The following is a 60,948-nucleotide window of genomic DNA, read 5'->3' as shown; positions in this document are numbered from 1 at the left end:
CTTCAGTGGGCGATGAACTGTATGTTCAAACGGGTTTTTTTGTTCAGTCTATAGATATACACATCGTCGAGGGTTGATTAGCGCAGACTATAGAACTATTTTATTTTTAATTTTGTTCTTTCAATGGAGTTAACGAGGTTTCAAATTTTGTGAACATTTGACTGATTTTCGTTCTTATTGTTCACATTTTTCGTAATTTACGCTATTCTTTCCGATTTTCCTAGAAAGTATGTTAAAATTGGTAACGATTTTGCCTTTAAACTTACCTCAAAAAACAAAAGAGTTTTATTGAACTGTTTGATTCAACTTTGAGGCTATATTTTTGCCAAATTTCACAAAATTCAGCCTTTCTAATCAAAATTGGAACGAAATAAGATTTCTTAGTTCACTTTAATTACAATTTCTGGATTAAAACTCCTAACAACTGCTGATAGCAGATAGCTAATTGTACATATGGATCCATGTGCAATTGAACTTAAAATTTGCCGGCATTTGCTAAATTAACTCGATAATTATGCACAATGTATCATTATCATTGATACATTGATCTTATTATCAACTTATCCATATCCACTTTATTTGGTTTTATTACCTGGTCCTAATAGACGAACGGCAAAAGAAAGGCTAGAATTGGTCTGACAGCTGTTTCGTAACGTACAAAATATTTAGAGTGCAATCAGTCGGTATTTTTTTAAAAGCCGTACTGATGACAACTCCAATTGGCTTCTTAAAGAGTTTCAAGGAAACCTATCTAGTTTTTTTGTCGAAGCTTATGGTCGTTTTCATTTTTAAAAACATATACTTTTAAAATAAACAATGGATTAGTGAGCTTTGCAACTTGTTTCTCTTTTTGGTCGAATTGTAGCTTAAGTAAGCAAAGACAGTTGGCATCGTGTTTCTAAAGAATTGAAATTTAATATTGAATGCGTTTGTACGTTTTATGTAATTATTTTTCTGCTCCAACACTACAAGACTTCACCGAAAAATTTCGATATTTAAACTATTTTCCAGTCATTCAAATTTTTCTCTTGTCACATTATTGACAGGTAATATATCACACTACTGGCATTAGAAATTAAAGTACAATTGAACTCATCAGTTTTTCAGTGAATGGTTTTAGCTGCTTCTATACCGTGTTCCAGCAGAATTTAATGGATTTTTTATTTTTGTCGTTGTTTCTGCTCTCCTGTAGTCTTTTGACAATTTCTGGATAAATGTAGGTCTTAGCCGCTTCCTATGGATGAACAAATGAACCTATATACTGATTTCAATTGATAACTAAAGTTTTTATGGTTTTGAAATCAAAATTTTTTCAAAAAAAATTAAGTATGTTATCTTTATTGTTGCACTTTGCTGTTCTTTTCCTCTACTTTTTACATAGTCTCAACAATTACAAGTTAAACATCAAACTACTGGTTTTTAGAACAGTCAACTGAAAATATCGATTTGATCTTATTGTTTTAACGGCCTCGATACTGGTTTTTCAAAAAATTGTAACCTAATTTTTGCCTTTGTTCTTTTTGTCGTTCGAATGATAAATTCTGGATAATTGCAAAAACCAGCAGCTTCCTAGGCTATATTTTTGCCAAATTTCACAAAATTCAGCCTTTCTAATCAAAATTGGAACGAAATAAGATTTCTTAGTTCACTTTAATTACAATTTCCGGATTAAAACTCCTAACAACTGCTGATAGCAGATAGCTAATTGTACATATGGATCCATCTGCAATTGAATTAAAAATTTGCCGGCAATTGCTAATTTAACTCGATAATTATGCACAATGTATCATTATCATTGATACATTGATCTTATTATCAACTTATCCATATCCACTTTATTTGGTTTTATTACCTGGTCCTAATAGACGAACGGCAAAAGAAAGGCTAGAATTGGTCTGACAGCTGTTTCGTAACGTACAAAATATTTAGAGTGCAATCAGTCGATGTTTTTTTAAAAGCCGTACTGATGACAGCTCCAATTGGCTTCTTAAAGAGTTTCAAGGAAACCTATCTATTTTTTTGTCAAATTTATGGTCGTTTTCACTTTTAAAAACATATACTTTTAAAATAAACAATGGATTAGTGAGCTTTGCAACTTGTTTCTCTTTTTGGTCGAATTGTAGCTTAAGTAAGCAAAGACAGGTGGCATCGTGTTTCTAAAGAATTAAAATTTAAAATTGAATGCGTTTGTACGTTTTATGTAATTATTTTTCTGCTCCAACACTACAAGACTTCACCGAAAAATTTCGATATTTAAACTATTTTCCAGTCATTCAAATTTTTCTCTTGTCACATTATTGACAGGTAATATATCACACTACTGGCCTTAGAAATTAAAGTACAATTGAACTCATCAGTTTTTCAGTGAATGGTTTTAGCTGCTTCTATACCGTGTTCTAGCAGAATTGAATGGATTTTTTATTTTTGTCGTTGTTTCTGCTCTCCTGTAGTCTTTTGACAATTTCTGGATAAATGTAGGTCTTAGCCGCTTCCTATGAATGAACAAATGAACCTATATACTGATTTCAATTGATAACTAAAGTTTTTATGGTTTTGAAATCAAAATTTTTTCAAAAAAAATTAAGTATGTTATCTTTATTGTTGCACTTTGCTGTTCTTTTCCTCTACTTTTTACATAGTCTCAACAATTACAAGTTAAACATCAAACTACTGGTTTTTAGAACAGTCAACTGAAAATATCGATTTGATCTTATTGTTTTAACGGCCTCGATACTGGTTTTTCAAAAAATTGTAACCTAATTTTTGCCTTTGTTCTTTTTGTCGTTCGAATGATAAATTCTGGATAATTGCAAAAACCAGCAGCTTCCTAGGCTATATTTTTGCCAAATTTCACAAAATTCAGCCTTTCTAATCAAAATTGGAACGAAATAAGATTTCTTAGTTCACTTTAATTACAATTTCCGGATTAAAACTCCTAACAACTGCTGATAGCAGATAGCTAATTGTACATATGGATCCATCTGCAATTGAATTAAAAATTTGCCGGCAATTGCTAATTTAACTCGATAATTATGCACAATGTATCATTATCATTGATACATTGATCTTATTATCAACTTATCCATATCCACTTTATTTGGTTTTATTACCTGGTCCTAATAGACGAACGGCAAAAGAAAGGCTAGAATTGGTCTGACAGCTGTTTCGTAACGTACAAAATATTTAGAGTGCAATCAGTCGATGTTTTTTTAAAAGCCGTACTGATGACAGCTCCAATTGGCTTCTTAAAGAGTTTCAAGGAAACCTATCTATTTTTTTGTCAAATTTATGGTCGTTTTCACTTTTAAAAACATATACTTTTAAAATAAACAATGGATTAGTGAGCTTTGCAACTTGTTTCTCTTTTTGGTCGAATTGTAGCTTAAGTAAGCAAAGACAGGTGGCATCGTGTTTCTAAAGAATTAAAATTTAAAATTGAATGCGTTTGTACGTTTTATGTAATTATTTTTCTGCTCCAACACTACAAGACTTCACCGAAAAATTTCGATATTTAAACTATTTTCCAGTCATTCAAATTTTTCTCTTGTCACATTATTGACAGGTAATATATCACACTACTGGCCTTAGAAATTAAAGTACAATTGAACTCATCAGTTTTTCAGTGAATGGTTTTAGCTGCTTCTATACCGTGTTCTAGCAGAATTGAATGGATTTTTTATTTTTGTCGTTGTTTCTGCTCTCCTGTAGTCTTTTGACAATTTCTGGATAAATGTAGGTCTTAGCCGCTTCCTATGGATGAACAAATGAACCTATATACTGATTTCAATTGATAACTAAAGTTTTTATGGTTTTGAAATCAAAATTTTTTCAAAAAAAATTAAGTATGTTATCTTTATTGTTGCACTTTGCTGTTCTTTTCCTCTACTTTTTACATAGTCTCAACAATTACAAGTTGCACATCAAACTACTGGTTTTTAGAACAGTCAACTGAAAATATCGATTTGATCTTATTGTTTTAACGGCCTCGATACTGGTTTTTCAAAAAATTGTAACCTAATTTTTGCCTTTGTTCTTTTTGTCGTTCGAATGATAAATTCTGGATAATTGCAAAAACCAGCAGCTTCCTAGGCTATATTTTTGCCAAATTTCACAAAATTCAGCCTTTCTAATCAAAATTGGAACGAAATAAGATTTCTTAGTTCACTTTAATTACAATTTCCGGATTAAAACTCCTAACAACTGCTGATAGCAGATAGCTAATTGTACATATGGATCCATCTGCAATTGAATTAAAAATTTGCCGGCAATTGCTAATTTAACTCGATAATTATGCACAATGTATCATTATCATTGATACATTGATCTTATTATCAACTTATCCATATCCACTTTATTTGGTTTAATTACCTGGTCCTAATAGACGAACGGCAAAAGAAAGGCTAGAATTGGTCTGACAGCTGTTTCTTAACGTACAAAATATTTAGAGTGCAATCAGTCGATGTTTTTTTAAAAGCCATACTGATGACAGCTCCAATTGGCTTCTTAAAGAGTTTCAAGGAAACCTATCTAGTTTTTTTGTCAAAGCTTATGGTCGTTTTCAATTTTAAAAACATATACTTTTAAAATAAACAATGGATTAGTGAGCTTTGCAACTTGTTTCTCTTTTTGGTCGAATTGTAGCGTAAGTAAGCAAAGACAGGTGGCATCGTGTTTCTAAAGAATTAAAATTTAAAATTGAATGCGTTTGTACGTTTTATGTAATTAATTTTCTGCTCCAACACTACAAGACTTCACCGAAAAATTTCGATATTTAGACTATTTTCCAGTCATTCAAATTTTTCTCTTGTCACATTTTTGACAGGTAATATATCACACTACTGGCATTAGAAATTAAAGTACAATTGAACTCATCAGTTTTTCAGTGAATGGTTTTAGCTGCTTCTATACCGTGTTCTAGCAGAATTTAATGGATTTTTTTTGTCGTTGTTTCTGCTCTCCTGTAGTCTTTTGAAAATTTCTGGATAAATGTAGGTCTTAGCCGCTTCCTATGGATGAACAAATGAACCTATATACTGATTTCAATTGATAACTAAAGTTTTTATGGTTTTGAAATCAAAATTTTTTCAAAAAAAATTAAGTATGTTATCTTTAATATTGCACTTTGCTGTTATTTTCCTCTACTTTTTACATAGTCTCAACAATTACAAGTTGCACATCAAACTACTGGTTTTTAGAACAGTCAACTGAAAATATTGATTTGATCTTATTGTTTTAACGGCCTCGACACTGGTTTTTCGCAAAATTGTAACCTAATTTTTGTCTTTGTTCTTTTTGTCGTTCGAATGATAAATTCTGGATAATTGCAAAAACTAGCAGCTTCCTATGGATGAAAAAGGAACCTCTTCACTCATTTCATTTGATAGCTAAAGTTTTTCATTACTATAGAATAATGTTTTTTTTATAAATTTGGATTTTGCTCTTCTTTTTCTCATAAACTACAGGTTCGCAGATCAAATTATTGATGTTAAAGAAAGGGACATCTGAGCATATCCAAGGTTTTTAGTGCATTGCTCATTGTTATAGCGGCTTCGATACCGCTTTATCACAAAATATTTAGTTCTCTTTTGTTAAATTTTTGTCTTTATCGGTCTTTTTGTAGACATGTGACTTATTCTGAATGATGAAAGATCTCAATGGGTTTTTTGAGAAATAAAAGAAACTATTTATTGATTTCTGTTGCTAGTTTGTGTTTTTAAGTCTTTGAAACTACTTTGAAATTGCAAATGTATTTTTTAATTCTCCCCTTTTTTTTCTTCTCTGGAATACTTGTTACCTAGTCTCATCTTTCAGAGGTCATATATCTCATTACTGGTGTTCAATAAAGGAGCAATTGATTATATCTTTTTGGATTAGATTGTGGCTTTGACGGTTTCCACGCCGTTCTCCTGCGAAATTTAATGGATTTTTTCTTTTCGATTAATCGTTTATTTTTTAGAAGTACGACATTCTTTATAATGACAGGTCGGAAAGAAATTACATTGCGGTATGAACGAACAAGAACCTAATTAAAGAGACTCGGTAACAAGTAGACAAATTTTTAAAAAGATACGTTTGTTTTCTTGATAACAAGTAATTTCAAATTATGAAAACTCTAAAGGTATCAATTGAAATTATTTCAATTGATACCTTAGAGTATTTCATTATTTGAAATTACTTGTTATCAAGAAAACAAACGTATCTTTTTAAAAATTTGTCTACTTGTTACCGAGTCTCATCAAGGACTTGTCCCATGTTTTTTTTCTAATGAAGACAAAACTAGTTTGTTTATTTTTTGTTTTAGGTTTCATTCGACTTTTATTTTGTTATTATGATTCTTATTCAAAAAAAGACATGACATTGAGTTTCAGATATAAAGGTTTGATTTTTTGTTTGTATTGTCTGTATTGTAGTCTTAATAATGGCAGGTCTCATCGGCCCACTTTTTTGGCATTTTTTACTTTACTAAATGATTTGGATTGGAATAAATTTTTAAATTCATACAGCAACTATCTTTTGATCAAAATGTTTTGGATTTTAGTTTTCTGTCTCTTCCTGATTTGTTAGACAACTAAGCCAAATTTGTGAATAAGCGGGGTCGGATCATCATGTGCAAACGCATATATATATCACCGAGCCTCCTTGTTGTTTGTTAGTGGCAATTAAGATTTTTTTATAATGCTAACTATTCGCTCACAATCCCCAAATTAAACTTTGATTTTGCCAAGGAAAGTTTATTTTCTTCAAATTGTTCCTAATTTACTTTTATCGTCTATATGAGATTATAAATCAATTTGAATAGTTAGAAAGTTTGTTACTTAGAAATAATCTCCAGCATGTTTGCAATTTAACAATCAATGCAGAAATCAAAGCAAGCAGACCCAATTCAGATGCAAAGATCAAAAACGACAAGCGAAACAACGACACTAATTGCTGTAATAATAACATTATAATTTTTGTCTATTAGAGTAACATTGTGTCACGAGTGCAATCGGAAGAAAACATTGCTTTAATGGGATAGCATGCTATCGGGAAAAACCAAGTTGTGAGGAAAGCAGGTGTGATTAAACCATTAACAGGTTGACAGGCCGATACGACCTATTACTCCAGACTATTACGTCCTGGACTTTATTTTGGGTCCACCTTCAGAATTTAGATAATCCTATGCACATTTCAAACCACAATGTACAAAAATAATAACGATAAAAATAAACATTTGATCCCTGCCATATTTATTGTGGAATTTTTTTCAACTGGAGCCGTACCTTTCGATTGATTTCACTCTGAGGAAAAACAATGATAATAAATCGTTCCCAAGCACAAATTAACATTAACGGTATGAAAACCAAATACGTGTAATCAAATGAACGGACGGACAACAGGCAAATTGGCCAAATGGCTAGGACAACAGTCAGATATGAATTTTGTACTGGAAGATAGGAATGTTATCTAAACCATTTGAATGAGATTTAATCAGAAGCAACTGAGGCTCAATTATAATTATTGTTTTAAAATTATTAAAGTCTGTAATTTTAATATTAGTGTCCTAATATTTTCTAGTCTTTACTGTTTCGTACATATGCAGTTCTTTTACTATGACCATTCCCCATTTTTCAACGTTCTGACATGTTTTCGAAGTTTGAATTTTATCTCTATTGATTGATGCCATGTTATGTCTGCGGGTCCCTAGATAGGTATTCCATATTGCATAAACGACTTGTAAACTAAAATGAACTGTCTGACGCTTCAAAAAAATCCATCAAAATTAGCTTGAGGAGCATTTTTTGTACAATGAATGGAGTTGTTTAATTTCATGTTTGAACTCAATGATTTGATACCTGTTGTCGATAAGACTATTGGCCGCATTGATTAATAATTTATTGCTATTGCTATTAATTGCTATCTGCAGGCCGAGCTCATTGATATAGATTGATTATGAATATATTACGAATAGGAGCTAGGCTATAAATACTCAACAGATTTCAGAAAAGAACTGAGACAAAAACTTAAATTTTTAGATTTGTGCTTTTGAAGTAATTCAATTTGAATTGAGATTATCACACTTTGCTCATAAAGTACTCATCAATCTGAGTCACACAAACTATAAACAACAATTGAGTTTTTACAATTTTGGACTACTTCAAATCTTCCCAGTTTGTTCTCTTTTGATACTCCCAAAACCATTCTTTTCACATCAGGCGTGAACAGAATGAAATTGACAAAGCCAAAAACTTGAAGAGAACGAATCAAAGACAATTTCTCAAATTGCAAAACTTTCCATATTTTCACACTTCCATCACATGACGCGGATGCCATAATATCCGAACACTTCACACTTGAAAGACTTGAGACCCATTTGGGCGCATGTGCGCCTGATTGTCTAAATATGGGCTTTTTCTTCCTCGTGCTCCACAAACACACACAGCCTGAACAATCTCCAGTAGCGAAAGTGTCACTGTTCAAATACAACACACAGTCAACATATTCACAGTGGACAAACACAAGTTGGGAACTCAAAGCCACTTTCCACAGTCGTATAGTTTTATCAACACCCCCACACGTAATAGGGTTCTCATCTATAATATCCACAGTGCTAATAGTACCTTCATGGCCACATAAATTATCCAATAAAACCTCATCGTCAACTTGCCAAATTTTTACAAATCTATCGGCAGAGGAAGACAACAGTTGGTATGAATGTGGTCGGAATTTGACACATATTACACTGGACTGATGACCTTTCAGCTTTGTTAAAATAGTTCCATTTTCAGGGTTCCAGATGAAAACCTCCGAATCCTTTCCGGCCGAAGCTAAGAATTTAGAGTCTTGGGAAATATCAAGGCTGTTAACTTGACCTTTATGACACACTCTGTTTTTGTCACTCTTTTTCTGCCCCTTTACCATCCATATTTTGGAATTCTTCTCCAAACACCACTTGATAATGGAACAGTCTTTGGCTCCAGTGTAGAGTTCCCGTCCATTTGAACTCAAACAGCCACAAGTGATGCAGTTCTTGTGACCTCTGAATGTCGCGATTGCTTTCGGCTCATTGTCAGTGAACTGTTTTGAATATGATTTGTGCAGTTGTCCTGTTTCAATCGCATTCTCCGCCCGTAGTTGAAGGCCAACTAGAGCATCTTCAAAATTGATGGCATCTAAGTCTTCGCCACTTTCTGAATCACCTAATCAAAAAACGCACAAAATTTAACTCATTATTCTCTAGCTACAAAGAATCAACTATTATAAATGAACTATAGCACTTCAAATTTAAGCTGATTATGATTTAATTCATACACAGTGTGCAAACGGTAATAAAAATCTTGGAAAAAGGAGCCGAAAATAAACTCGGTTAAATTGCATTTATTCGTATATAAAATGCAACAAGGAGATTCCCTAATGTGTGTTTGCATGCACATAAAGTTCCGACGCTCCTCATCTACATTTTCATTTAACTGTCTACCAAATGAGTAAGAGATTCAAAAAATTAACATATCGTTCCACAAACCACTAAATGAATAAACAATCTACCTTAGAGGGCCGATGAACATGTCATTAATGCGACTACCAGAAGTAACGGCGATAAAAATCAAATAATTACAAATATTAATTACGACCAAAACTCCTTGTCAATTTTTTAAAACAATTAATAGCCAAATCAGAATGGCATCAGATGAAATCTATACTAAACATGAACCTGTACTTCATTGGGAAAAATACGGCACTCCTCTCGTGACTTGGTAACAAGTCGACCAGAAAAGAGCAAAAGGGAAAAATTGAAAAATATTGCTTTTTTTGAATTAATTTCAAACTGATTAATAACATTTTGTATCAGCTGTATCATTGAGAGACTAATTTGTACCTCCAAAAAAGTTATCAAGACCTTTTATTATCCAGGATATGTCATACGACTACAAAAAGAACGACAAATACAGGCAAAACGAAATTCAAAAAATGCACGAAAACGGTGTCCCAGCCCATTAAACATTAAGCTGTTAACTGAACACATTGAGAAATTTTTGATTGCGTTTTTTTCGAAAGGCGTCAGGACCGCCCATTACTGTGATACTTTGAAAAGAAAACAACAACCAAAAAATGGCCAAAGACGATTATTTGTTGAAACTCGTAGTACCAAGAACAAAGACCATTTGAGGACAATAAAACCCATATAAACAGCAAATTGTAGTTTCCTAGATAAGGGATGTGAGTAATAATCTACAGATAAACAGTAACAAAACTGGCAAAGCCCAAAATTCACAAGTTTTCAACAGAAAGAATAGACAATATGTCTTGCAACTTCTTAGAAAACTAATTGCGCCAGCTATTAGTGAGACTGGGTCACAAGACTATTCAATAAAATTATATACAAGTAGAACTAAAACAATTCACAAACAATACAAAACAACAGAGTTGAAGCCACTATCTTTATAAGATATTAACCGCGAAAAATTTAAATATTCACTCGCGTCTCTTTTAAACATCAGTCTTTTTTTAGTAAAAAGACTACCTCAAAGTGACAAAAAAAGTAACCATAAACATTGAAAGGTATCTAAGACTCACAAAAATCATGTCTAAGCCCTAAACAAATCAGTCAAAAAGTTAAACCAACAGAGAAATCAATGTTTGGTTCAACAAAAAATTACCGAGATCTCTCAAAAAGAGATCTCTCTCACCGAGGCCAAGTTACGAAAACGACACGAAAATTTAAAATACAAAAAAAAAATGAACACCAGAACAAAAAGGGAAAAGTTCAAGAACACTTATTACTTTCTTCAAAAAAATTTATTTGAAAGTCATTAGAACCATTAACTAAATACCGATGTCAGTTCTTAATTTCAGTTATAAACCTATAGTTGGCGATTGAGACCTTTAATTGCCCAATATATGGCATAAGACAACAACAAAACAAGTACAGGGCAAAAAGGAAAACAACTTGCCAAATTCTGCAAGGGAACGGTGTCGCAGCCCTTAAAACCATAAGACCGTAAAACGATAAATATGTTCAATTGCGTATTTCTAACTCTTTATTCAGTTGGATTTATCAGTAATGTGACATTACCAAAGAATCAAAAAAGACCAGCAAAAATGGCAATTCTGCACAAAAACGACAAAATTTTGTATGAAAACTCAGAGATTCAAAACCAAGAAGCCGTTACGGCAACTATGAACAATAATTACAAAACATTGTATGAGAACTCGTAGTATCAAAACCAAGAAGCAGCTAAAAAAACCGCCACAAAGTTTTGCTTGTATCCTATATCAAAATTTGGCCTGGATTCATTAAGACAAAAACTTGACAGAAATGAGATTAAGAAATTGACAAGTTCAAAAAACCACTAACAATTTCTTAAAACAAATATATTCAATGTCATAAGAGCTCTCATATAATAAGCTGCATTTCACATGTTCTCCAGCCACTTCCGAAGAAGCCATTTGTATCCTCGATTAATTAGACTTAGTAGTCAGACTGCAAAAAGAATAACAATTGAAGTCAAAACAAGAATTTAGTTAAAGCTTACAAAAACTCTTCGTCAAAGCCATAAAAACCATTAGATTTTCTTGGTAAACAAACTATATCTACAGTTGGCCTCATTTTCATGTAAATGGGAGCTGTCATAAATCGAGCCATGAATTGAAAATTATATCAGTAATTACCATCAATAAAACAGTAAAAGCAAAAGAAAAAGGCAGCGGCCAAAGAAAGATTTAAAAATTTTTGATTGTAAGAACCCTTGATGAGAGCAAACCTATCCATAATTTTTCCGCGCTCCTAAAAAATCACTCAATTGTTCCAAATGTTTGCGAAAGAGATCAATTGTTAAGTCACATACATGAACAATAAAAAACTGATACATTTTGTTTAACTAGTAAAATTTGCAAAAGAACGACAAAATTTTTATTAGAGAAGACCTTTATACGGCGCCGAATTTCATCTAGCTTTTTTTGGAGTTTACGAAGATTTTGTTAGCTGTTTCTAGTTCTCTACTGCCGGAAGAAAAAAAATGGACCAAAAAAAAAGAATATTTTGTGCCGTTTTTGATAAAAACTGAAAAGGTTGACTATGATGAAAATTTATCAAAAATGAACAAACCTCCAATCAAACAATTCAGCAAGGCTTTTCCACCTCCAACGGCAACAATAACACTATTGTTAAAAATTTCAACATATTTGTAATTATGAAAAAACTGAGAAAATTTTAACAAAAATTATTGAAAAAATGAATAAAAACTGTCGAATATTCGCCATACTGTAAACCTCGATAACTCCCTATATAAAACAAAATTCGAAAAAATATCTTTTTAATTTCATATTCTAGGATGCGCGTACTTTCTAATGATACCACTCACAACTCTCCACGATGAATATATCCATCGGCCAAAATTGTCTACAAAAAAACTCATTTGAGTATATAGTTCCTGCCTCTGCACTAAAGTGGCGGTCGGAACATTTAAAAATCCATTGACTCCAATCGAATTGGGAGAAAAGAAATGTACCCTTTTGAAAATTAATAAACACAAAAGGTCCAGAACTAGAAACTAGATCGGTCTCAAATATTGATATGTGTTTGTTTACTAATTAACCATTTAGATTAACAGATCTGAACTTAAAAATGCAAGCCACAAAATATTACAAACAAAAAATTAGCCAAACCAATCGTATGTGCAGCACATTTTCTGCCAATATCTAAACACCCAGGCTTCAACTGGCAAAAAATAGAAATAAAGATGTCGCAAAGTGGAAAACTGGCAGAAATAAGAAAATCAAATAAATTTCTGAAATGATACAACCAATAGAAGCAAAAAGGAACTAATCTTTGTCCGAAAATTTAACCGAAAAAATAAGAACGCCCCTCAAACCGATATTGAAATTGAAGACAATAAATACAACGACTGATACAAAACCGCCAAAAAATTGAATCTATTAAATTACTAGTAAACTCACATTATATTTCAAAAAATGGAGAAAACGCGCATAGATATTACAACGAAATTATGGATTAGCCTAGTAGATTCATTTGGGTAATGAAAGGGTGTAAGTTTCCAACACTGATTTAAAAATTGCCACAGCACAAAAAACTTTTGCTCGCTTTAAAAAAAATTTCTTACACCTACAATTGCCACTATCTCATAGAAGAAGCATGAAAAAATAATCACTATATTCTCGTTTATTTTTATAATCGTTCAGCACGTTTACCTTAAAACGGAGGATGAGATATTAGGCGAAAACTCGTTTAGACGAACACATTTCTTGTAGCCACTAGGCAAGAATTTTGAACTAAAGTTTTGTGGACACTAGGCGAATACCAACTAAAACACTGAAGGACTGTAGTTAAAAATCTACTTGAAGCTATAAAGTACTCAGGTATTCCTAACAAATGTCCATACATGAAAAAGAATAAACAAAACACATTTAAAATGTATCAGTTTTGCTCCGTACCATTCCGGCAAAAATAATTGGCGAAAAAAACGAAGGAAAGAGTCGAAAACATTAAATATAGCCGGCAGATTCCCGGAAAATAGCCGAGATAGACGCTTGTGGCCTCCCATGAATTGAAACACCTAAAGAAATAAGATGGACAGATCGACCATCAGTCCTTTAATAGACCATTAGACTTTTTAGGTTAGATTCGGATGTCAATTTTATGACACATACTGTCTATAAGGAGAGCTTTTTCAAAATTGACATTCGAAATCAAAAACTCAAGACTAATATTCAAGAATTAGGCCATATAAGTTTGCAATTACTTAGATGCACACTATTGATTTTTAATTAAAATGTTCATAAAATTTAAAGTTCCATAAGTGAGTTCAGAAGTCATTTTTTCGAGTGAGGTAACTCACGCAATTGACCTTAAAGCAATGATGTCACGCACACAAACTTTTATTGCAAAGCAATAGAAGTCATTGAAGTCAATTCTAAGAAGTCAATTCCAAGAAGTCAGGTCGTAAGAATCATCGATGGAGACCACGAATTAAAAAAACATAGAAGGACAAGTCCTGACGTACAATTCCTGACGAAGAATTTTCATTGACTAAACAGAAAAACTAGACCTAGAATGGACTACAAATGAATTGAGAAAACCATTAAAAAATCAGATCAAAAAAATAAGAAAAAAACAAAATCAATGTCAAAATGCCGCATGTGAACGAAAAAACCACTCGCGAGAAACGAAAATTTAATGCAAACAAAAAACTGGGCCTACAATGAGCTGTGAATGGATTGCGAAAACCATTTAGAAAAAAATCCGATCCAAAAAATCGAAAAAACAGTAAAAATCAGAGTGAAATTGCCGCATGTGAACAAAAAACAACTACCGAGAAAGCGAATTTTTGTTCAAACACCATTTTCTCACTCTACTTTAAATTTAGAGCGAAAATAATTCACGCCGCAAAACCACTCGCTTTTTCGCTCCATTTCCTGTTTCGGCGTGACCAAAATCACTACTCCAATTTCACTTCAAAAATCATGAAAATGTGTGAACAGATCTTAAAAAAAAACATAGCCGGAAGAATTCCGGAAACGACTCGAAGTAGAAATTTGACTTTTCTCACTGATCAGATGTATCACCAGCATATTACCAATCGACAAACAGTGCAAGCAATTCACAAAGAAAAGACTGGAGAACTGGAAACTTGCCAAAGGACAAAATCAAAAAATAATATTCTCTAAAAATCCAAACAAAATTCTCTACAAAAAGATAACATGCAGCTTCCCATCCATAACTCAGAGAAATCAATTAGTTATATATTTGGCTAGATCAATCGCCCACCTAGTACTTGCAGAAACGTTAAACAACAAACTAAAAAAAGACTAAGAAAAACTCTTTAACGAATTAGAGATTTGTATAAATTGTTTAAATGAAAACTGCCCTGCTAAGCCTTCAATTGCTAATTCATTGTATCGAATCCTACAAAAATGCTCCTTATTGAGAAAAAGTTACCCACATAAAACATTAAATTGGAAGAAATAGGCAAAAAAAACTTTTAGACAAAAAGTGGCCAAAATTTGCTCTGATTTATTTGATTTTCTTTAACAAAAACAACTCGAAACCAATATCAATCAAAATGAGAGACATCCAAAAGAGCTACAACAACTGACGTCCACCATAAAACTCCCCAAATGCTATCAAAGGTTGAGGAAGTATAGAAGCGACATTTAAAACCAAACTAAACAAAAAAACGAGGAAAAGTAAGTGTTTTTTAAATTTTACACGACAAAATAAAGCCAAATGAAGTTACTTTGAGGAAATAGAGCAATGTAATGCTCGCGAAATAATGGGCAAGTCATAACAATCTAAAAAAATTGTCTACGATTGAAAAAAAACGAAAAAAGGCAAAAATTTTAAAAAAGTGGTTGAAAAATTCTCATTTTTTCTGTCATTTTTCTTCAGAAAAAATGTTTAAGATCAACAAAGTTGTTATCAATTTATTGTTGTATCCCTGATATTCCTTGAGTAACGAGCTTCTATGCAAATTGCACTTAAAGCAGTAAAACAAAAGAAAAGGCCAAAATACATTAAATTTCGTCGAAAAATCAGCAAAACTGATCAAAAACCTCCAAATTTTTTCACACATCAAATTCTCGCTCTCTCAAAAACAGCGGTATGAACAAAAAACCACTCTCTTTTCGCTCCTCTCTTCACTTTTGTTCACCAACCAAATCACTCCAAATTTTTTCACGCGTTTCATTTCCCGCTTCAAAATTCACTCCAATAAAATTGATTAAAAAAAGGACTTCTCCAATACTCCTCTTCGAGTCGTAAAAAGACAGCGCCCCAATACAATTCAAATTCTTTGAATTGTAAAAAACCACGATGTCCCCAATAATAGCCGCTATCACTTCGCGGCTATTAAAAATATTCAATACTTAAATAAACATTACATTTTAAATAACTTACAGTTAAGGGACGTAAAAAAATAGAAAAATGGTACCAAAAATGCTGGACGGACAAAAAATGAAATGCTACAAATTCTCAATATTAAAAAATGCGATTGTTTTAATTAAGCTATTATCATGTAGAGACATTAGTTAGGGACGCTTGAGTTTTCTATAGCGTCAAGTACCGCTTATAAGTATTTTAATTGGTATTCGGCTTGTGTCCACAAAAATAATGGCTGCCAAAAAATGTGTTTGCCTACACACTTTCTCTTTACTCGAGGAATGTTTAGTTTTAAATACAGCACCCAGAAAAATAACCTGGCCTACAATAATTTCAAATTTGACCCGGAGCAGAAGACTAATTATCTTGCAATAAAAAGATTAAAATAAAAACACGAAAAAGCGCAGCAAGATTTTAATTTGGGCGAATGAAAAACCGTGAGTTCCGAAGATTTTATTTATTCACGTAATCAAAATTTGAATAACACAAAAAGAATACAACCACAGTCCAACCAACAAAGCGATCAGCAAAATCTTGCAATAATAGTACCAAAAAAGTATTACAAGCAAAGTAAAATGAAGGAAAGGGTTACCAACAACTGACACTTGATCTTAAAATTGAGAGGGCCAAAAATTATTAACAAATAAACGAAAACTAAGAAACAAAATTGCACCCCAGATTAAATATAAACGCAAAAAGGAGATACTGTCGATTTATTCTGTAAATTATGCTGTCAATTTATATTTACATTGTCTAATAAAATCATTTCGTGGAAAAAAAACAGATATAACTGGATGTGGATAAAACAGGCTTGCCCAATTCATACATTTTTCCTCTATTTCTCTCTCTCGGAAAAAAAATAACCACTACGTTTTATCTTCTGTTCTTCAGGTCCGTTAAACCCTTTATTCTGACATGCAGCATTCAGGCACGCTTCAAAATTATTTAAAACAGCCCCTATTCACATCTTCAAGTCGTAAATTAAGTGCCAAATTGTCGGAAAATACCCACCCCCTGACCCCCCTGGCTCCCATCGAGACTTAAGCATAAAGATAAAAGATACCAATTGACATCCTTTTTCTTAATAACTGTCCTTTTTAATCTTAAGTGTCAATAACTGTTCAAACTTGGTGTGCAGTTTCACGCTCCCAGGACCCATACACAATGCACATAAACTGCGAGAGACAGGTGTTTGCGGCGGGATCAGGCAAGCCCAGTCTCTCTGGTCCCTAGTATGCATTTGACTGGGAAACACATATTTGCCCTGATCCTCATCCTTGGCGGCATTGAAACAAACCCCGGCCCAACGCCATGTGCTATTTGTCACCGTAGCAACTGGAATCAATACGGCGTCTGGTGCGGCCACGGAGGATGGGTACAACTGAATTGCACCAACTTACAGTCCATAGAGCAATGGAACAACAAGTTCTACTGTAAGCGCTGCTCTTGGTGCAAGGCAATAGAAGCAAATACAGGGCAAAGCTTCCCCACTCACGACAACACACACCTCAATATTCCCCAACTGAATTGTAATGGTCTCAAACGAAAACTAGACAACACCATCATAGACTGGGTGCAGAAAAATAACATCATAGCTGCCATCCAGAAGACCAACCTCAATGAAAAAAACACCCTCAAAAGCCCATCCGGCTACTGCATAAACCAAGAAAATAGGCCCACAAAAGGCAAAGCTGGAGGGGTAGCTTTTATCAATAAGGACACAATTCTGTTTCAAGAACCTAACCTCAAGACTTTTGTCAAATAACTAGCAGTCCAGGCCATAGAACTCACCGCAGGTGGTAATAACATCAAACTAGTGAACACCTACATACAACTTTCGTCTCGCTGTGATGGGAGAGGATATCAAGACATAAATCAGTAAGCTACTTGAGTTAGAAGCTGCATTATTGTCGGTGATTTCAATGCTCATAGCCCTATATAGCACTCAAAAATATCGGAAGACATAAGAGGATACAACAAGTGAAAAATACCTCTCCAATCATGTAGTACTCAACGAAAAAGCCAGCACAGGAGTAACAGATTCTTGTAAAAGCTCCCCGGACATCAGTCTCGCAAGCTCAAGCTTAGCAAAGAACATCGAATGCCGCACGGAGTAAGCATTAAGCTCAGACCATTTATCGATAGTTCTATCCGTCACCTGTGACCTCATCACATACAACACCACAAAGAAATTTCATCAACTTCCGCAAAGCTGACTGGGCACGATTTAAAGAGGACATTGAATTAACAATGAAGAAATAACAAAGGCCAACAAATGGTCTTTTCCCCGTGTTTACCACGCGGAAAAGACCTCAAGGAAAGCTATAACCGCAGCGACTGGCAGTAATATCCCATAAAGAAGAGTTTAAGAAAAGGTGTCAAATTTTCCAAGCGAAGCAGTAAAGCTTTCTGAAAAAAGATGAAATTCAAAGAAAACATCCAGGGGACCCCAAAATAACGCAACTTAACATTGAAACTAAAATTGTTCAAAGTCATAAGCGCAAAAAGTAGATCGAGTTTGTACAAACACTCTCACAGAGGTAACTGCTCTAATCTCAGCAAAGTGAAAGGACTTCGTCAAGTAACGCTTAACCACCTGCAAATAGTCATATACTTTGACGATAACAACACTACTCTGCTCAACATGATCCAAGGGAATGCGCCACGAAGTTTAACAACAATACACTGCAAACACCAAGAAAAATGAAAAACAGAAAAGAAATACTGAAACAATCAGAAAACTGGAAATAGAGGGCAGAATGTTTAAAGGCAACACAGTGAAAGAAACTATGAGAAACAAAGAAAAGTAAGGCACTGGGTCCAGATAAAATAGCGCCAATCCACTTACGCCGTCTAGGTCCCATAGCACAGATATCTCAGTAACACCATAAACAATTCTGTGAACAGTGCGAAAATCTCGAGCATCTGAAAAGTTGACCGGGTTATACCCCGAAACAAGCCAAAAAAATCCATAGACGAATCTAAAAGCCTTAGACCAATTGCACTCCTCTCCCCCTTGCAAAACTAACAAAAGGCTCCTACTGAGTGACTTTATAGAATTTCCACTAAAAGAACATCAGCATGCCTTTAGATTTTAGCACAAAAACAGCTCTCAACATTGTCACCAACAAAAAAACCTTGCAACTCTACTAGTAGCCTTAGACCTCACCGCCACCTTCGACACGGTTTATCACAACCTACTGCTAAGAGACAAACTCGAGGCACCACTATCTAACTGCGCTAAAAGATGGGTCGCTTCACAATTACAAGGCAGGTTTTCTTACGTAGAAAATAAAAATCAAAGTGGAGAAAAGTCAAACAGGGTGTCCCCAAGGTGGTGTATTATCGCCAATGCTCTTCAAAATCTACATGAGCAAGCTGCCTCTACCCCCCAAACATATAAGCATCACGTCTTACGCTGATGATATAACTTAAACTACATCTCACCCACAGGTTGAAAAATTACGTGACCTAACAACTTCATACCTAAATACCTTACACGACTGGCTAGAATCAAGAAAACTTAAGTTATCTGCTGAAAAATCAAGTGCAACTGTGTTCACAACCTGGAGCAAGGAGGCCAAGTTTGACCCACACCTCACTATCAACAATTCACCAATTCTAGTAGAGTCCAAAGTTAAAGTGGGTGTTACCTTCGATAGTATGCTCAATTTTGGATATTAAAACTGAAGACTCACTATTGACCTTTAATTAGTAAATGTTCATAAAATTTGAAGTTCCATAAGTGAGTTCAGAATTCATTTTTTTGAGTGAGATAAGTCACGCAATTGACCTAAAAGCAGAAATGACGTCACGAACACAAACTTCAACTGCAAAACAGTAGAAGTCACTGAAGTCATTGAAATAGTCAATTCCAGCAAATCAGGGTAAGACGAAACAAAAATCTGTTAGACGATTAAAAAAAATAGGAGCGCAATAATAGTCCTCTGGAATTGCTGACGCGGTTATTAAAAATATAGCACCGTTGATCCCCTTGACACCCATGCGATTAAAAAGACAGAAATTGATAGCCGTTTTCCAAGTGTCAATAACTGTTCTAAATTGGTTAGCACAAATTGACAGCCTTCTCTTTCTAAATGTGAAAACGTGTTCTAATTTGGCGTGCAGTTTCAGTTAGATCATTACATAGCTACTCTTAATTCGGCTTCTAAACTGAAAGCTATTAAACTTGTTCATTACACCCACTTTAATGAACTCTAATGGCCTAATGCACTATGACTTAATCGTTTTGACCTTGACAGTATGCACTATATTTCATGAATTCCAAACTCCATTCAGTTGAAACAGGGAAAAACAATTAATATCTCATCCAACACTTAGTTTTGTCCTGCTTTTATTTCCGCTTTCAAATACAATCCAAAAATTTCCGATCAAAAAAAGACGCTTCAAGTTATAAACTCCTCTTCGAGTTATAAAAAGGAAGAGCACCTAAATGATTAACTGGCGGCCGCTATTAAAGACTGGAGCACACTAGTATCCATCAGAAGAACTGTCACCGTGTCTATTAATAAAGCATAAAGCATGAAGTAGTAGTACCTTGGTGGAATTGTCGTTTTCTATCTGAAGATTCCAATCCCAGTCTCACTTTCTCCCTCACTTGTTCAATGTACATTTTGGCCATTCTCAGTTTAGTCTGTTGTGCTGTCTCTTCCTCCTCACTCTTCTCTCCTCCACTCTCCAATTGATTCTCTTCACCAACTGATCTCTCATCATACTCACTCTCTGAACTTACTATTTCCTCATTCTCCTCTTCTCTCTTCTTTCTCACAACAATCCCTTTTCCACATGATTCTGTTGTAGATTTCGCAGAGCGTTTTTGGAATTTCGTTTGTCTTTTATGTCTCCATCCATCGCCCAAATCTGGCTTTCTTTTCCGAACAAAGAAGTTTGACATCTGAAAAGTGACAGAAGTTTCAACACTCGCCAACTTTGAAATTGAGATAAAATGCAAAAACGAGTCTGAGAATAGAAACACTTTCACCCCAGATACACCTGATAAGTCTGATAAAACTCGCCTTGTGGGAAAATTAATCAATAACAGAATTTTGACTCACTGGTAGGAACAAATACCTGATGAAATTTTTCACGTTTTTCTCTTGATGAGCGCGGGATCAAACCGTTAAATTAAAGAACCGGATTATGTGAGCAATATATATCTTTTAGCAACACCTTTTTAAGGCCCCATATTGTCGGGTGACCGAAGAATTAATAGAGTCATGAGCGAGGATATGGATTACACTTAACGATGACATTTTTAACACTGAGAAAGATTGTGAAAAGATATTTGACTAAGGAGTTATTGTTCAAAAAACAAAACTAAAAATTTAGATAATTTCAAAAAGTGAACAAGATCTGCTTTAAGTAATTTGAGGACTAAAAGTTCCGTGCTTTCTAATTCAGCTTTAATGCATCTGAGGGCTTCAAATTTGTGATTAAAAAATTAATAGAAAACTGGCGGAACAAAATTTTTGCAAATGGTAATAAACAAGACAGCTGCCACGTTTTGTAAAGTAGCCAAACTCTAAAACATCTATTGTTCTTCATTTCCCAATAGAAACCAAATTTCAACACAGGACAACATTGAAAAACAAAATCCTCAATTATATTAAGAACTTAAAGTCACCTAAGAGTTCTATTGACAACAACGCATGTCAGATCGTAACAGCTTTTTAACTTATCTGGTCAACATCTTTCGATGTTTTTAAAAGAACACATACAAAACATTGCCAAAGGTAGACCGGATTGCAAATTTGAGCCCAAGCACTCAAAATAATGACCATGATTAATGACCATTTTTATAGCCAGCAACCGACGAAAAGAACATATGACTTAATCTTTACCAATTTTTTATTTATAAATTGTACTCTAACAGCAATACAAAACAGGGAAACAAATTTATTTTTTATCATAAATCTAATTTGGCAAAAAACTTTTGTTTACGTTTTTCTCTACAATCAATTTCTGAACAAGTTCCCAGGCCATAAATTTTGGGAACATAAAAACAACTTGTTTTGTCGATACTTTGGTGCATTCGTTTTCGACTGCCAACTTTCTCTGTGTAAAAATTGGATCTCTCATTACTCAAGAAAACATCTGGCATCAAAGCTCTGCGCATGTTTCTTTTCAAAAATATCGGAGGTCTTCTTTCTCCGTCAAATTTGGGCTCATTTCTGATTTGTTTGAGAGCATCAATAACAGAAACTGAATCGCTCAGACTTTCGTTCAAGTTCAAATATTTGCTCACATTATGATCACTAATACATTTATTCTCGGCTTCTCTGCGAATATGGTCGAACAAATCTCGTCTCCAATGTTTAACTGTAATACACAAAGTCTCTATTCTTTCGTTACTAAAATGTCTTTTGAAAGTGACGTCAAACACACGTTCAGATTGCGAAACGAAATACAAACATTGTTTCAAATAAGCAAACGAGATATTTTGAGAAATATCTTCACCACTATGGGCAAACTTGAGCCAAGTACTGAGCAGGTTTAAACTTGATGATGTATTCCAAACAGTGTGAAGGAACTTGACAATGTTTGTGAGGACTTTATCGATACAGTTCAACTGTGCGAAAACTGACGAGTTAAAATGGGAAGTTATTGACTGTTCAAAGCCACAAGTGTCCGTGGCTCCAAGAACGAATGCAGTGCATATTGAAAACAAGGAATCCCACACACAATTTTCCTCTTTCCATTCACACATTTTGTTGCATTCCGTTATAACCCCATCAAAAATTTGGTATGCCTGGTACAAAAAACGCAGAATTGTATACCACTGAAAATTGCACACGAATTGTCGACATTCATTACTTATTACACAAAAGGTATCAATTGAAAATTGTCTATTTGAGCAGTCTAGTTCTGAGTGAGTGAGTTGTTTGTCTTCCAGGAATAAGAACTGACTGCTAACAAACCTCATAAAAGCAGACAGACTAGTCTCAAAGTGTTCATAATTCGGCTGTTCACTTTTGAAGTCTTCGTTTCCAAACACTTTACTACCAAATGTTGAAACATTGATTGCAACTTGGATCAGATCTACAGTTAATTTCAGCGCTTCTTTCGAGCCAAAGTGGAAAGTTTGAGAGGCAAACATTTCGTCAGCTGAAATTTGACAAGTGAAATTGAAAGTGTGATCTTCATTTAATGATTTCAGTTTCATTTTTGCAGTATGTTCAGCATCTTCAATCTCCAATTCATTTTTCAACACTTTCACTGCACATTTCTTAAACTGAGTCAATTTGGCATTGGAGTTATTCGTCATAATTTGCAAATGATGTTTTTTGGTAAAAGACTCTCTAAGTTGTTTCCACACTCCATTCAGTGTCTCTTTAAGCTGTTTCCACTCGCAGTGTTTTTCCTGCAACCTTCTCAAAACTACTGGAATTGCAACATAGGGATTATTCTGAATGCCTTCCATAATATCTACAAATTTTGACCCGTAAATTCGACTAATTGCCCATTTCTCCACAGCATAAGCTCGTTCGCCTGGCTTGTTGAGCATAAATTTCCTCATTTCGGTACTAATTCGTTCGAAATTATTGCTCCCACTGTCAACTATAATGCTTTGAAAGCGTTCTAATAACTTGATGGCCGAAATATTGTTCAGAATGATCATATCTAACTCGTACCGATCATCGTCAATTTTGTTGAGGTAATCAGTGAACTTGGTCAAGTGTTGTTTACTTTTCGGATTCTGTTGTTTATCCGCCAATTGCCAGGATGCTTCTGACCAACTGGGATAGGAGATCCAAGTTCCTTTAGCTTTGCAAATACAGGACTTTAAATGTTGGTATGAAAAAATGTCTTCTTTCTCCTCACTTTTGCTCTTTTTTCTACCTGGCTTACTGACAGATTTCTGCTCACTGTGTAAGCAACATTCTTCGTTCCTTTCTACTCTGTGCAATAATCTGTAACTGGAACCATATCTCTTGCTAGTCATGAAGTCAAACTCGAAATATTCATTATCTTCACTACTGAATTTGTCTACAGCTGAATAATGTTGAGTGTACTTGTTACTAATACTACTAACAAACTCATACTGGTCAATTTTGAGAAGTTTCAAAATCTCGTTCCAGACAACCGGCTGCTTTTTCAAAAAAGGAGCAACCAACTTTGCCAGTTCAAATTTGGAAATTTGTCTTTCATTGTATAACTTGATGCACTGCATAAAATTCTCAAAAATGATAGAATCACTGCAAACAGAATATATTTTAGTAAAAAGCTGTTCAAATGTGAAATCATTACCAAAATGTGATGAAGCATCGTTAGTGATCTCAGACGCTGGTTTGACACTGAAACGCACGCACAAGTCATTCAGAAGTTGATCGAGCAGGTTGATAATTTGAACAACATCATTTCTCTGAATGCCAAGAGCCAATTGCTTCAGACAATTTAGACGATTTTGCATATCGTAGAAAGAAAACAATTTTTCCAGGAATTCAACGCATTTGGTATGATTTGTGAATTTCTGCTCTAAACAAGTGAAGAAATAGTTGACTAACAGATAGCGATGTTCTTGTTCACTAAATGCTCTCTGCTCCAAATACTCTTTCAATAAAGATTCCCTCTTTTGATAGAAATAGCCCATTGTCCATGGCTGAATTGATTGTCTGACAAAAAATCGACATTTATGAGCAAAAAACGAGTTCAGTTCAACAACTAATTGCTCGTTATCAGCTGCTTCGCGCGCAAATTCATTCAAGAATGATTTCGATTCTTCATTCAATTCTGACACCTGAGTGAACAAATTAATAACTCGGATCAGATTGCACTTGAGCTGAGGAGTTGTTTTGTCAGTGAGCTTTATGAGGTTTGAAATATCGCTAAGAAGCTGATTTTCGTCCATTCGTTTCTAAAAATTACATAACATAGTAACTAACTAACGTCGGACGAATTGCTCTGAAACGACCTGCGAGCGGTTGGCTTCGTCAGTAGCTAGCCCCGGTTTAGTGAGGATATCTTCAGCTTAATTAAGGCGCGTCAGGTGAGCACAGGGGGGGGGGGGCTGATGGTGGGTGGTGAGAGGCAACGGTGGGTTTTTGGCTGCACGGCCCTTCCGTCCTGAACGATGTGCAGGGGGTGGGGGAAGGTGTGAATTGAGGGGGCCGATGTGTGTGTGTGGGGGGGGGGGTCAACCTATAAGAACCACTCTTCACACCATAAGTATAAGTCTCCAAAACAGTTTCTGTGAATCGCATAATTGGAGACTAGCGAGCTGAAAGTCTCTAAGGGACTTTCAGCTCGGAAGGTGAAAATGACGTCGTTCAACTGGAACGTGAAAATGATGTTCAATTAGCGGATAACACTAGTATTATATGCAAATTTGAACGTAATGAACAAATTCCACAAAAAATTGAAACAATATTAGAACAAACAGACAAATACCTGACAGAATCAATTCACTTTAATTGCCGATAAAACATGTTATTTTTTACAAATCACACTAAGTCGGTCACAGAGTTTTCTTTTAAAGGCAAGGTTACCAAACCAGCTCATGCTTGTCGTTATCTGGGAGTACAAATTGATTCAAACCTAACCTTTGAAAATCACCTCAACTCAGTTTCAAGCAAAATGGCTAATGCAATTCGTTCTTTGTATCTTGTAAGAAATCAAACTACTTTGAAAGTAAGAATTGATGTTTTCAAGTCAGTTGTACTCTCTCATATTTCAAATGGCTCAGACAAAAAATCGGCTGCACATTGACCAAAAGGCCCGAAACAAATGCTAGAACGATTGTTGGAGAGCTTTTCGACGTAAATTTCTAAACAAGTTGAGTTCAACTGCTTGAAACTGTGAAGAGTGAATGAGCAACAACTTCACGAAAAGGTCAATCTAAAGCCTATTTGGTCAAGCAAATATTTAGCATAAAAAGGCACACGCGAACAAGATTTTACTTCGTTCGAGAGTGATTAGGCAGTTCATTCTGTAATTAAAACGAGCATCCTATAATACCAATACCCTTACAGTGGCTGCGCAGATGAATAACAAGTTATGAAGAACTTCCTAGCATAAAAATATCAAAATTCTGAATTTCACTTACAGGAAAAAAAGAGAAAAAGTAGAAGAGAAAAAAGAGAAGAAAAATACAGAAAAAAAAACGAAAGAAATACACAGAAAAACAAAGCAACAACAAAATGACTGGAAGAAAACAAAATTTTTAAACAAAAGATGAGGAAAAAGGAAGAATAGGAGGAAAAAGATAGATTGCTAAGAGAGCTCGAAAAAACAGAGAAACACGAATATAAAAAGCCAGACAAAAAGCAAAAACAAAACTTAAGGGATAATTAAATAAGAAATTAGAAAATTAAAAGAAAATAGTGAGAGAGGGCAAAAAACAGAAAACGCAAAAAAGAATAGTGAAGGAAGCAACAAAAGCGCGAAAGAAAGCAAAATAAAATAACAACTAAACGTACAAAATAGCAGAAAGAGTTCATAAATAAAAACAGAGAGATAGAGACAACAAGAGTCTCCATTGCGAAAAAGAATACAGAGACAGATTAGGAGAAACGTAGCAAATACAAAAAATAGAAGAGATAAGCAAGACATGGAGAAAAAAATTCAAGAACAGAATAGAAAAAGAATGGAACAAAAATTACGAAACAATTGGAAATTGCAAGAAAACAGTGATAAAACGTTTTTGGAAGAGAAAAATTGAAAGATAAAACCAAAAACAAAGAAAGGACTATCAGATATAGAAAAAAAGCAAAAAGATAGGATGAAAGAGTTGAGAGAAAAAATATCAGCTGCAAAAAAATTGGTCCAGAACCAACATCAAACAACGAGAAAAAAACAAGGAGAAAGTAACAACAAGATAGACAGCAAAAACAAAAAAAGGAAGAAAACCAGAGATACGAAATAAGTGCAGAGGAAAAACAGCTACGAAAAGATTGCAAGAAACAGAACAGAAAACGACATTAGCCAAAACAGAAAGCAGTTAAAACAGAAAGTAGTCAAATAGAAAGTAGTTAAAACAGAAAGTAGTCAAAATACAGAACAAGAAAAGTTCACAAGGAAAGAAAAACGAACACATGTCAGAAAGAGAAGAACGAAAGCAAGATAGAGAAGATGCAAAAACAGGGTCTTGTAATATCTTATTTTAAATTCTCTTTGGCTTAGCAAGACTGCATTTTTGAAAAAGATCGAATTTGTTCACGAAAAATCAAGAAACGTGAAAAAGACACTCAAGTAACGAAAACGAAATGCCCAAACAAAATTTTTTCACAAAACAGACACGTTAACAATGATTGCCCCAAACTTCATTCGAGAGAAATTGAAAAAAATATTAATTAAAAACGCGAACGAGAACGAAAGAGTTGGAAAAAAATGAAGGAAATATTGGAAATTTTTTTAAAAAAACAGAAAAAAGAAAATGATATACAAGAGAGCCAGAAAAAAAAGAAAAGGAAAGAAAGAACAAAGAAAAGAAAAGACAGAAAAGAGATATAATGAGACAGCAGACGGCAGAGAAAAAAACAAGCAAAAAAACAATATCAACAGAGGAAAAGGACACGTCTCCCAATTTCCAATTCCGGTTCACTCTTTGCGCATTTCCGTTTTTGGTCCTTGGCCTTTTCTTGCATCTTTTTTAGCTCTCACAAATTCTCACAAGAATTGCTGAGAAACGTTATAAGTATGTAAAAAAACGAGAAGAGAGAAAAGGAGAGATAAAATCCGAGTGGCCAAGAAACAACAAAAACGGAGAAAGAAACAAATAGAGTAAAAATTAACGAAAACAGAAGAAAGAAAGCATGAGAGACGGAAAAAAGGAGAACGCATCAAAAACATTGAAAGAAAAATAAGAGAACGACAGTACTCAAAACAGAAAGTAGTCAGAACAGAACAAAAGAAGCGAGAGATAAGAAAAAACAGAAAAGTAATAATGAAAAAGTGGAAAAGGAAAGGAAGAAACACAACAAAAAAACTAAGAAGAAAGAAATCAAGATCGAAAAAAAGATTCCAAGAAACATCATTTCTTGCAGTCGCTTTAGGCTGAGCAAGATTGAGTTCCAGAAAAATATCAAACTTGATCACGGAAAATCAGGAAGCGTGAAAAAGTCACTCGAGTAGTGAAATATAAAGATGGTCTGGTACAAAAGCGCGAAAACGTTCAAGCAAAACTCAAGACGTCCAAGCATAAAATAAGACACGTTTACAATGATTGCCCCAAACTTCGTTCAAGCAACCTGCTCCGCTATCGATTTTGCAGAGAGAGAACTATTTCAATGTAAACTTCTTTGAGATAAGTTTGACGCTATAGGAGAACAACAATTTAAAATCATATGTACAAAACCCATCATTTGAAAAAACATAAATCACACAAAAATATTACAGCTATGACCGCTCAAAATTCAAAGCCGGCCAAAATAAAACTGAGGTATAGCAGTTAAAAAATCATACAAAGAAAATCAACTTCAGTACATTCTTCCTCGTGCTTTCTCTGATTAAAACTTATTACAAAAAATTACAAAAATTACAAAAAATTACTGAAAAAACTTTAAAAAATTACTCTTTTACAGTTCAATCTCATTTTTTATGCTAACCAGCATCAAATAGACCCAAACAATTTTTCCACGTGCGTCATTTCCGGTTGCGCAAAAAAAAACAATTTAAAAATCTAGCTCAAACAATTCCGATGAATCGAGAATATGCAATTCTCAAATAAATAGTATAAAAATGCACAACAATTGCGCATAATCCTAATCTATTTGTTACGACCTAATCTAGAAACGACAGAAAACCGATTCTCACCTTCAATTGCCTAACAAAAATGCGATGAGAACTGTTATCAGCAATCGCTTTGGGACCATTAAGAGCAAGAACAGTTTCATCCTTGTTACGTCACACGCTGTCAATAAAAAACGTTTAATTTGATAGAATAAATTGTAGGGAAATCAGTAATCTATCTAAATTTCATATACCACCGATAAACTTTAGATATGGAAAATAAAATTTTGATTGAGAAGCACAGCCATCAATAGCACTATGTTTAGGAAAAACTAAACATTATACAACTCACAAATTGGCACAGCAGACATTTAAGACCACAAACGTTCATTTTTAACAATAACTATTTATAACATCCACTTTCTGTTTTGTTGAACCAAATAGAGGGACTTGGAAATGAACGTACCTGTATGGAAAGAAATCATGAAAGGAAATAGATAAGAAAGAGTTACAAGTACACCAATGGTATTTTGTCTTTGATGAGAGCCCTCAACTGATCAAGAGTGTCTTTGTCATTGTAGGCGATGTCATTCCTGTACAGTTCCTTCTTACACTCATCTACACTGTAGCTGTTCGCTGGGTCAACTTTATTGTTCTTAACGAGAGTGGTCAAATATTCCTTGTAGTGGTTCTTACACACTCCAGCCTGGCCTATCTCCACTTCCGCATCACAAGTAGTTTCTGGAGCATCTATCTCCTTCTTCACCTTCACAGCACACTTGCCATTGTTCGCTTCATTCGCACCCGGGTCAGCCTCCACATTGAATTCAACTCTCGCGTCTGTTAGAAGTTGTTGGATGAACTTGACATCCTCATCTCTTAAGAAACTGAAGCAGTATCTAAACAAACACAACATGGCACTAACCCACGGCCTGATTCTGTCTTCTGGGGTGCTTCATTGAATACAAAACCTCAAAGTCTTTTTACAAATATTGATAGAGCCTTATTGCTTTGCGACAAAAATTCAATATTTTTACTACCAGTCGTAATGAAAAAGATCAGAAAGAATCATAAAGACGAAAACTCAAGAAGGCCAACCAAAGATTCGCCCAGAGTCCATCGTCACAGCTATTAAATTAAATTCATTCAAATAATGTCGGGTTAATTGTTCTCGAACGAATGGTAATGGGAGAGGGCTACGCTTTTGCGGGGGAGGTAGGATCATTTAGGGGCCTCCAAAGACGCGATAAGAGATCCTTCCAGACCTCTATAAGATTTAAAGTGGGAAATCAGACCAATTAAGGCGCACTTTTCATGTGACTTTCAATGGGAAACTTCCGGAAATTGCTTTCAGCTGCTGAAAATTGTGAATCAGTAAAAGATCACTCAATAAGTCAAATGACGCAAACGTAAATAAAAGTCTGAACGCTAACGCCAAAACATATCCGGTAGAATGACGGAAAAGACACGAGAAGTGCAGTATTAAATCTTAACTAACTTTACTTGAAAAATTAGAAGGATCAGAGGAAAACAAAAAATAATTACCAAAGACAACTATAGGACGTGTTTCAAAAGTACGGATAAAACTTTTAGTTTGAGGTATGCTTTAGTTAGGTATCAGAGGATTTATGTAGGTAGGGGCTATAAGTTGTTTGGTAGATGCAGCTGGTTTGAGGTAGCTGTTTGGGTGAGGATTAGTACGTAGTTATTAGAAGTGTGGTTGAGAGTCTTTCGTTTGGATAGTTATGTGCGACTTTTATCACCTGAAATTTTACCAGCATTTACCATCTAATTACTAAACATTAGAAACTAACTCATTGCTAAAATCCAATGGTCAAAAACAAGTAAACGTTGTAAAGTAAAACCCAATGTTCGAAGAGAAACATGTCATGGACAGTTGTTTCAGCTAAAAAGCATTCAGGACAAGCTCTGAATTACAATCCTTAAAATTGAAAGGAAAAATTGATAATCTCTGAACTAACCAGCAGGTCAATTGAAGAATAGCAGCCAAAAATACAAAAAAAAGCTTCACAAACGCAGAGAAAATTAGAAACATAGGATAGATGAGCCATATTTACTGTTCAGCTACTCTAAGTCAATGTTTCATATGAAAACACAAAAGAAAAAACAGATGACTTGACTACTAAAGAATTGCTTTGGGTATTAAAGGCCAAGAGCATATTAGTCAGGCAGTAACAATTAAAAACTAACAAAATGATAACAATTAAGCTAACTAAGGATCAGTTAAAAATTCTTTGTGCTTATGTCAACAAAAATCAAAATAGCATTGCTAAAACCTACAAAAGAACTCTGCAGCAGGCACAATAGATGTTTTTAGACCATAGACCACTTGAATTCACAAATCAAATAATGTGCTGGCTAATTGACTGGAAAAAAAGGTCGAGGCAAAAGCAACAGAATGTGTTAAAAAATAAATTTATGAACTTTATAAAGCATATATCTTCTCTGTTGATTCCTGTGTTGCTAAAATTTGGCTATTAACTCTTCTGCAAGCTTGAAGTCCCCTAAGAGCAAACTCTTCTATTAGCCCCTAAGAGGCCAAAATGGAAAATTTATAGCATATTACAGACGCAAAAAATTAACAAAGAGAAATTTTTTTTAAAAAATGAAAAAAGGTGAAAAGCAAAAGTTTGCAAAATTTCTAATGTTTAAGTTGGCATTACCAAAACATATATCTCAAAAGAATAGATATGAGAGAGAACCATTGATCAGAACAAAACCATTAAAAACCATGGCCATCATAAACGTAGAGCACACATCTTACAAAAACATGACTTGCAAGTCTTGAAAAACAAATGAGCATAAGGAAAAAAATTTCCTTGCGTAACCAGCCGACAATTGAAACGAGCAAAACGTCAAATTTACATTTGTACAACTTAAGATAAACAATGGCATTTTGAACGTAGAAGCTTTTGGTGTTGGATTGCTATCACCAATGATTCTCTTCCCATCAAGGCGCCAGAAAAAAACAGGAAAACTGGCAGCTAGAAGTCTTACATGGCCTAGAAGAAATAATGGGAAGGAGGCAAAAAGGAGAGTTGAAACATTTATTAGCAAAAGACTCAAAAACTTGCACACGTTTTCCGATCCAATATTACAATGCGAAAAAACATTCGAAATTCCAGTTTCAAGCTCACGGGGTTTTTGTTGATCCTGGAAAAGCAACATTTGCGTTTCTGAAATCTAACCACAAACTCACCTTCATGGTTTGAAAAGTTTTATTGTTTCAAAAAAATAACAGAAGTTACATTTGTAATTGCAATTTACCCACAACTATGACCAAACTTACTCAAAAACCAAAGCGACAAAACATTAACAAACCTCGAGAAAAAGGAAAAAAAATTGCATTGTCCCAACATCAAACATTGACTTTTTGCTTCAAATTTAGGCTCACCAAACTATAGTACAATAAGCCCACCAGGAACTGCAGAACACAAAGCACTTGAAAGACTGCTTAGGGACTCTTAAGTCAGCTTAATGCCCACTGAGTGGTACCTATTTATTCCGTTTTGAAAGCTAGAAGTAAGATGACCGACTAAAGTCGGGCGCGTTCCTCTCAAATGGCCAGTAAGCGGTTGGCTTTGTCAGTAGCTAGCCACGGTTTAGTGAGTCTAGCTTTAGCTTAATTGAAGGGGCGTTAGGTGAGCTCAGCGGGGAGTGTGCCGGGGTCAACAGTGAGGAACTTTGGCTTCATGGGGCTCCTACAGCCTGAACGATGTGCAACGGTGCGGATGGGGGTGAGGAGGGGGGCTGATGTGGGATTTGTTTTTTTTTTCATGGGAGTCAATTTTTAAGAACTACCCTTCACAGCACAAGTATAAGTTTCCGAAACAGTTTCTGTGAATCTTACATTTGGAGACTAGTGAACTGAAAGGCTCAAAGAGATTTTGAGGACGAAAGTCAAATGGGTGAGACGAAAAATCGGTCAAGCAAAAAAGAGCACTAAAAGACTAATATAATAGCTACAAACTTTGTTTGAGAGCACTTAATCAAAAGGACGTGAACAGGTCTTATCAAAAAGACAACACTAATAAATAGAATCCAAATTCTTTGAATTTTAGAAACCTGTGGAATGCCAATACGCCTCTTGGAGTCCTAAAAAGCAACGCATGTTAGATAAAATTGCTTCAGACTTGGTTCCAGGCCAATTAACAAGACGACTCCTGGGTAAAAGGTGTAGAAAGTCCAAACCATCAGCTATTGAATCAACAAATGAACGAATGTGAAGAAAAGAAAAAACCGAATTAAGACTAACACTTTAAACAAAGCAAATTGCTTCCTAATTTTATTTATGAAATTTCTCAAGTTTGCGTCTATTGAGTTTAAACCTATTAAATGATTTCCTCTTAATGAGGTTACCAAAACACAATATCTTTTCACTAATTCATAACACTTGGAAGACACTCTGGGTGAACACTTTAGGCCCAAGAGGTCACTGAAGATCATTGTTAGCATCAAGTTCGTTATTGATTTCGAGCTCTCTTTGCTGTTGTTGTATTAAACATTCAAGTATAGAGTGTGGAATGAATGATAGAGTGAAACCTGGGACAGTGTTGATGCAATCCCCTCGTTGCACATTTCTGAGACTTCCTGCAGTCTCTCGAGTACAAAGCGTAGCAGAATCCACAGAACTCAGTTTGACACTTTCCACACTTGAAATGGAGACATCCTCCTCTGACAAGCTCGTATCTGAACTTACACTGCGGACATTTCATCGCATCTATCGCTCTCAGATATCCATCCAGTCGTTTGTTCTGATACTCGGGGTTGTTTTCCATTTCCCACTGGGAAAACTGTTCACACGTTAGTCCTTCGTGTTGCTCAACCCACTTTCGACCACATTCGAAACAGGTGAAATGGCCACGGGGACATTGCATTTTGAGGACCCTGGGGTTCTCCCATGATATTCCTTCTGGACAAGTTTCATCCGAACACCATTTGAAGTAGACATCCTCTTCCAGCATCCCTTCCAACACTCGGTCATCAAACAACTTGAAAATATCTTGGGGGAGGAAGTTCCGGAAGAGCTGTTGGAGCAACAAATCATTCTCATTATTCGAGATAATCTTTTGCTCACAGCCATCTCCTGGACAGAGAATATTCTTCACATTTTTACCAGATTCCTTCAGCTGTACAACCAAATGGCGCTTCATACAGTTATGACAAACGTGACAGTCATTTACACAATTGGGCAATTTAATAATAAAATTAGTAGCAAACTCATCCCCACAAACACCACACTCTTTTATATATCTTTCGTGTCCTTTCGCAATTCTCAAACTCTCACTCGTGCAGTTTCTGGCCACCCACAAAGCAGACTTGTACTCCAAATCTTGTTTGTTTTTCAGCATGGAGAACAAGAGTTGTGCCCTAGATAGTGGCAGTCTCTTTTCCGCCATTATCTTTCGAAAGAAAACAGCTTTGGCAAAAATACCACAGCCTGGTTGAACATTCGCTTTTCTCAAGGATTCCTCAAGCCATGTGTCGGTCAAGGTCAAAGCATTATCATCGAATGAGTTGCTGCCGTCGGAATCCTGTTGCTGAAGAATGTTTGCATTCTCATCGCTGTTCCAAATCCTCGACTGCATCAGATTGTCAAAAATTCCACTTTGTACCTCTGCGAATGCCGACCTGTAATTGCCTTCATTCTGCTGCATTTTCTGGTGGAATGTCTGAATTCTGCTCTTGTTTTCATCAACGACAGCTACTTGATGACAGAGGTATGTTCTTGAATTACGAGCAAAGGTCGCAGCTTTCATAGTATCGAACTCACAAGCTTCTAAAGCATACGAGCGCTCAGCAACAGATAGACCAATTAGTTTCTTCGGCTTCAATTCCTGATTTAATTTGGACGCAAAAATGTCATTAACAGCATTGGTAGTGTCTTCTACTGCACTCCCACAAATTGCAACATCCTCCACATGTCTCATATCCACACCACTCAGCATTAGTTCCACATCGTCCAGAGTTGAACCGTCTTTCACTTGTTCCCTCAGGTAAGTTAAAGTTTTCAGGCCTTCCATAAGCATGGCATCTTCAATCAACTCAGAATTGCTTCGTGCCTTCGCAATGTGTTCGAAACCACTGTCCAATTCATGATCACTTTCGGGGTCTATTTCTTCATAGATATTTTCAGTCTCAGGTAAGGATCGGACGTCTGGCTCTTCGTGAAAACTCACGCGTCGTTTTTTTGTTTCAATTTTTGTCCTCGGACCATTCTGCCGCATCAAATCATCAGCCATTCGTTCATTCTTTGGCGACAGGGGAGGTGTGAAAAAGGGGTCGCTCAAGTCTACGGTCTCTTTTTGATTATTATTTACTTGCGAAACAGAAGCACTGGTTATTTTAGAGCCACAATTACTACAGAAGTTCCCTCCCGCGAATTTTGAACCACAATTAGAACAAAAGTTTGGAACTGTGCACTCTCTTTTTTCTAGTTCGTTTGGTTTAAAACGTGTTGCTTCATAGGGCTTCGATATTCTTGACATTTCTTGCCCTATTGACTGGGTAAAATGAGTGGGCCTAAAATTCTCTTCAGTGGGGGTTATGTTACCATCCGTTAAAATTTCATGTTCCGATCCTTTTGTATCGCCGATCACAAGAGAATCAAAATCGAGTAGTTCTGGAGTGACAACTTTTGAGCCTCGTTTCAACGTGTTGTCCAATTCCATGAAAAGAGATTTTGAGAAGTCTGGATTTGGTGTGCCAGATAAATCAGCGGGAAGAGTGCTCCGGCGCTCGCGATCATCGGGACTGAACGGTTCGAATGCAAACGAGCCAGAAAGTTCAACGGCAAGGCTGCCACTTTTGTCTCGATTCTCGTACACTCCAAACTCATCAGCTTCCAATTGAAACTGAGGAAGCTTCGCTACATCATGTGCGCGTGTTGGTGCATGAACCGGCAAATGCCTTCTCCCCTCGTATTCCGCATCTCTTCCTTTTACTGTAAATCGAGACCCTGTTTGGTTCCCTCTAGCGATGGGGCTGTCTATATCGACAATATTAGAGACATTTACGAATTGATAAGGCGGGACTGGTGAAACAGTATCATTTGCTTGGAAATCATTATTGACCGATCTTCTGTCAAAGGTAGGGTATGAGTCCTTGTTAGCATTAGTTGCATTAGAAAAAACGGCTCTTTTTTGTCTAACTTCAGTCGTTATTTGGTTTGAATTTGGCTCAAATGGTAAATCCAACAATTTTTGTAAGCTAACTTTGGCTGTGTGATTTTCACGAAAAAAGTCCGGATCATTTTGGGACCTTGAAAGCATGTCAACATTGGGTAGAGGAATAGGATTCAAATTAACATAATGACTGGAACTCTCATGAGGGAATTTTCCCTGTTGAGATTGGCTCTTGTTAAACTCCAACCACTGATACATGCTGTTACTCGTATCATGAGAAGGAATTGGAACTGTGAATCCATCTTCAAAAAGACTGCTCGTCGCTGCAAAAGATGAGTCTTGATCTGGGGCCCGTTTCTTTTCATCGGTCTTCGGTTGGAACGCAAACATAGGACGTCGTTTATGCTTAGCTCGTTTTGCAGGTTTGTGGAACATTTGATCACATTCCGCGCAATTTATTCGTTTGCAGTCATCACACACAATTTCGGCCTTTTGATCTTGACACATAACACAAATGTAATCGTCCCCAGCCATATTTTTCAGAGCTCCAGATTGGTTATGAACTTTTCATTAAAACAGATAAGCGCGAGCTGCTAGACGGCCTAGTATGCGGTTCAAAACATTCTGTAAGTCTAGAACAATTTAAACTACGCAAAACCGGACAGCAATTGCGACATCCATAACAAAACTTAGCAAAGCTAATTCGTAACAAATAACGTTAAGTATAAATCGTGGTGTATGGAATATTAACCGAAAAAATCAGAAGCAGGAAAATTAGCCGAATTAATTAGCTGTGATACTTGGTGTAAGTAAACATAAGTGGGAGATGTAATTAGCTTGCCATGTCGCTTGCCATGAAATTAACGCATTTGGCCATGCATCTCGCGGGCCACGGCCAAGGGGCTAGGGGTATTAGCCGACACACAAATTAGAAGACACGCCAATTGGCCGACAGATTTCATCAAGACGACGTGAAAAAGACCGAAATCGAAAATGCGTAATTTAGATAGTGTTATTAGAAACGTCGCCTTAATTATGTTCGGCCGTAATAATTTGTTCGGTTGTGATAGATTCATATCAAGTATCACGGGCCGCTGAGGCATGGCCAAATTAGCTAGCAGTAATAGCCAATCAATGTTTGTTTTTCAATTAAGGGACGCTACTTTTACCGCTTAATGCGCGGGTAATTATCGCGAACTGTGGTTTTCGAGTAGTTATATTTGCTCAAGTGTCGGCTAAAAAGTGTGTCGGCTAATTTGTATGTCGGCCAATTGACCGGTCACGCACGGCCAATCCTTAGCGGCCTATGGGACTTGATATGAATGGATCTTTCCCATTATTCCCCTATATTACTCATCATGGTAAACATACGATAATGGGGGCTAAAATTTCATGGGGCTATAATGGGAAAGACCCATATGAAAATATCACAACCGAAAAAAATATCACGATCGAACACGTTATTCTTGCATTAACTTTGGCACGTTCTCAAATCTGATTGGTTAATGTCTCCTTTACCACTAATTTTTCTTTCGGCTAATATTCACGGCACAAGTCTAGTCCAGCACTTGCGACATCACCAATGAACTATACATTAAAGTCATGCTTCAGTGTCAAAGTATAAACTGCAGTAATATGGCAGTAATATACCCTAATTGTTGTGATAAACTTATTAAATAGATACGTTATGATCATGAGTTGCCTGTGTGTGGTGGAGCGCCCTTAAGGGATTTTAGAAACAGGCTCGTCAAGTTTGCTCTCAGTGGTTCGCTGTGCCGTGTTTGTGCTCTGTCAGTGGTCCTGCGTGCTGTCGGTGGTCTCGGGTCTACGATCCCCAGGTTTTGTGTGTTCTCTGGAGTCTGTGGCCAAACCGGAAGGCAAGACATCTAACCACCAGGTTGTACTGCTCCTACACATGCTTACTTCCTATATATTTATATAGTGTATGTGAATATATATATGTGTGTATGCTGTGTGTCTGTGAGTGTGCTCCTGTGTTTGTGCTCCTGGATTTGTGCATGCGTGAACCAGACGATACTGCTTCATATTTTTGCAGGTGATGAGACAATTTGTTGCACAGATCCTGCCCTGGAATGCACAAGATTTAGTAATTGGCACATCCAGGACAAAATTTATTGAAGGCAGCGCAGTTGGAGCAACCATCCACTCAAATCGCGGAGCTAACCTAATCGACCTCTTCAATGTAGTTAACCAGTATCCTCCCCTCAATTTGAGATCAGTATGCATTGTCGCAGGATTCAATGACCACCACTACTCATGCTCTCACTTCATTGAATGCTACCGAGTTCTGTTGGATATCATATGTTATAAATTCCAACCGCGTATTGTCGTTTCACCTAAAGTAATTGCCACTTCAAATAATAAACTTGTTAACAGGAAAATATATTTCATGAACTTGGCTCTGCATCGATTTCTTCAATTTTTTGCAGTTCCTTTTGTTATTTCACCATATTTTTTCTTCAGCAGGACTGCTTTTTGTCGAGATGGTATTCATTTCTTTTTCTACGGTAACCATTTGTTTACGTTGTATCTACATAATGTGATATCCTTTTGCAATGAATTCTATGCATAGTTATACTTATTTTTATCAATAATATACACTCGGTAAACAGCCTCCCTCTGACAATGTCAGATACTCAAACCCATTGCTCTAAGTGTTCTATTCACCTCCGAGGAGGTGGAGTTTGGTGCTACGATTGCGGTACATATATGCATATCAAATGCAGTGGTCTGTCAACTAAAAACGATCACCATCCAAACTTCCTTTGCGAACACTGCAGTCAACCTGCAAAAATTGACCCTCAAGAAAATGATCCAACACCCTCAATCGAGACATCCCCGGAACCATGCGACTTTTGGAAAAATTTTAAAGACGAACAAATAGAAACACTAAGGAAAATATACAATGAAATAGTTCATTGGAAACCAATCTTCTTTACCATCAGCAAAAATAAAGTAGGCTTCGAAATTGCAGATGTTATGAACATCGTTCTCACCAGAACGCTTGAAGATGGGCCTCAGACTGAATGCGCTATGATTTGCACAATGATAATGCCGCATTTACTTCTCGCAAGATCCAAAAGTGAAAATGATGCTTCAATAACAAAAACCTTGTCTAGAAGGCTCGATCTGTGGATCAGATGCAAATTTGACGACCTTTTTGTTGAGGCCAAGGCACTTCAGGAATGCTTAAGGAAATTAAATAGAAAACGAGAAGTGGATGAATTTAAAGCCTTTGACAAACAAATTGAGTCCGGTAAGATATCGAATGCTTTACGATGTCTTTCAGACGATGCAAAGGGCGGTGTGCTATCAACATCCGATAAAGTGACTATCAAGGGAAAAAACTGCACCGTACCCGATCTTCTACAAGAAAAGCATCCATGTAGTCAGAAAGCTGATCTAAGTACGTAGTAACAGACTTGAAAAATCGGGATTTGCCGTTCCATCCCTCTATTTTTGAAAAAATAAATGGCTCTGAAATAAAACGCGCCGCAATGAAAACAAATGGCAGCCATGGTCCATCTGGTCTTGATGCTGGCGAGTGGAGACGACTTTTGACATCATACAAAACCTCCTCAATCGATCTTTGCAAAACAGTGTCCAAACTTGCAATCAGAATTGCCACCGAAGAATTAAATTTCTTGAATTCTTATAACGCTTGCCGTCTGATTGCACTAGATAAATGCCCTGGGGTTCGACCAATTGGCATTGGCGAGGTCTTAAGACGAATTATAGGCAGGAGTATAGTAAAGTGCGTTAAACGAGATCTCCAATTACTTGGGGGAAACGTACAGATGTGCCTTGGACAAAAGAGTGGCATCGAACATGCTATCCATGCACTCCGGCAGCGCTTTCTTGAAGATCGTACTGAAGGTATCCTACTGTACTGATTGATGCCAGGAACGCGTTTAATAGCTTGAAAAGAGATCTGGCTCTAAAAAACATCAGAAAGCTTTGTCCCTCAATTTATACAGCAATCAGAAACTCGTATAAGACCCCATCAGACCTCTTCATAGATAAAAGAGTAATCAAGTCTCAAGAAGGAACAACACAAGGTGATCCAATAGCCATGGCAATGTACGGAGTTGCTATACTTCCTCTCATCGACATGCTCGAAGATCAAAATTTGACTCATAAATGGTACGCAGATGACGGTGATGTGGCCGGTAGTCTTAAATCACTGCGGTTCGTGCTAGATAAGCTCTATGAACATGGCAGTGCATTCGGTTATAATGTGATCAAATGTCATCTTATTACAAAACATGAGTTTGTTCAGAAGGCGAACAAGGTTTTTTCGGGTTTAGATATTGATGTTATTGAAGGTCATCGAGTTCTAGGTTCAGTTATTAGTTCTGATGAAAATTGTAACGATTTTCTGAAAGAAAAGTCAGTGAACTACTCTAACATGCTTGAGAAACTCGCTAAACATAGTAAGGTGTCCCTTCAGAATTTGTACAAATCATTTACGAACGGATTACAACACAAGTTGACTTTTATTGCTAGGACTACTCCAAACGCGGACAGTCTGCTGAGGGAAGCCGAAAAAATAATTGATAAAAATCTTATACCTTCAATGTTGAATCATCCCTCTTACAGTGACAGATACCGGAAGGTTTTCTCTCTTCCTCTTAAAGAGGGTGGGCTGAACATTCTTCTTCCGAAAAAATCAGAAGCAGGAAAATTAGCCGAATTAATTAGCTGTGATACTTGGTGTAAGTAAACATAAGTGGGAGGCGTAATTAGCTTGCCATGTCGCTTGCCATGAAATTAACGCATTTGGCCATGCATCTCGCGGGCCACGGCCAAGGGGCTAGGGGTATTAGCCGACACACAAATTAGAAGACACGCCAATTGGCCGACAGATTTCATCAAGACGACGTGAAAAAGACCGAAATCGAAAATGCGTAATTTAGATAGTGTTATTAGAAACGTCGCCTTAATTATGTTCGGCCGTAATAATTTGTTCGGTTGTGATAGATTCATATCAAGTATCACGGGCCGCTGAGGCATGGCCAAATTAGCTAGCAGTAATAGCCAATCAATGTTTGTTTTTCAATTAAGGGACGCTACTTTTACCGCTTAATGCGCGGGTAATTATCGCGAACTGTGGTTTTCGAGTAGTTATATTTGCTCAAGTGTCGGCTAAAAAGTGTGTCGGCTAATTTGTATGTCGGCCAATTGACCGGTCACGCACGGCCAATCCTTAGCGGCCTATGGGACTTGATATGAATGGATCTTTCCCATTATTCCCCTATATTACTCATCATGGTAAACATACGATAATGGGGGCTAAAATTTCATGGGGCTATAATGGGAAAGACCCATATGAATATATCACAACCGAAAAAAATATCACGATCGAACACGTTGTTCTTGCATTAACTTTGGCACGTTCTCAAATCTGATTGGTTAATGTCTCCTTTACCACTAATTTTTCTTTCGGCTAATATTCACGGCACAAGTCTAGTCCAGCACTTGCGACATCACCAATGAACTATACATTAAAGTCATGCTTCAGTGTCAAAGTATAAACTGCAGTAATATGGCAGTAATATAGCCTAATTGTTGTGATAAACTTATTAAATAGATACGTTATAATCATGAGTTGCCTGTGTGTGGTGGAGCGCCCTTAAGGGATTTTAGAAATAGGCTCGTCAAGTTTGTTCTCAGTGGATCGCTGTGCCGTGTTTGTGCTCTGTCAGTGGTCCTGCGTGCTGTCGGTGGTATCGGGTCTACGATCCCCAGGTTTTGTGTGTTCTCTGGAGTCTGTGGCCAAACCGGAAGGCAAGACATCTAACCACCAGGTTGTACTGCTCCTACACATGCTTACTTCCTATATATTTATATAGTATATGTGAATATATATATGTGTGTATGCTGTGTGTCTGTGAGTGTGCTCCTGTGTTTGTGCTCCTGGATTTGTACATGCGTGAACCAGACGATACTGCTTCATATTTTTGCAGGTGATGAGACAATTTGCTGCACAGATCCTCCTCTGGAATGCACAAGATTTAGTAATTGGCACATCCAGGACAAAATAAATTGAAGGCAGCGCAGTTGGAGCAACCATCCACTCATATCGCGGAGCTAACCTAATCGACCTCTTCAATATAGTTAACCAGTATCCTCCCCTCAATTTGAGATCAGTATGCATTGTCGCAGGATTCAATGATCACCACTACTCATGCTCTCACTTCATTGAATGCTACCGAGTTCTGTTGGATATCATATGTTATAAATTCCAACCGCGTATTGTCGTTTCACCTAAAGTAATTGCCACTTCAAATAATAAACTTGTTAACAGGAAAATATATTTCATGAACTTGGCTCTTCATCGATTTCTTCAATTTTTTGCAGTTCCTTTTGTTATTTCACCATATTTTTTCTTCAGCAGGTCTGCTTTTTGTCGAGATGGTATTCATTTCTTTTTCTACGGTAACCATTTGTTTACGTTGTATCTACATAATGTGATATCCTTTTGCAATGAATTCTATGCATAGTTATATTTATCTTTATCAATAATATACACTCGGTAAACAGCCTCCCTCTGACAATGTCAGATACTCAAACCCATTGCTCTAAGTGTTCTATTCACCTCCGAGGAGGTGGAGTCTGGTGCTACGGTTGCGGTACATATATGCATATCAAATGCAGTGGTCTGTCAACTAAAAACGATCACCATCCAAACTTCCTTTGCGAACACTGCAGTCAACCTGCAAAAATTGACCCTCAAGAAAATGATCCAACACCCTCAATCGAGACATCCCCGGAACCATGCGACTTTTGGAAAAATTTTAAAGAAGAACAAATAGAAACACTAAGGAAAATATACAATGAAATAGTTCATTGGAAACCAATCTTCTTTACAATCAGCAAAAATAAAGTAGGCTTCGAAATTGCAGATGTTATGAACATCGTTCTCACCAGAACGCTTGAAGATGGGCCTCAGACTGAATGCGCTATGATTTGCACAATGATAATGTCGCATTTACTTCTCGCAAGATCCAAAAGTGAAAATGATGCTTCAATAACAAAAACCTTGTCCAGAAGGCTCGATCTGTGGATCAGATGCAAATTTGACGACCTTTTTGTTGAGGCCAAGGCACTTCAGGAATGCTTAAGGAATTTAAATAGAAAACGAGAAGTGGATGAATTTAAAGCCTTTGACAAACAAATGGAGTCCGGTAAGATATCGAATGCTTTACGATGTCTTTCAGACGATGCAAAGGGCGGTGTGCTATCAACATCCGATAAAGTGACTATCAAGAGAAAAAACTGCACCGTACTCGATCTTCTACAAGAAAAGCATCCATGTAGTCAGAAAGCTGATCTTAAGTACGTAGTAACTGACCTGAAAAATCGGGATTTGCCGTTCCATCCCTCTATTTTTGAAAAAATAAATGGCTCTGAAATAAAACGCGCCGCAATGAAAACAAATGGCAGCCATGGTCCATCTGGTCTTGATGCTGGCGAGTGGAGACGACTTTTGACATCATACAAAACCTCCTCAATCGATCTTTGCAAAACAGTGTCAAACCTGCAATCAGAATTGCCACCGAAGAATTAAATTTCTTGAATTCTTATAACGCTTGCCGTCTGATTGCACTAGATAAATGCCCTGGGGTTCGACCAATTGGCATTGGCGAGGTCTTAAGACGAATTATAGGCAGGAGTATAGTAAAGTGCGTTAAACGAGATCTCCAATTACTTGGGGGAAACGTACAGATGTGCCTTGGACAAAAGAGTGGCGTCGAACATGCTATCCATGCACTCCGGCAGTGCTTTCTTGAAGATCGTACTGAAGGTATCCTACTGTACTGATTGATGCCAGGAACGCGTTTAATAGCTTGAATAGAGATCTGGCTCTAAAAATCATCAGAAAGTTGTGTCCCTCAATTTATACAGCAATCAGAAACTCGTATAAGACCCCATCAGACCTCTTCATTGATAAAAGAGTAATCAAGTCTCAAGAAGGAACAACACAAGGTGATCCAATAGCCATGGCAATGTACGGAGTTGCTATACTTCCTCTCATCGACATGCTCGAAGATCAAAATTTGACTCATAAATGGTACGCAGATGACGGTAATGTGGCCGGTAGTCTTAAATCACTGCGGTTCGTGCTAGATAAGCTCTATGAACATGGCAGTGCATTCGGTTATAATGTGATCAAATGTCATCTTATTACAAAACATGAGTTTGTTCAGAAGGCGAACAAAGTTTTTTCGGGTTTAGATATTGATGTTATTGAAGGTCATCGAGTTCAGTTATTAGTTCTGATGAAAATTGTAACGATTTTCTGAAAGAAAAGTCAGTGAACTACTCTAACATGCTTGAGAAACTCGCTAAACATAGTAAGGTGTCCCCTCAGAATGTGTACAAATCATTTAAAAACGGATTACAACACAAGTTGACTTTTATTGCTAGGACTACTCCAAACGCGGACAGTCTGCTGAGGGAAGCCGAAAAAATAATTGATAAAAATCTTATACCTTCAATGTTGAATCATCCCTCTTAAAGTGACAGATACCGGAAGGTTTTCTCTCTTCCTCTTAAAGAGGGTGGGCTGAACATTCTTCTTCCTGAAGACAGGGCAAACGAATATGAAAGATCTATTCGGGTTTGTGAGCCGTTACAGAATCAAAACGATATAGATGCAGAGTTTTATCAGGAGGAAATACTTCAGAAAATCAGAACAGAAAAACAGGAACAAACTATAGCGAAAAAGTTGGCAATCAAAGATCTCATCAATGATAAAGAGGCATATTCTCTAGATTTGGCTATCGAAAAAGGAGCATCATGCTGGCTAAATGCACTTCCATTGAAAAGATATCATTTTGATTTAACCAAGGGAGAGTTAAGAGATGGAATTGCTCTTAGATATGGATGGGATCCCGTAAAATTGCCGTCAAGATGCGCATGTGGAGAAAATTTTAATGTAGCGCATGCTCTTCATTGTCCAAAAGGTGGCTATACGCACATAAGACACAATGACATCCGTGACTCTTTTGCCAACCTGCTCAATGAGATCTGCGATGATGTCGAAGTAGAGCCCTGTCTTCAGTCTTTGCAAGGGGAAACCTTCGCAAATAGAACTACTACTATTGATGACGACGCTCGGCTAGATATCAAAGCTAATGGTTTCTTCGATTCACGCTTCAGCAGAACGTTCTTTGATGTGAAAGTGTTTAATCCGTATGCGAAGAGTTGCCCAAGAAGCATACCGGATTCCTACAAATATCACGAGTCCTTCAAGAAGCTGAAATACGAACAAAGGATAATCGACGTCGAGAAAGCCACCTTCTGTCCGTTAATCTTCTCGTGTACAGGAGGAGCTGGTCCATCAGCATCAAAAGCCATACAAAGATTGGCTTCTAGGATCAGCGATAAGAAAGAAGATTCATATTCGGACGTGATCACGTACATAAGGACAAAATTAAGTTTCGCTCTTTTACGTAGCTCCATACTCTGCCTCCGTGGCGCGCGCTCCATGCGCAGGCGCCCTGCAGTAAAAGCGTCAATAGGAACCATTGTAGAGGAAGGGAGGCTGTTATGCTAAATGCTTGATATTTTTTCTAATCTTGATTCAAAATCTTTTCATATTATAATTTAATTGCTACTTACCATATCTATCTTGTTCATAATTCTGATGCTTTATTTTCTTTATCCTTTGCATCTGATGCTTCAATTTTTGACTACTGTCAGAACTTATAAATACACATAGGAGCTGACTTGCTGCCCCCGAATTGACCGACTACCCTTTTAGGGGAGGGCCTTTCTCTTAACTGACCCTTTTTTTTCTGAGAAACACTGAAACATGATGGCTGCTGAAAATCGAAGACAAATGAAGGAACAAACAATAAAATTTAACAAAACCGACTGCCGTTGGCCTCATTTGAAGTAGACTAATCCAACATTTAAACGTCGTTTTTTCCAGCACTAGAGGAGCAGTCCTTTCAACCACAGAAAAAAAAATTAGCACTAAAAAGTTGAAATTATAAAGCTATCAATGCTAAAGTGTGCATGAGAAAATATCAATTAAAAAATGAAAACATCGTATAAAAATTTCACAGTCAGTTTTTATAAAGATTAAACAGTCGAGACTCACGCCACAAAAAACATTCAGAGTATTTCAAACTAACAGGAATTGTTGCCTAATTGTTGATTTGGTAGAATTCTTCTTTAATGTGGCATGGAAAAAAATGTCTGCTAACGAAGTGTATCTGCGGTCATGGAAAAATATTTTTTTAGTACGTTTGACTGAAAATTTTGCCCATGGTAAAATTGGTGTCGTTTTGAATGCACTTTTGTTTATCGCAGGATGCAGTATTTAAGGTACAAAATTGATAATTGATCAAATCTCTGTTATATCCCAATCACCTGCCTTTTACTCTCAATTGCCGGAATGACTTGCATTTTGAGCCAGTGAAAATTTCAACTGCCTTTCTAGACCATATTTCAACTGCCTTTTAAGACCACATTTCAACTGCTTTTCTAGAGAAGTAATCAAAAATAAAGGGTCGTGTACACCATCCGGCATCGATGGAAATAGGTCGGAAAATAGGGCATGATGAGTAGCACTTAGCAGCCGAATGCTGCACTCCAAGCTGTTCCCCTCCATACAGTGTAAAGACGACCCAGTCACAAAAATAACTAACAAGTGGAGGGGAAAGCACCTATATATATAGCACACATTGGGAACAGGTATGGAAGGATTAAAATAAAAATGGAATATCGCGGAATAAGCAAAGGAATAAAATTAAGCAGCCAAACACTCAGCGCAGCCTTCCCTACTCCACGACGGCGCTAATCGAAATCTCACTTAGAACACGAGGCTTGAGGGTGCGACATCTCAAGCAGAGAACACAGCTCCTCAGAAGTGCGAAGCTGATTTTCGTTCGGATGTAGCTTATAGCGCCGGCGTACGGCTCTCCGCGTTTTTCGCTGAGCTTGTTTGCGAGTTGTTTCATAACACGCGATGCTGCTAGCCCAGTACCGCCCGAGCAAGCAAAAACCAGTGCATTGAAGCTGCTGTGTTCGTTTTCGCGGATTCGCTCTTCGTACTTATTTCTCTTGATGCTCTCATGATATTTGTATGCATCTTTTATGGTCTCAGGTCAGCTCTTCGCATGAGGGTTGCAAATCTTCATATCGAAGAAAGTGCGATTAAAGCGGGAGCCCCATAGACCGTTTGCTTTGATGTCCCGTCGAGCGTCATCATCAGTAGTGGTAGAATTACTCGAGACAATTTCTCCATCGAGGGTCTGAAGTTTTGACTCTATCTGGACATCGCGGCAAACGTCATCCATCAGGTTTGCAAACACCTCTCTGATTTCGTTGTTTCGTGTACCCGCCATTGGCGCAATGAAGGGCATGCGTGAGGCTAAACGTAGAGATGAGACGGGTGGCTATAGGAATTCTGTAAGGCGAAATGCAAAGATGAGCACAAGGTTTTCACGTTCTCTAATGCTGTTTGTCTATTGAGCACGTCAAAAGCGTTTTTGGCATCAATTAGTAGAATTGGTTCAATTTCAGGATAATCAAAACTGTGTCGAAGCGAATGTACGGCATGTTTTATGGTTTTATATTTCTGGCCCAGGCACAGCTGCAAGATTCCACCGATGGATGTTAGATCTTGCCTGATGCAGTCGACGATTATGCGTCAGGTGATGCGACGCATTACTTCACCAGTACAAATAGGTCTCACACCTGGACATTTATCCAGAGCCACTAGGCGAAAACCATTGTATGTAATCAAATCATTCGGTGGTATTATGGACGTGGCCAGCCATATAGCAAACTTGGCAACAAGCTTGCACAGGTTCGTGGAGGTCTGCGCGAATGCAGAAAGTAGTCTATGCCAGTCATCGGCATCGAGACCTGAAGGCCCGGCACTGCCATGAGTCTTCATTGCATGCTTTCGGACGAGCCTGGCACAGATTTTGTCGAAAACAGCCGGGTGGTAGAGAAAAGTGCGTGGGTGTTTGCTCTGAATGCAGTTGGGCTCCAAGGTTTGCCCTTCAGGATGTTAGTCGCGTAAAATCTCGAAGACCGGTCTACCGTCTATGAGATTGGTAGCGCGAGCAAGCCGCCTTTGTACTCATCCGAAAGAACGCGAATGGCATTACTGATCTTACCACAAGACATGAAATCGCTGAACTTCTTGAGGTCAGAGTGCTGCTTTTTGTTCCTTGAATTCATTCTCATTTGCATTGCTTTCGCTGCCCGGAACAATTCTGAGAAGTTGCAGCTGTGCCATGCTCGCAGTCTACGCTTGATGGTCTTATTGTTCCGTCCATCGTCCGTGTTTTTGTTCGACTGAGGGTTAGGTGCGGAAATATCATACAGAGGGTCAGAGATGTTTTTTGGATCTTTCCCGTTTGTGCTCCCTAACCAACACGTTATGCCCCCCCGTTAGAGAGCACGTGCCATTACATAGTGTATCACTATGTAAATATTTTTGTGGTTTTATTTTTTTTGGAAGTCAGACCCTACTATGAAACATTACAGGCACTATAACATCAAAGGCACTATTACACTTTTAGAGCTGGGCTATATAAGTTGATTCTTTATGAATCTAGTCTCTCCTCCCGCACTATGGCACTGTAAGAATAATCAATGTCAGTTGCCCGTTTGAACCATGGCACCCTCTGACGCATATGATAGCGCTGCACAGAAGAGCAAAACCTATTCTTGTGCAAATGTACGTCTTTGCGTCCGAATAGGATTCGTTTTTTTCAGCAAATTTGATAGCTAGTTGTTTTTCAGTGCGCGTTGCGGACGGTCCCCCACCCCCAAGCAAACAGAGCGGAGCGCAGTTACTCATCTTGATGTCAAGTATTCCTTGCTCATAAATGAGAAACTTCTATGACTCATGATATTTGTACACTTCGTTGCAGAAACAATGGCTAAACCTGGATCCCCCTAGGCCATTCGCTTTAATGTCAAATCTCAAATTTTTATCAACAATAATAGTTTTTTGTATAAAGTACTCGCGTATCTAGTTGTATCGGTTCCCCAGTGTTTTTAAGAAAATACAGTTACAAACTATATGTTGCTATATGTCAAGTTAATATGTAAGAAAATAGCACGTGCTCCGGGGGCGTAAAAATGTAAGCTCACTTATGTGAGTGGTTCAAAACAGAATAGATCCGTTATCGCCTTGAAGCAACTGAAGAGTCGGCTCAATCTCGACAAATTGCAAACGCCTGGCATGATCTTAGCAAACATAGTAGCCGCCCGTGCGCAATACTCTAGGTCTTCAGCTAATTGAGCGTGGTACTTAGGTAAAAAGAAAAGTCCGAATTTAAATTATTAAGTAAATCAATGTGAAGAAAGGTTGTTTTAAATAAAAAAAAATTACTAGAGTGGTTAGCTCTGATGGTAATTTTGGTGTTCAATGAATGAATTTATTCCTCGCGTAGGTCGGTACACAATATCAGCTCTATCATCGTGGTAAACTAACCAATTCAAAAAAGATATCTTTGTTTCGTTGATTTGGCTCGATGCCCAAGCTTTGTCTAATGAATGGTCTATTTTTTTCTTGACACCTATCAAATTTTTGTGAGTCATAAATCAGGTAATAAATCTTTAACATAATCTTTAACATCTTAAACTAAATCTTTAACATTGAAACATAAGGTTTTTAGTACACCTTTTTTATATACCAATGACACTCACACTGCTCTCCTCCTAACAAGAATAGAGTGCACCAATCGCTCAAAATCAAACAACATTGTCATTCAGAGATCTTGTTATATGAACGTTTTACTATACAAAAAGTCGTTTCATATGGACAGTTTAATTATCAGTTTTTGTTGATCATAATTTTTTTCTGCCTAGTCAAGTCCAATCATGTTGTACGCTTCCCGTGCCGCATCATTTGTCAAAATTTGATGTCTGGTTGATGGTCTTGAAGAAATGTTCGTCTCCACCATCATCAGTGTGCGTCAACAGGCTCATGTTTTGGTAGTGTTTCTTGATCTGATCATTTGAAGCAGATTTTTTAAGCACAAAATCTTGAATATTATTGAATAAACATTTCTCCGTGGCCTTTCTTTTGGCCTTTTTGTTTCTAAGAGTAATCTTTTGTTGATGAATGGCAGAATTTTTTTGGCATTTGTTGGCCAAATACTGTTCCAGCTGCTACAGCTCTGACCTCAATTAGTCGTTCATTTTCTCCATTTTTTTCGATGGTTTTGCCCTTTTTTATCAGCTTTGACTTTCCAATGAGCCAACTCGTGCTTCAATACCTCAATGGATTGCCCATGTTTAGCCAGTCTGGCTGCTGCTGCCTTTAAATGATCTCGTAACGCCTCACACTGGGCGCTCCATTTGCCAAAAACTTCTTTTTTGCCTCTTTGGTCTTCTATCTCGTTGTCCGCTATATTGAATAAAAAACTGTTCTTCCTAAATAAAAAGTTATCGATATTTTTTGCTTGTGAAATTTCTCGATCTATATGTTTTCACAATTTTTTTGGTCTTGAACTTGAGACGTTGTCCTTTCTTCTTTTGTCTGGTGTTGAACTCAAGACAACTTTTTTGGTCTCGAACTCGAGACAATCCCTCTATGTTTGGTCTTGACTTCAAAACCATTTTTTCATTTTTTTGGTCTCGAACTTGAGACGTTTCCTTTTTTTGTTCTTGAACTCAAGACAGCTTTTTTAAAACAACTTACTCTTTGAAGGACTCTTTTTCTTCAATTTTTTTTGTTCTCGGCGTTTATTTATTAAATTGAGTAATTGATTATAAATACGTGTTCCCATTACGGGGTCAAGATTCCGCAATAGTTGTTGCCAAGAGGCTCCACTAATAACTAATCCTAAATTGATGAACAATTCAGGAAAATTTTTCAAATAGTGAAAAATGAGGTAGAATGTTAAGACTGGCATAGGAATGTCCTTCGCTTTTGAACAAATCTATAACTTTTTCGTTTTTAATTTCCAAAAAAATGTTATTTCATTTGCAAGAAAAGTTTCAGGTTGAAACTGGTCGTTCCAGTGAATAAAATTGCCATGACTGTGTTTTCCATCCAAAACTCGGAATGCTTCCCGACTGACAATTCTTTTACCGTTATGGCGAATTGCTCGAACAATTTGACTCTGTTTTATGTCTGATGTGGAGAAAAAAAATGCGATGCACGTTTTCATCACTTACATTTAAGTTATTATTCATCGACCACTGATATATCTCACGATTGAATTTCTTCAACGTTTTTCCATATTCTTGAAAACTGCCGTCTTCTATCTGGACAACATTTGGGTACAACCGATTGCATGCAGCGATTATATAAGTATGATAAAAAATTTTTGTAATAGGGTTCATATATCTAATAGATGACAGGTTCTGACCCTCTGCTCACGCAGGAAACTCTTCTGTGCAAAAAGGAAGTTTTGTTAATAATGCTACCATCATGGCAGATTTATGAACATATAAAACCTTTTGTATGGCACAAATTTTTGTTTTGCCAAATGTTCCTACGAATTCTCTCAGTTAACGGGTACATTGATTTTTAGCAGCCTTGAATTCTCTGTGATAAAAAACTACATCGTCATATACGTTGATTTGTGCAGACATAATATATAACGCTTCATACATGCAAAAATTTAGTTTTCATCTCAGGCTGAACCTCAGCATTTATCAAATTACTTTTTTTTCTCTTGTTTTCGATACTGGAATTTGGTTATCACAGTTTGTACTGTGATCTAGAGAATAGATTTTTGTTGATGCGATATTATCAAAATCATAAGCGTAAAACTTGAGACAGGTTAATGGAGAAGTAAAAAACACCTGGAATTCACGTTATTTTCACCTGCTGTCCACACAAGCTAATTGCTTTTTGCTCTAAAATTTCAAAGCAAAATCTTCATATTTGTTTTTTTGTAAATTTTCTACCAAAATTTTTGCAGGGACGTCCTTATTAAAGTGATCATTGTTTGACATGTTTGCTCATTTTGATTTTAAGAAAAATAGTTTATTAAGCCGTCCTCAAGAATTGTATTTTCGATGAAGAAAGTTTTCGGGTGACCTATGGGATCCTTAAAATTTAAAACGTTTCTTTTTAGCAGCTTTCTCCAAATTGTTCCATATAAATGTTTGCATTAATTACCAAATGTCCAATAAATGTTTCTCCTGTAGGTGAAACCCACTCTACAGGTTCCGCATACATAGCGGCATCACGCCCATTTTTTGCAATGAAACTTTTGACTATGCTCTTCGACATAAGTGGTTTCGCAGGCCCGTCGAAAAATTTTCTCAGTTAGCGACCTGTTGACTTCAAAGGTCCTATCTCCAAAACCTGGTATGACAAATTTTTTATTCTGCTAAATGATCCTACAAATTCTCTCATTTAAAGGGTATATTAATTTTAGCAGTCTTGAATCTTCTGTGAGAGAAACTACATTGTCATATACGTTGCTTTGTGCAGACATAGTATATGCCGCTTCATACATGCGAAATTTCAAGCTGAATCTCAGTATATATCAAACTACTTTTTTCTATTGTTTTGGATATTCTAATTTTGTTATCACAGTTTGTACTGTGATCTAGAGAATTGATCTTTGTTGATATGATATTTTCAAAATCATAACCGTATAACTTCAGACAAGGTAGCAAAAACTGCTAGCCTGATACAAATATAGTGATACTCCATCACACGATGCTCTGGTCACGCTCGTTTATTTGATTCCGTTATTGTTTTTTGAAAATTTGCCTGATGCAAAAACATCATCAGTCTGATTACTGCTAAAGTACTCTTCATATTGCTCAGAAAAGTAAACCTTTTTTTTCTGAGGCACCGATTTCAATTGGCTGCTAGACTTTGTAACCATTTTTGGTGCCTTGGGATCACCATTAATCTTTTTTTCAGTAATTTTTGTTCTACTACTAGATTCCTCTTGTTTTTTTTCTGGTTTTGGAATTTTTGTTTCTGTTGCTTTGTTTCCAGTGTACTCTGTAGGTTTCGGAGAAATTGCACTTTCTCCCTCGGCAAATTTGTAATTTGTTTGCCTTCTCTTGCCCTTTAGAGGTTTTTTGCTCTGATTCTTTAGCTTCATTCTCAGATGTGTCATTTGTAACATTTAGTGAACTGTTAGGTTTCCCAGTTTCAGATTGGTTTTCTGTGTTTAGATTAGTTTCAATGTATCTGAATGATTATATTTCAATTATATGATCATCGTTTGAGCTGTTCAAAACAATATTCTTCTGTTTCTTTAACTGTTTTTTTCGTTTCGCCTGAGGCCAAGGCGTGAATGGCTTTTCTCGTGCTTTATTTTTTTTCAGTCGGTCATAGTGTAACTTAATGCCTTGAAATTCAAGTCGTCTATTATTTCAATTATTCTGTATGGTCCTCTAAAGAAAGAAGTAATTTTTCTTGTTTCTCCTTTGTTTACCGTTAGTTTGAAAACCAACACTTCTTCCTCACATGTATAGCCAAGTCCATACACATTGCGATTATAATAGGTCTTCTGGAGTTTTTGTTCGAAATCCATAAATTCTCGCATCAAGTGATGCGTTTCTTGTAGTTTCTGTTTCATTGTGAAAACATAGTCTCTTGGTGTTGCATATAATGCGGTGAGTTGTGCTATAGATGCAGTCTACAGATAGCGACATTGGAAAACCCAGTACAACATACACTGGGCTGTATTTTGTTACACTATGCATTGATGATCGATAGGCCATCATCGCTAAGGGTAGAATTTTTGTCAACTCATTTTGATATTGGCCAATGTATTCGGAGAGACATTCTTCAATTGTCCAATTTTTTCTTTCAGTCATCGCGTTCCCTTGTGGGTGGTAGGAAGTTGCTGATTTCCTTTGACTTTGCTGATTTCCTTTGACTTTGTAGCAAAGACAACGGAATAATTTCGACATAGGGTCGCTGTGTAGTTTGACTGGACAGCCGATTCTCATTATCCAATGTTCAACAAACGCTCTTGACACAGTTTTTGCCTCATGATTGGGTAAAGCTACGGTTTCGTACCACTAATTGAATTGATCGCCGATAAGCAAAATGTACTTGTATGTATGCCTGAGACTAGGCAAGTGGACCCATGATATCAAGCGATACTTGCCAATATGGTTAAATTGGTTTCCATTTTGTGAGCGAATGCCGACGTTTCTGCTTAGTGCTTTTCCTTTTAGGAACACGTTACAGATTTCTATGAACGGCCAGTAAAACTTTTCACAAGCCCTTTGGTATGTTTTTTTAATCCTAAATTGTCCTGCGCTAGGACAGTCATGCAACAGCTCAAGCACGTTGGACACTCTCTCCCGTGGTACAAGCATTTGGTAAACAGTCTCAAAGTTGGTTTCTGTTTGATGTTTACGATACAAAATGCCTTCTATGAGACAAAGATTTGTATACTGAACCCAGTATTTCCATAATTGCTTTGATGCTCCATTTTTCATTTGCCGTGGTTCCGGTCTATTTTTTTTATTGCCCAGGAACATAATTCTTTGAGTAATTTGTCATTTTGCTGCAAATCTTGCCGTTTTACTTTCTGCAGTTTGTCTCGACTACCATAATCGTTATTGGCTTGCTATGCGTGCATCGCAGTAGCGTTAACAAATGCCGTTTGTTCATCGTCTTCTATCTTCTGTTTTATGCGCGACAGTCAGTGCGTGGGATTATTTTGCCTGCTCTATGCTTGATGTCAAAAATAAAATGCCCAAGTTTCTCTATCCGTCTTGCAATCATGCCGTCTGGTTCTTTAAAACTGTAGATCTCGACAAAAACCGGTGGTCCGTTAGAATTAACAAGTGCTGACCAAGTAAATAGTTTTCAAAATAAGGCTTAAAATGAACGATTACAAATAATTTCCGTTTAGTTGCTGAAAAATTTCGCTGCCCTTCACTCAGAGTTTAGCTAGCATTTGCATTAACTCTATCCACCGTTCTTTCTTTTCTCAAGAATTAATCCAATTCCTGTCAACGAAGCATCCGTAGATAATGTATACGGATCCCTATCGCTTGGATATTCTAAAAAAGTGGCTTCCAGAAAATTCTTCGTCAACTCGGTTACCAAACTTTTGCACTCTGTACTCTATCCAAAATTATTTGATTTATTCAGTAGACTGTAAAGATGTTCTGCTGTTTCTCCAAAACCCGGAATAAATTTTTGATAACAGCCCACAAGGCCTAAAAAGACCCTTACGCCTTTCAGGGAAGATGAATCATTTTTTCTACCGTTCTTCCTTCTCCACTAATTGTTGGGAAACCCGTTCTAGTCGTTTCAGATGTTCGTCGAAACTTCTTCTGAAAACGATAACATCATCTAGATACATTAGGGCCATTTCGTAAGCGAGGCCAGCAAAAATTAACTCCATTAGGTTTTGTTAAAGGCTCCCGGTGCAGTCGCTAGTCACGTAGGGTGTGTTGTCCACTTATAAAGGCCCTGAGGCGTTATAAAAGCTATTAAATTCTGACTCTCTTTCTCGATCGCCATCTGAAAATATCCCGACAAGAGATCTATGTTCGAGAAGTACATGTTTTCCACCATTGAATCAATAACCCCATTAATTCGTGGCAAAGGACTGCATGTTTTCTTTATTTTTAATTGTTTGTTCAGACCACGATAGTCTACAACCAAGCGATAGGCTCCCTCCTCTATAGTACGAGTAATGACGGTACTGCCCAGTCAGAATGTTTTGGTTCGACTAAGTCGTCGCGTTCCAAGCTTTCAACAGTTTTCTTCATGGCTTTTTTTTCTCAAAGCTCATGCTGCCCTATGCATGTCTGAATGGCACAATACTTTTTTTAATATGATTTTGTGATAAATTTGGTCGCAAAATCCCATATCATTTGAATTTCGCGAAAAATTTACTTCCTATGTTGTGCAAAGTGACCTCACTTCTGTCATTTCCTCACAAGACAAACTCACTGAATTGCGTTCACATGCTTCTCAAAACCAATTTCATTTCTAAATTTTGTATTATTGTCAGGGTTATTTTGTTGTATTCTCGAAATTTTTAAAATGTTTTTAACACATGCGATTCTCGAATTTTTGTAAACTTTCTTTTGTACTAATGTAGGGTTCAGAACTCGAACCCAAATGACATCATCAACCATGTCACTCAGCGATCTCGCTGTCAATAAAAGTGATTATTAAATGTTTTTTCTTCAAACTCTTTCAAGAGCTCGACTATAGATTCTGTTTGCTGTGTTTTGTTACCTTCTTCATCGACAATTTGGCATTTAATGAAACCTTCGCAGCAACTAGGTAAATCGTGATCCTCTGCAGCAATTAAAAACCGATTTTCATTACTTCGTTTTGATGGGGACAATTGAAATGTTTTCTCATTTTCCCCGCACAAGATTTCGTTTTTTCTTGGGTTTAAAATACAGTCAAAATTATATAAGAGTTCCATGCCCAATAAAAAAGGCAACAAGGCGTTTTCTCAATTTTGGTTACTAAAAACTCAACTGTTAACTCAGATGTAAAGTTTTTAAGTTGGGCCTGAATAGCTGTTGACCCTTTTAAAGGCATTTTTTTACTGGCAGCTATCAGATTTTTATTGCACACTCTGATCTGGCTCAGTTCTCCCAGTTGCTGGTAGAATGTGTAGCTTAAAAGATTAACACTCCTTCCACTATCAATTAAGGCCATTATCAGTTTGTCTTGTATAATTATTTTGGCAAACAAGGCCTCCACTGGGCTGTTTCCGCCCTGCAAAATTTTCACGTAGCTAGCTGAAAATGAAGCCCTGTCATCTTCAGCTAGTTATCGTTTATAAACAGGCAATTTCCTTTGAAATGATTTTGCCTCCCACATTGAAAACAATTCTTGGATTCCTTAGATGCATGATGTCGCTTACCGAAACGGCGACATTTTTCTCTCTCAGAACTCACCAATGTCTTTGAATGCTCGGCACGACTCTCGGGCGACCAATCTGGGCCTCTGTGCTCGTCTCCTGGGGTTGGCGATCACGCTCTACTGTCGTAATTGGTTCGTTTATTATCAGCGCTGCTTCTGTTATAGCTATTATAGTATCTATTTTTATCTCCGGTTTCCCTTGAGCTTCGCTCGCTTCCGAGTAGAAATTCCTTTGGCCTCGCTCCTTGGTATGCAAACCTTTGATTATCCTGCCTGTTAGGTTGATTAGTCTGCAGTGTTCGCACTAAATCATTAATCGGAATAACTAGTTGAGTTTTTTCACTCGACTGGATGGCAGAAACCCGCGGCTCATTATGCTCCCCCTCAAATTCTCGAGACTGCTTCAATATATATTGCTCTTTCTAAAATTTTGTCTAAAGTCATATCCGCGTCATCCAAGTTCTTTCTCAGGTCGAGTCGCACCTGATTATTGTCTATGTCTTCGAGGAATCACCTCAAAATGAGATGATTTCTTATCTCATTAGACTCTTGAGGGCACGCCTTCAAGTCTAAAATTCGCAAATAACCAAAAAAATCTGTTAATTTTTCTCTCGGCTGCTGGACTCTCCTGGCTGTCCTCCCCGGAAGACTACAAGTTTCCCACTATAATGTTGTCTGAAAGCTTCTACGGTCTCATCATAGCTCTTCCTGCGAAAGTGTAAGAGAGAAATCAATAGCCGACTTTTGTAGCCTTAAATCAAAATAATGCGGCTGTTCAACAATTTCGGTTTCGTTTCCGTTTGCTGTTTCCTTACTTTGCCACTTCTGAAGTTATGACAAGAGCTCAAAATGTGTAACATAACTTTCAAAATCATTTGAACCCATATAAGGCTCCGGTAACAGCGTCTTGGAGGAGTGCCACGCCATCCGTGTTTTACTTAAAAGCTGCTGTTATTCAAATTACTTCAATAATTATGTTTGAAACCCGAAATATATTTTGACACTATAACTCAGAAGCCCTTCAATCTTATTGACACTGTATTTCTTTCTTAAACAAAATTTTAAAAACCTCGAGATTCAATTGTGTATTTTAAGTCAAGTTATGTCGAAATCAAATACGCTTGATTTTGAACGCTATTTTATTATCAAAAAACATGAAAGAACCCATTTAAACCATTCAAAATTTTAGGCAGTACTTACTTGAATGTTCGAAGATGGCAGTGTTCTTTGTCGAATCGCGACACCAGTTCAAGATTCCTCTTTCGGGTTGTGATGTTAAGACGTCAGAGTTTTGTGGAAAGTTGATTTTCAAGGAAAAGAATTAGATTTCTTTAGAATTCAGTACAACGCTCAATATTATTGGATGGCCGTTTTCTATTTACCACGTGCTGCTTGGTTAAAATGCAAGGTTAGAAGTTAAACTATTAATTAGATCATTGTGAAGAAAGTCTGATTTAAATGAATTAAGATTTACTAGAAAAATTATTTCTCATAGTAGATTTGTAGTTCAATGAATGAATTTAATCCTCGCTTTGGTCGGTACCCAATACCAATTCAATCATCGTGGTAAATTAACCAAGTCAGCAAAGATATGACCGTTTCGTTGATTTGGCTCGAAGCCCGAGCTTTGTCTTATCAAAGGTCTATTTTCGTTTCTGACACCTGTCAACCTTGTGTCTGCCGTAAATCAGGTAAAAAAACAAGTTTTACACTAAACCTTTAATCTTGAAACCCAAGGTTTTTAGTACATCTTTTATATATACGTTTGAAACTCACGTCGCGAATCTCGTTGTGTCTCATGTGTATATATCCAACCCTCGCACAGTGGAGAGCATGTGATAGCTTGAACTTTTTACCACAAGGAGGAAAATTAATGGAAGTTTGGCTTCGACGTTATTCTTGGCTTCGACACGTTTTTTCTAAACAGCAATTTTGGCCACCGTTTTCGCTATGTTTGCTGAAACTTCTTTGAAACAATTGAAATTTAGTCTTTACTCGTTTACCTCTAAACCGGATGGTCCATGGCTGTCATGTGTTTTCAACGCTGCCTTTTTAACTGCCGATGCAGCTATATTTTCGAAGATTGCGGGGTGGTACGGGACTGACTCAAACGTGTTTTTGTCAGCTATATGATTGCAGTTTACTTGGGAAGGAGTCGGTTTTTCTCTTTGAGCAACTCATATACAGTTTTTCTATTAATTGTATCTTTTGGTGACAAAATCGTGGACGATAGATCACCAGTGAGACTTTTGATGGCGTTCAAAATTCTTCCGGTTTCCATGAAGTTGTTGAACTGTTTCACATCATATTTTTTGCCGCTTTAGCGGTCTTGCGAAGTTCATACTGCAGAGTTCTAGCTTTCAGAAGAAGATCGTCGAGGCGGCTTTGGAAGGGCAAGTGTCATGGTAACTGATCCATCGCTTGTCGATTTCACACGAGGGAGAACCAGGTGGAGTTAGATAGCAGCGCACCTGCAACGAAAGGTCTTCAAAGATGCCCACCTTCTGCAAACTGTTTCAGAATTTCATCAAAGCATTCAACGAATTTTTGCATTCTTTGTTTTTGTTCAGTGTTATGAAGTTTGCGCGCCAGTGACTGATCATTCTAAGGATTTTGTCAACCTTATCGGCATTTCCTGGCAGTGTGTGCTAGAACGTTTCATATTTTTTTCGTTTTCTTCCGCTACGTTATGGGAGCCGTTGCAACTATGGGTTCTTTGTTGGCAACATCAGCAAAAGCCTGGGTTTTTCGTGGCAAAGTGGTTGTAAGCTCTTGGTTTTCGGTATAAGGGTCACTTGGCAGGGCTGTGGTGGGAACGTTGTAATTAGCTTGTGCTTTTTTCGAAAAAAAGAGCCGACACTGAAAACCTGAAGGGCGGTCAGCGGAGATTTTCAAACCACTGCACCTAACGTGTGGCCAGCCGCAAGCATTGCAGCAAACGCTCGCATTCCTTAGGAGAGCTTTACAATGGCTGCATTCACTCTGATCATAAAAACGGTTGAGTCAAGTATCACATCCATGGTCGTTGGACATTGCGGGAGAGGAAACTCAACTTAGTTAGGAGCAAAGGTGTAAATCAAGTAATGAAGCATTCGAGCAAATGACTGATTGCCGTCGTATGAGAAACTTACATCAACTCTAGAGAAGAAAGTAAAGTCATAGATATTGTCAAGAGTGATTACTGAGGGTGATTACACAATGATAATGTTAGCAAGGTCAAAGAGCAGAAAAAATTCCACTAGGCGTTGTTTATTGCTGATACCTCTTGAGTGCATTTTGAATAATCTTATTTTCTAATTTAGGTTCCGCATCAAAAATTCAGTTTTCAGCATGTCTGTTTTGTCTTATTTCAAATATTTTTTGCATTTGGTGTGTGTGTGTTACATGTGCATATTCAACATCTGATGTAATTAAACTAAATATAAGAACATCGCTGCATTGATGAATCTAGTGCTAACACTCTAAAAATTTATCGTGTGAATTCAACAAAAAATCGTGTATTTTTACCCGATTTCTCGCGTAAAAAGAATCACACGATAAAAGGTCGATTTACACGAGAAATCATGTAAATTTACACGATTCTCTCGGGGTTAATCTCAGGATTTCTCGTGTGATTCACACGATAAATCATGTAAAATTCAAACGATTTCTCGTGTGTTCTCAACCAAATTTTCGTGTGAAAACCACACGATTTTTCGTGTGAAAACACATGAAACATCGGTTTGAAACACACGAAAAATTTCATGAAAATTACATGATTAACCGTGTAAATCACACGAAAAACCCTGAGGTTAAGCGCGAGAGAATCGTGTAAACTTACACGATTTCTCGTGTAAATCGACCTTTTATCGTGTGATTCTTTTTACGCGAGAAATCGTGTAAAAATACACGATTTTTTCGGCCAACTTCACATGATTTCTCATGTAATATTTTTTTTCGGTTCAGCAACCGAAAATTGACTTAGAAATCACTAGAAATGAGAGACAGTGGTTCAGTTTAAATACAAATTAGGGCTTCAGTTGTAGAACTGGAAGTAGAAACAAGTATTGGCACGAAACGCCTCGGGTTGGTCAAAATTATGGCCCAACTGCGAAAACAATTTCTCTGAAAAATACAACTAGAATGCCTCAACTGGTCATTATTATGGCCCAGTTTTCATGCCAAAACCCAGAAAGAAGAGACGTCAAAGCAATGAACATGGCCCAACTGCATGAACAGGGAAAAAACAAATAGTGGCACACGTTTCATGTTGGTCATAATTATGGCCCAACTGCGAAAACAATTTCTGTGAAAAATACAACTAGAATGCCTCAACTGGTCATTATTATGGCCCAGTTTTCATGCCAAAACCCAGAAAGAAGAGACGTCAAAGCAATGAACATGGCCCAACTGCATGAACAGGGAAA

The 60,948-nt window shown here is 36.9% G+C and overlaps 2 protein-coding genes across 2 annotated transcripts; both read right to left on the bottom strand.

Annotated features, from left to right (window-relative positions):
* Positions 1-7,991: 7,991 nt before the first annotated feature.
* LOC142351546 (U3 small nucleolar RNA-interacting protein 2-like) lies at positions 7,992-20,844 on the bottom strand. Its single transcript, XM_075403629.1, has 2 exons — positions 20,432-20,844; positions 7,992-9,179 (listed from the first exon to the last, which is right to left on the bottom strand). Exons 1-2 carry the CDS (start codon positions 20,787-20,789, stop codon positions 8,080-8,082), a joined length of 1,458 nt encoding a protein of 485 aa, XP_075259744.1. The 5' UTR covers positions 20,790-20,844; the 3' UTR covers positions 7,992-8,079.
* Positions 20,845-28,758: 7,914 nt separating this feature from the next.
* LOC142351545 (uncharacterized) lies at positions 28,759-36,429 on the bottom strand. The gene is made up of 2 exons (XM_075403628.1): positions 33,125-36,429; positions 28,759-29,460 (listed from the first exon to the last, which is right to left on the bottom strand). The coding sequence occupies exons 1-2, from the start codon at positions 36,238-36,240 to the stop codon at positions 29,070-29,072; spliced, it is 3,507 nt and encodes a 1,168-aa protein (XP_075259743.1). The 5' UTR covers positions 36,241-36,429; the 3' UTR covers positions 28,759-29,069.
* Between the last annotated feature and the right edge of the window lie 24,519 nt (positions 36,430-60,948).

Source organism: Convolutriloba macropyga, chromosome 13 (assembly GCF_964194025.1).
Source record: "Convolutriloba macropyga chromosome 13, txConMacr16.3, whole genome shotgun sequence".
Taxonomy (NCBI): Eukaryota; Metazoa; Xenacoelomorpha; order Acoela; family Convolutidae; genus Convolutriloba; species Convolutriloba macropyga.
Note: the sequence above shows the minus strand (reverse complement) of the source record. Positions and strands in the feature narration are given on the sequence as shown.

What these genes read in the sequence shown, in the direction of transcription:
- LOC142351545 (XM_075403628.1), bottom strand. Translation starts at nt 36,240, where the DNA reads ATGGCTGGGGACGATTACATTTGTGTTATGTGTCAAGATCAAAAGGCC. An exon ending in TTGCATCAACACTGTCCCAG is followed by an intron (nt 29,461 to 33,124) that starts GTTTCACTCTAT and finishes GTGTTTGTTTAG; the next exon opens with ATACTGCTTCAGTTTCTTAA.
- LOC142351546 (XM_075403629.1), bottom strand. Translation starts at nt 20,789, where the DNA reads ATGTCAAACTTCTTTGTTCGGAAAAGAAAGCCAGATTTGGGCGATGGA. An exon ending in AAAACGACAATTCCACCAAG is followed by an intron (nt 9,180 to 20,431) that starts GTACTACTACTT and finishes TTTTTTGATTAG; the next exon opens with GTGATTCAGAAAGTGGCGAA.